Genomic DNA, 71,041 nt, shown 5'->3' on the forward strand with positions numbered 1-71,041 from the left:
GTGGGAAGGACTCGTGGGAAAGCCTCGTGGGAAAGACTCGAGGGAAAACCATAGATCCATTGATGCACGCGGCGGACTGCGTGACACTGCTTCTACCGCTCTGAAGGATAGCGCAAGTGCATGCCCGCATTCCAGACGAGGACTGACTCCCCTGGGGAGACTCCAGAAGTACCCCAAGATCCATGTCAGCACAGGAGAGGAATCCTCAGGTTCTGGCCCTACTCCACACAAGGTCTTAGGCCCCGACATCGACGGCAGAGGAATCCCGAGAGGCCCCCGAGGAACTCGCATGGGGAATGGCCTTTCCTGAGGCCACCAGAGCGGGTCCCTGAGGTCCCCATCGTAAGTCGAGAGCACCTGCTGCAACTCGAGAAAATCCAGGAGGTTTTGCCCTCCAGGCGAGATGAGGCCCATTTCCGCTGAGGCTTCTCGAGGCGAAACACTTCTAACCACTGGAACTTCCAAAGGGTCCTTCACACCTTTGCTGCAACTCAAGAAGTTCCCCGACATACCCGTCTCCACTCGAGAGGAAGCACGTGGTGTCCCGGACACATCCAGGGGAGCCCCGTTTCCGCCTCCTAGCTCGAGATGAGGGATCCTTTCCCTGTTTTGTAGGGAAAGAATTCCCGGCGTTCCCGTCGCATCTCAAGAGGTGGCGCTCTCCACAGGAAAGGCGAGAGGAACTCCAGGGTCATGTCACCATTCCAAGAGTCCCCCAGATGTGTCAGTCCATTCCAGAGGAACCTGTTTCCCCGGCACTGCCCTGACGTTCAAGCCGAGGATCGACTCCCACCACGTGTGCACGTGGGACAGCCCTGTGGGAAAGCCTCGTGGGAAAGCCTCGTGGGAAAGACTCGAGGGAAAACCATAGATCCTTTGATCCACGCGGCGAACTGCGTGACACTGCTGCTACCGCTCTGGAGGAAAGCGCAATGCATGACCGCATTCGAGACGAGTACTGACTCCCCTGGGGAGTCTCCAGAAGTACCCCAAGATCCATGTCAGCACTGGAGAGGAATCCTCAGGTTCCGGCCCCGACTCCACACAAGGTCTTAGGCCCCGGCATCGACGGGAGAGGAATCCCGAGACACCCCCGAGGAACTCGCATAGGGACTGGCCTTTCCTGAGGCCACCAGAGCGGGTCTCTGAGGTCCCCGTCGTAAGACGAGAGCACCTGCCGCAACTCGAGAAAATCCAGGAGGTTTTGCTCTCCAGGCGAGATGAGGCCCATTTCCGCTGAGGCTTCTCGAGGCTAATCACTTCTAACCACTGGAACTTCCAAAGGGTCCTTCACACCCTTGCTGTAACTCAAGAAGTTCCCCAACATACCCGTCTCCACTCGAGAGGAAGCACGTGGCGTCCCGCACACATCCAGGGGAGCCCCGTTTCCGCCTCCTACCTCGAGAAGAGGGATCCTTTCCCTGTTTCGTAGGGAAAGAATTCCCGGCGTTCCCGTCGCATCTCAAGAGGAGGCGCTCTCCACAGGAAAGGAGAGAGGAACTCCAGGGTCGTGCCACCATTCCAAGAGTCCCCCAGATGTGTCAGTCCATTCCAGAGGAACCTGTTTTCCCTGCTCTGCCTTGACGTTCAAGCCGAGGATCGACTCCCACCACGTGTGCACGTGGGACAGCCCTGTGGAAAGCCTCGTGGGAAAGCCTCGTGGGAAAGACTCGAGGGAAAACCATAGATCCTTTGATCCACGCGGGGGACTGCGTGACACTGCTGCTACCGCTCTGGAGGAAAGCGCAAGTGCATGCCCGCATTCGACACGACGACTGACTCCCCTGGGGAGACTCCAGAATTACCCCAAGATCCATGTCAGCACTGGAGAGGAATCCTCAGGTTCCGGCCCCGACTCCACACAAGGTCTTAGGCCCCGGCATCGACGGGAGAGGAATCCCGAGAGGCCCCCGAGGAACTCGCATGGGGACTGGCCTTTCCTGAGGCCGCCAGAGCGTGTCCCTGAGGTCCCGGTCGTAAATCGAGAGCACCTGCCGCAACTCGAGAAAATCCAGGAGGTTTTGCCCTCCAGGCGAGATGAGGCCCATTTCCGCTGAGGCTTCTCGAGGCTAATCACATCTAAACACTGGAACTTCCAAAATGTCCTTCACACCCTTGCTGCAACTCAAGAAGTTCCCCGACATACCCGTCTCCACTCGAGAGGAAGCACGAGGTTCCCGCACACATCCAGGGGAGCCCCGTTTCCGCCTCCTAGCTCGAGATGAGGGATCCTTTCCCTGTTTCGTAGGGAAAGAATTCCCGGCGTTCCCGTCGCATCTCAAGAGGTGGCGCTCTCCACAGGAAAGGCGAGAGGACTCCAGCGTCATGCCACCATCCAAAGTGTCCCCCAGATATTTCAGTCCATTCCAGAGGAACCTGTTTTCCCTGCACTGCCTTGACGTTCAAGCCGAGGATCGACTCCCACCACGTGTGCACGTGGGACAGCCCTGTGGGAAGGCCTCGTGGGAAAGCCTCGAGGGAAAGACTCGAGGCAAAACCATAGATCCTTTGATGAACGCGGCGGACTGCTTGACACTGCTGCTACCGCTCTGGAGGATAGCGCAAGTGCATGACCGCATTCGAGACGTGGACTGACTCCCCTGGGGAGACTCCAGAAGTACCCCAAGATCCATGTCAGCACTGGAGAGGAATCCTCAGGTTCTGGCCCTACTCCACACAAGGTCTTAGGCCCCGACATCGACGGGAGAGGAATCCCGAGAGGCCCCCGAGGAACTCGCATGGGGAATGGCTTTTCCTGAGGCCACCAGAGCGGGTCCCTGAGGTCCCCATTGTAAGTCGAGAGCACCTGCTGCAACTCGAGAAAATCCAGGAGGTTTTGCCCTCCAGGCGAGATGAAGCCCATTTCCGCTGAGGCTTCTCGAGGCTAATCACATCTAACCACTGAAACTTCCAAAGGGTCCTTCACACCCTTGCTGCAACTCAAGCAGTTCCGCGACATATCCATCTCCACTCGAGAGGAAGCAAGTGGGGTCCCGCACACATCCAGGGGAGCCCCGTTTCCGCCTCCTAGCTCGAGATGAGGGATCCTTTCCCTGTTTCGTAGGGAAAGAATTCCCGGCGTTCCCGTCGCATCTCAAGAGGAGGCGCTCTCCACAGGAAAGGCGAGAGGAACTCCAGGGTCGTGCCACCATTCCAAGAGTCCCCCAGATGTGTCAGTCCATTCCAGAGGAACCTGTTTTCCCTGCTCTGCCTTGACGTTCAAGCCGAGGATCGACTCCCACGACGTGTGCACGTGGGACAGCCGTGTGGAAAGCCTCGTGGGAAAGCCTCGTGGGAAAGACTCGAGGGAAAACCATAGATCCTTTGATCCACGCGGCGAACTGCGTGACACTGCTGCTACCGCTCTGGAGGAAAGCGCAATGCATGACCGCATTCGAGACGAGTACTGACTCCCCTGGGGAGTCTCCAGAAGTACCCCAAGATCCATGTCAGCACTGGAGAGGAATCCTCAGGTTCCGGCCCCGACTCCACACAAGGTCTTAGGCCCCGGCATCGACGGGAGAGGAATCCCGAGACACCCCCGAGGAACTCGCATAGGGACTGGCCTTTCCTGAGGCCACCAGAGCGGGTCTCTGAGGTCCCCGTCGTAAGACGAGAGCACCTGCCGCAACTCGAGAAAATCCAGGAGGTTTTGCTCTCCAGGCGAGATGAGGCCCATTTCCGCTGAGGCTTCTCGAGGCTAATCACTTCTAACCACTGGAACTTCCAAAGGGTCCTTCACACCCTTGCTGTAACTCAAGAAGTTCCCCAACATACCCGTCTCCACTCGAGAGGAAGCACGTGGCGTCCCGCACACATCCAGGGGAGCCCCGTTTCCGCCTCCTACCTCGAGAAGAGGGATCCTTTCCCTGTTTCGTAGGGAAAGAATTCCCGGCGTTCCCGTCGCATCTCAAGAGGAGGCGCTCTTCACAGGAAAGGAGAGAGGAACTCCAGGGTCGTGCCACCATTCCAAGAGTCCCCCAGATGTGTCAGTCCATTCCAGAGGAACCTGTTTTCCCTGCTCTGCCTTGACGTTCAAGCCGAGGATCGACTCCCACCACGTGTGCACGTGGGACAGCCCTGTGGAAAGCCTCGTGGGAAAGCCTCGTGGGAAAGACTCGAGGGAAAACCATAGATCCTTTGATCCACGCGGCGGACTGCGTGACACTGCTGCTACCGCTCTGGAGGAAAGCGCAAGTGCATGCCCGCATTCGAGACGTGGACTGACTCCCCTGGGGAGACTCCAGAAGTACCCCAAGATCCATGTCAGCACTGGAGAGGAATCCTCAGGTTCTGGCCCTACTCCACACAAGGTCTTAGGCCCCGACATCGACGGGAGAGGAATCCCGAGAGGCCCCCGAGGAACTCGCATGGGGAATGGCTTTTCCTGAGGCCACCAGAGCGGGTCCCTGAGGTCCCTATTGTAAGTCGAGAGCACCTGCTGCAACTCGAGAAAATCCAGGAGGTTTTGCCCTCCAGGCGAGATGAGGCCCATTTCCGCTGAGGCTTCTCGAGGCTAATCACATCTAACCACTGAAACTTCCAAAGGGTCCTTCACACCCTTGCTGCAACTCAAGCAGTTCCGCGACATATCCATCTCCACTCGAGAGGAAGCAAGTGGGGTCCCGCACACATCCAGGGGAGCCCCGTTTCCGCCTCCTAGCTCGAGATGAGGGATCCTTTCCCTGTTTCGTAGGGAAAGAATTCCCGGCGTTCCCGTCGCATCTCAAGAGGAGGCGCTCTCCACAGGAAAGGCGAGAGGAAATCCAGGGTCGTGCCACCATTCCAAGAGTCCCCCAGATGTGTCAGTCCATTCCAGAGGAACCTGTTTTCCCTGCTCTGCCTTGACGTTCAAGCCGAGGATCGACTCCCACCACGTGTGCACGTGGGACAGCCCTGTGGAAAGCCTCGTGGGAAAGACTCGTGGGAAAGACTCGATGGAAAACCATAGATCCTTTGATCCACGCGGCGGACTGCGTGACACTGCTGCTACCGCTTTGGAGGAAAGCGCAAGTGCATGCCCGCATTCGACACGACGACTGACTCCCCTGGGGAGACTCCAGAAGTACCCCAAGATCCATGTCAGCACTGGAGAGGAATCCTCAGGTTCCGGCCCCGACTCCACACAAGGTCTTAGGCCCCGGCATCGACGGGAGAGGAATCCCGAGAGGCCCCCGAGGAACTCGCATGGGGACTGGCCTTTCCTGAGGCCACCAGAGCGTGTCCCTGAGGTCCCGGTCGTAAGTCGAGAGCACCTGCCGCAACTCGAGAAAATCCTGGAGGTTTTGCCCTCCAGGCGAGATGAGGCCCATTTCCGCTGAGGCTTCTCGAGGCTAATCACATCTAAACACTGGAACTTCCAAAGGGTCCTTCACACCCTTGCTGCAACTCAAGAAGTTCCCCGACATACCCGTCTCCACTCGAGAGGAAGCACGAGGTTCCCGCACACATCCAGGGGAGCCCCGTTTCCGCCTCCTAGCTCGAGATGAGGGATCCTTTCCCTGTTTCGTAGGGAAAGAATTCCCGGCGTTCCCGTCGGATCTCAAGAGGAGGCGCTCTCCGCAGGAAAGGCGAGAGGACTCCAGCGTCGTGCCACCATCCAAAGTGTCCCCCAGATATGTCAGTCCATTCCAGAAGAACCTGTTTTCCCTGCACTGCCTTGACGTTCAAGCCGAGGATCGACTCCCACCACGTGTGCACGTGGGACAGCCCTGTGGGAAGGACTCGTGGGAAAGCCTCGTGGGAAAGACTCGAGGGAAAACCATAGATCCTTTGATGCACGCGGCGGACTGCGTGACACTGCTGCTACCGCTCTGAAGGATAGTGCAAGTGCATGCCCGCATTCCAGACGAGGACTGACTCCCCTGGGGAGACTCCAGAAGTACCCCAAGATCCATGTCAGCACTGGAGAGGAATCCTCAGGTTCTGGCCCTACTCCACACAAGGTCTTAGGCCCCGACATCGACGGCAGAGGAATCCCGAGAGGCCCCCGAGGAACTCGCATGGGGAATGGCCTTTCCTGAGGCCACCAGAGCGGGTCCCTGAGGTCCCCATCGTAAGTCGAGAGCACCTGCTGCAACTCGAGAAAATCCAGGAGGTTTTGCCCTCCAGGCGAGATGAGGCCCATTTCCGCTGAAGCTTCTCGAGGCGAAACACTTCTAACCACTGGAACTTCCAAAGGGTCCTTCACACCTTTGCTGCAACTCAAGAAGTTCCCCGACATACCCGTCTCCACTCGAGAGGAAGCACGTGGTGTCCCGCACACATCCAGGGGAGCCCCGTTTCCGCCTCCTAGCTCCAGATGAGGGATCCTTTCCCTGTTTTGTAGGGAAAGAATTCCCGGCGTTCCCGTCGCATCTCAAGAGGAGGCGCTCTCCACAGGAAAGGCGAGAGGAACTCCAGGGTCATGCCACCATTCCAAAAGTCCCCCAGATGTGTCAGTCCATTCCAGAGGAACCTGTTTTCCCGGCACTGCCTTGACGTTCAAGCCGAGGATCGACTCCCACCACGTGTGCACGTGGGACAGCCCTGTGGGAAAGCCTCGTGGGAAAGCCTCGAGGGAAAGACTCGAGGGAAAACCATAGATCCTTTGATGAACGCGGCGGACTGCTTGACACTGCTGCTACCGCTCTGGAGGAGAGCGCAAGTGCATGACCGCATTCGAGACGTGGACTGACTCCCCTGGGGAGACTCCAGAAGTACCCCAAGATCCATGTCAGCACTGGAGAGGAATCCTCAGGTTCTGGCCCTACTCCACACAAGGTCTTAGGCCCCGACATCGACGGGAGAGGAATCCCGAGAGGCCCCCGAGGAACTCGCATGGGGAATGGCTTTTCCTGAGGCCACCAGAGCGGGTCCCTGAGGTCCCCGTTGTAAGTCGAGAGCACCTGCTGCAACTCGAGAAAATCCAGGAGGTTTTGCCCTCCAGGCGAGATGAGGCCCATTTCCGCTGAGGCTTCTCGAGGCTAATCACATCTAACCACTGAAACTTCCAAAGGGTCCTTCACACCCTTGCTGCAACTCAAGCAGTTCCGCGACATACCCATCTCCACTCGAGAGGAAGCAAGTGGGGTCCCGCACACATCCAGGGGAGCCCCGTTTCCGCCTCCTAGCTCGAGATGAGGGATCCTTTCCCTGTTTCGTAGGGAAAGAATTCCTGGCGTTCCCGTCGCATCTCAAGAGGAGGCGCTCTCCACAGGAAAGGCGAGAGGAACTCCAGGGTCGTGCCACCATTCCAAGAGTCCCCCAGATGTGTCAGTCCATTCCAGAGGAACCTGTTTTCCCTGCTCTGCCTTGACGTTCAAGCCGAGGATCGACTCCCACCACGTGTGCACGTGGGACAGCCCTGTGGAAAGCCTCGTGGGAAAGCCTCGTGGGAAAGACTCGAGGGAAAACCATAGATCCTTTGATCCACGCGGCGGACTGCGTGACACTGCTGCTACCGCTCTGGAGGAAAGCGCAAGTGCATGCCCGCATTCGACACGACGACTGACTCCCCTGGGGAGACTCCAGAAGTACCCCAAGATCCATGTCAGCACTGGAGAGGAATCCTCAGGTTCCGGCCCCGACTCCACACAAGGTCTTAGGCCCCGGCATCGACGGGAGAGGAATCCCGAGAGGCCCCCGAGGAACTCGCATGGGGACTGGCCTTTCCTGAGGCCACCAGAGCGTGTCCCTGAGGTCCCGGTCGTAAGTCGAGAGCACCTGCCGCAACTCGAGAAAATCCAGGAGGTTTTGCCCTCCAGGCGAAATGAGGCCCATTTCCGCTGAGGCTTCTCGAGGCTAATCACATCTAAACACTGGAACTTCCAAAGGGTCCTTCACACCCTTGCTGCACCTCAAGAAGTTCCCCGACATACCCGTCTCCACTCGAGAGGAAGCACCAGGTTCCCGCACACATCCAGGGGAGCCCCGTTTCCGCCTCCTAGCTCGAGATGAGGGATCCTTTCCCTGTTTCGTAGGGAAAGAATTCCCGGCGTTCCCGTCGGATCTCAAGAGGAGGCGCTCTCCGCAGGAAAGGCGAGAGGACTCCAGCGTCGTGCCACCATCCAAAGTGTCCCCCAGATATGTCAGTCCATTCCAGAGGAACCTGTTTTCCCTGCACTGCCTTGACGTTCAAGCCGAGGATCGACTCCCACCACGTGTGCACGTGGGACAGCCCTGTGGGAAGGACTCGTGGGAAAGCCTCGTGGGAAAGACTCGAGGGAAAACCATAGATCCTTTGATGCACGCGGCGGACTGCGTGACACTGCTGCTACCGCTCTGAAGGATAGCGCAAGTGCATGCCCGCATTCGAGACGAGGACTGACTCCCCTGGGGAGACTCCAGAAGTACCCCAAGATCCATGTTAGCACAGGAGAGGAATCCTCAGGTTCTGGCCCTACTCCACACAAGGTCTTAGGCCCCGACATCGACGGCAGAGGAATCCCGAGAGGCCCCCGAGGAACTCGCATATGGAATGGCCTTTCCTGAGGCCACCAGAGCGGTCCCTGAGGTCCCCATCGTAAGTCGAGAGCACCTGCTGCAACTCGAGAAAATCCAGGAGGTTTTGCCCTCCAGGCGAGATGAGGCCCATTTCCGCTGAGGCTTCTCGAGGCGAAACACTTCTAACCATTGGAACTTCCAAAGGGTCCTTCACACCTTTGCTGCAACTCAAGAAGTTCCCCGACATACCCGTCTCCACTCGAGAGGAAGCACGTGGTGTCCCGCACACATCCAGGGGAGCCCCGTTTCCGCCACCTAGCTCGAGATGAGGGATCCTTTCCCTGTTTTGTAGGGAAAGAATTCCCGGCGTTCCCGTCGCATCTCAAGAGGAGGCGCTCGCAACAGGAAAGGCGAGAGGAACTCCAGGGTCATGCCACCATTCCAAGAGTCCCCCAGATGTGTCAGTCCATTCCAGAGGAACCTGTTTCCCCGGCACTGCCCTGACGTTCAAGCCGAGGATCGACTCCCACCACGTGTGCACGTGGGACAGCCCTGTGGGAAAGCCTCGTGGGAAAGCCTCGTTGGAAAGACTCGAGGGAAAACCATAGATCCTTTGATCCACGCGGCGAACTGCGTGACACTGCTGCTACCGCTCTGGAGGAAAGCGCAAGTGCATGCCCGCATTCGAGACGAGGACTGACTCCCCTGGGGAGTCTCCAGAAGTACCCCAAGATCCATGTCAGCACTGGAGAGGAATCCTCAGGTTCCGGCCCCGACTCCACACAAGGTCTTAGGCCCCGGCATCGACGGGAGAGGAATCCCGAGACACCCCCGAGGAACTCGCATAGGGACTGGCCTTTCCTGAGGCCACCAGAGCGGGTCTCTGAGGTCCCCGTCGTAAGACGAGAGCACCTGCCGCAACTCGAGAAAATCCAGGAGGTTTTGCTCTCCAGGCGAGATGAGGCCCATTTCCGCTGAGGCTTCTCGAGGCTAATCACTTCTAACCACTGGAACTTCCAAAGGGTCCTTCACACCCTTGCTGTAACTCAAGAAGTTCCCCAACATACCCGTCTCCACTCGAGAGGAAGCACGTGGCGTCCCGCACACATCCAGGGGAGCCCCGTTTCCGCCTCCTACCTCGAGAAGAGGGATCCTTTCCCTGTTTCGTAGGGAAAGAATTCCCGGCATTCCCGTCGCATCTCAAGGGGAGGCGCTCTCCACAGGAAAGGCGAGAGGAACTCCAGGGTCGTGCCACCATTCCAAGAGTCCCCCAGATGTGTCAGTCCATTCCAGAGGAACATGTTTTCCCTGCACTGCCTTGACGTTCAAGCCGAGGATCCACTCCCACCACGTGTGCACGTGGGACAGCCCTGTGGGAAAGCCTCGTGGGAAAGCCTCGTGGGAAAGACTCGAGGGAAAACAATAGATCCTTTGATCCACGCGGTCGACTGCGTGACACTGCTGCTACCGCTCTGGAGGAAAGCGCAAGTGCATGCCCGCATTCGAGACGAGGACTGACTCCCCTAGGGAGACTCCAGAAGTACCCCAAGGTCCATGTCAGCACTGGACAGGAATCCTCAGGTTCCGGCCCCGACTCCACACAAGGTCTTAGGCCCCGGCATCGACGGGACAGGAATCCCGAGAGGCCCCCGAGGAACTCGCATGGGGACTGGCCTTTCCTGAGGCCACCAGAGCGGGTCCCTGAGGTCCCCGTCGTAAGTCGAGAGCACCTGCCGCAACTCCAGAAAATCCAGGAGGTTTTGCCCTCCAGGCGAGATGAGGCCTATTTCCGCTGAGGCTTCTCGAGGCGAATCACATCTAACCACTGGAACTTCCAAAGGGTCCTTCACACCCTTGCTGCAACTCAAGAAGTTCCCCGACATACACGTCTCCACTCGAAAGGAAGCACGTGGGGTCCCGCACACATCCAGGGGAGCCCCGTTTCTGCCTCCTAGCTCGAGATGAGGGATCCTTTCCCTGTTTCGTAGGGAAAGAATTCCCGGCGTTCCCGTCGCATCTCAAGAGGAGGCGCTCTCCACAGGAAAGGCGAGAGGAACTCCAGGGTCGTAGCACCATTCAAAGAGTCCCCCAGATGTGTAAGTCCATTCCAGAGGAACCTGTTTTCCCTGCACTGCCTTGACGTTCAAACCGAGGATCGACTCCCACCACGTGTGCACGTGGGACAGCCCTGTGGGAAAGCCTCGTGGGAAAGCCTCCTGGGAAAGACTCGAGGGAAAACCATAGATCCTTTGATCCACGCGGCGGACTGCGTGACACTGCTGCTACCGCTCTGGAGGAAAGCGCAAGTGCATGCCCGCATTGGAGACGAGGACTGACTCCCCTGGGGAGACTCCAGAAGTACGGCAAGATCCATGTCAGCACTGGAGAGGAATCCTCAGGTTCCGGCCCCGACTCCACACAAGGTCTTAGGCCCCAGCATCGACTGGAGAGGAATCCCGAGAGGACCCGAGGAACTCGCATGGGGACTGGCCTTTCCTGAGGCCACCAGAGCCGGTCTCTGAGGTCCCCGTTGTAAGTCGAGAGCACCTGCCGCAACTCGAGAAAATCCAGGAGGTTTTGCTCTCCAGGCGAGATGAGGCCCATTTCCGCTGAGGCTTCTCGAGGCTAATCACTTCTAACCACTGGAACTTCCAAAGGGTCCTTCACACCCTTGCTGCAACTCAAGAAGTTCCCCGACATACCCGTTTCCACTCGAGAGGAAGCACGTGGCGTCCCGCACACATCCAGGGGAGCCCCGTTTCCGCCTCCTACCTCGAGATGAGGGATCTTTTCCCTGTTTCGAAAGGAAAGAATTATCGGCATTCCCGTCGCATCTCAAGAGGAGGCGCTCTCCACAGGAAAGGCGAGAGGAACTCCAGGGTCGTGCCACCATTCCAAGAGTCCCCCAGATGTGTCAGTCCATTCCAGAGGAACATGTTTTCCCTGCACTGCCTTGACGTTCAAGCCGAGGATCGACTCCCCCCACGTGTGCACGTGAGACAGCCCTGTGGGAAAGCCTCGTGGGAAAGCCTCGTGGGAAGGACTCGAGGGAAAACAATAGATCCTTTGATCCACGCGGCGGACTGCGTGACACTGCTGCTCCGCTCTGGAGGAAAGCGCAAGTGCATGCCCGCATTCGAGACGAGGACTGACTTCCCTAGGGAGACTCCTGAAGTACCCCAAGATCCATGTCAGCACTGGAGAGGAATCCTCAGGTTCCGGCCCCGACTCCACACAAGGTCTTAGGCCCCGGCATCGACGGGAGAGGAATCCCGAGAGGCCCCCGAGGAACTCGTATGGGGACTGGCCTTTCCTGAGGCCGCCAGAGCGTGTCCCTGAGGTCCCGGTCGTAAATCGAGAGCACCTGCCGCAACTCGAGAAAATCCAGGAGGTTTTGCCCTCCAGGCGAGATGAGGCCCATTTCCTCTGAGGCTTCTCGAGGCTAATCACATCTAAACACTGGAACTTCCAAAATATCCTTCACACCCTTGCTGCAACTCAAGAAGTTCCCCGACATACCCGTCTCCACTCGAGAGGAAGCACGAGGTTCCCGCACACATCCAGGGGAGCCCCGTTTCCGCCTCCTAGCTCGAGATGAGGGATCCTTTCCCTGTTTCGTAGGGAAAGAATTCCCGGCGTTCCCGTCGCATCTCAAGAGGAGGCGCTCTCCACAGGAAAGGCGAGAGGACTCCAGCGTCATGACACCATCCAAAGTGTCCCCCAGATATTTCAGTCCATTCCAGAGGAACCTGTTTTCCCTGCACTGCCTTGACGTTCAAGCCGAGGATCGACTCCCACCACGTGTGCACGTGGGACAGCCCTGTGGGAAGGCCTCGTGGGAAAGCCTCGAGGGAAAGACTCGAGGGAAAACCATAGATCCTTTGATGAACGCGGCGGACTGCTTGACACTGCTGCTACCGCTCTGGAGGATAGCGCAAGTGCATGACCGCATTCGAGACGTGGACTGACTCCCCTGGGGAGACTCCAGAAGCACCCCAAGATCCATGTCAGCACTGGAGAGGAATCCTCAGGTTCTGGCCCTACTCCACACAAGGTCTTAGGCCCCGACATCGACGGGAGAGGAATCCCGAGAGGCCCCCGAGGAACTCGCCTGGGGAATGGCTTTTCCTGAGGCCACCAGAGCGGGTCCCTGAGGTCCCCATTGTAAGTCGAGAGCACCTGCTGCAACTCGAGAAAATCCAGGAGGTTTTGCCCTCCAGGCGAGATGAGGCCCATTTCCGCTGAGGCTTCTCGAGGCTAATCACATCTAACCAGTGAAACTTCCAAAGGGTCCTTCACACCCTTGCTGCAACTCAAGCAGTTCCGCGACATATCCATCTCCACTCGAGAGGAAGCAAGTGGGGTCCCGCACACATCCAGGGGAGCCCCGTTTCCGCCTCCTAGCTCGAGATGAGGGATCCTTTCCCTGTTTCGTAGGGAAAGAATTCCCGGCGTTCCCGTCGCATCTCAAGAGGAGGCGCTCTCCACTGGAAAGGCGAGAGGAACTCCAGGGTCGTGCCACCATTCCAAGAGTCCCCCAGATGTGTCAGTCCATTCCAGAGGAACCTGTTTTCCCTGCACTGCCTTGACGTTCAAGCCGAGGATCGACTCCCACGACGTGTGCACGTGGGACAGCCCTGTGGAAAGCCTCGTGGGAAAGCCTCGTGGGAAAGACTCGAGGGAAAACCATAGATCCTTTGATCCACGCGGCGGACTGCGTGACACTGCTGCTACCGCTCTGGAGGAAAGCGCAAGTGCATGCCCGCATTCGACACGAAGACTGACTCCCCTGGGGAGACTCCAGAAGTACCCCAAGATCCATGTCAGCACTGGAGAGGAATCCTCAGGTTCCGGCCCCGACTCCACACAAGGTCTTAGGCCCCGGCATCGACGGGAGAGGAATCCCGAGAGGCCCCCGAGGAACTCGCATGGGGACTGGCCTTTCCTGAGGCCAACAGAGCGTGTCCCTGAGGTCCCGGTCGTAAGTCGAGAGCACCTGCCGCAACTCGAGAAAATCCAGGAGGTTTTGCCCTCCAGGCGAGATGAGGCCCATTTCCGCTGAGGCTTCTCGAGGCTAATCACATCTAAACACTGGAACTTCCAAAGGGTCCTTCACACCCTTGCTGCAACTCAAGAAGTTTCCCGACATACCCGTCTCCACTCGAGAGGAAGCACGTGGGGTCCCGCACACATCCAGGGGAGCCCCGTTTCCGCCTCCTAGCTCGAGATGAGGGATCCTTTCCCTGTTTCGTAGGGAAAGAATTCCCGGCGTTCCCGTCGGATCTCAAGAGGAGGCGCTCTCCGCAGGAAAGGCGAGAGGACTCCAGCGTCGTGCCACCATCCAAAGTGTCCCCCAGATATGTCAGTCCATTCCAGAGGAACCTGTTTTCCCTGCACTGCCTTGACGTTCAAGCCGAGGATCGACTCCCACCACGTGTGCACGTGGGACAGCCCTGTGGGAAGGACTCGTGGGAAAGCCTCGTGGGAAAGACTCGAGGGAAAACAATAGATCCTTTGATGCACGCGGCGGACTGCGTGACACTGCTGCTACCGCTCTGAAGGATAGCGCAAGTGCATGCCCGCATTCCAGACGAGGACTGACTCCCCTGGGGAGACTCCAGAAGTACCCCAAGATCCATGTCAGCACAGGAGAGGAATCCTCAGGTTCTGGCCCTACTCCACACAAGGTCTTAGGCCCCGACATCGACGGCAGAGGAATCCCGAGAGGCCCCCGAGGAACTCGCATGGGGAATGGCCTTTCCTGAGGCCACCAGAGCGGGTCCCTGAGGTCCCCATCGTAAGTCGAGAGCACCTGCTGCAACTCGAGAAAATCCAGGAGGTTTTGCCCTCCAGGCGAGATGAGGCCCATTTCCGCTGAGGCTTCTCGAGGCGAAACACTTCTAACCACTGGAACTTCCAAAGGGTCCTTCACACCTTTGCTGCAACTCAAGAAGTTCCCCGACATACCCGTCTCCACTCGAGAGGAAGCACGTGGTGTCCCGCACACATCCAGGGGAGCCCCGTTTCCGCCTCCTAGCTCGAGATGAGGGATCCTTTCCCTGTTTTGTAGGGAAAGAATTCCCGGCGTTCCCGTCGCATCTCAAGAGGAGGCGCTCTCCACAGGAAAGGCGAGAGGAACTAAAGGGTCATGCCACCATTCCAAGAGTCCCCCAGATGTGTCAGTCCATTACAGAGGAACCTGTTTTCCCGGCACTGCCTTGACGTTCAAGCCGAGGATCGACTCCCACCACGTGTGCACGTGGGACAGCCCTGTGGGAAAGCCTCGTGGGAAAGCCTCGAGGGAAAGACTCGAGGGAAAACCATAGATCCTTTGATGAACGCGGCGGACTGCTTGACACTGCTGCTACCGCTCTGGAGGATAGCGCAAGTGCATGACCGCATTCGAGACGTGGACTGACTCCCCTGAGGAGACTCCAGAAGTACCCCAAGATCCATGTTAGCACTGGAGAGGAATCCTCAGGTTCTGGCCCTACTCCACACAAGGTCTTAGGCCCCGACATCGACAGGAGAGGAATCCCGAGAGGCCCCCGAGGAACTCGCATGGGGAATGGCTTTTCCTGAGGCCACCAGAGCGGGTCCCTGAGGTCCCCATTGTAAGTCGAGAGCACCTGCTGCAACTCGAGAAAATCCAGGAGGTTTTGCCCTCCAGGCGAGATGAGGCCCATTTCCGCTGAGGCTTCTCGAGGCTAATCACATCTAACCACTGAAACTTCCAAAGGGTCCTTCACACCCTTGCTGCAACTCAAGCAGTTCCGCGACATATCCATCTCCACTCGAGAGGAAGCAAGTGGGGTCCCGCACACATCCAGGGGAGCCCCGTTTCCGCCTCCTAGCTCGAGATGAGGGATCCTTTCCCTGTTTCGTAGGGAAAGAATTCCCGGCGTTCCCGTCGCATCTCAAGAGGAGGCGCTCTCCACAGGAAAGGCGAGAGGAACTCCAGGGTCGTGCCACCATTCCAAGAGTCCCCCAGATGTGTCAGTCCATTCCAGAGGAACCTGTTTTCCCTGCTCTGCCTTGACGTTCAAGCCGAGGATCGACTCCCACCACGTGTGCACGTGGGACAGCCCTGTGGAAAGCCTCGTGGGAAAGCCTCGTGGGAAAGACTCGAGGGAAAACCATAGATCCTTTGATCCACGCGGCGGACTGCGTGACACTGCTGCTACCGCTCTGGAGGAAAGCGCAAGTGCATGCCCGCATTCGACACGACGACTGACTCCCCTGGGGAGACTCCAGAAGTACCCCAAGATCCATGTCAGCACTGGAGAGGAATCCTCAGGTTCCGGCCCCGACTCCACACAAGGTCTTAGGTCCCGGCATCGACGGGAGAGGAATCCCGAGAGGCCCCCGAGGAACTCGCATGGGGACTGGCCTTTCCTGAGGCCACCAGAGCGTGTCCCTGAGGTCCCGGTCGTAAGTCGAGGGCACCTGCCGAAACTCGAGAAAATCCAGGAGGTTTTGCCCTCCAGGCGAGATGAGGCCCATTTCCGCTGAGGCTTCTCGAGGCTAATCACATCTAAACACTGGAACTTCCAAAGGGTCCTTCACACCCTTGCTGCACCTCAAGAAGTTCCCCGACATACCCGTCTCCACTCGAGAGGAAGCACGAGGTTCCCGCACACATCCAGGGGAGCCCCGTTTCCGCCTCCTAGCTCGAGATGAGGGATCCTTTCCCTGTTTCGTAGGGAAAGAATTCCCGGCGTTCCCGTCGGATCTCAAGAGGAGGCGCTCTCCGCAGGAAAGGCGAGAGGACTCCAGCGTCGTGCCACCATCCAAAGTGTCCCCCAGATATGTCAGTCCATTCCAGAGGAACCTGTTTTCCCTGCACTGCCTTGACGTTCAAGCCGAGGATCGACTCCCACCACGTGTGCACGTGGGACAGCCCTGTGGGAAGGACTCGTGGGAAAGCCTCGTGGGAAAGACTCGAGGGAAAACCATAGATCCTTTGATGCACGCGGCGGACTGCGTGACACTGCTGCTACCGCTCTGAAGGATAGCGCAAGTGCATGCCCGCATTCCAGACGAGGACTGACTCCCCTGGGGAGACTCCAGAAGTACCCCAAGATCCATGTCAGCACTGGAGAGGAATCCTCAGGTTCCGGCCCCGACTCCACACAAGGTCTTAGGCCCCGGCATCGACGGGAGAGGAATCCCGAGAGGCCCCCGAGGAACTCGCATGGGGACTGGCCTTTCCTGAGGCCACCAGAGCGGGTCCCTGAGGTCCCCGTCCTAAGTCGAGAGCACCTGCCGCAACTCGAGAAAATCCAGGAGGTTTTGCCCTCCAGGCGAGATGAGGCCCATTTCCGCTGAGGCTTCTCGAGGCCAATCACATCTAACCACTGGAACTTCCAAAGGGTCCTTCACACCCTTGCTGCAACTCAAGAAGTTCCCCGACATACCCGTCTCCACTCGAGAGGAAGCATGTGGTGTCCCGCCCACATCCAGGGGAGCACCGTTTCCGCCTCCTAGGTCGAGATGAGGGATCCTTTCCCTGTTTCGTAGGGAAAGAATTCCCGGCGTTCCCGTCGCATCTCAAGAGGAGGCGCTCTCCACAGGAAAGGCGAGAGGAACTCGAGGGTCGTGACACCATTCCAAGAGTCCCCCAGATGTGTCAGTCCATTCCAGAGGAACCTGTTTTCCCTGCACTGCCTTGACGTTCAAGCCGAGGATCGACTCCCACCACGTGTGCACGTGGGACAGCCCTGTGGGAAAGCCTCGTGGGAAAGCCTCGTGGGAAAGACTCGAGGGAAAACCATAGATCCTTTGATCCACGCGGCGGACTGCGTGACACTGCTGCTACCGCTCTGGAGGAAAGCGCAATGCATGCCCGCATTCGAGACGAGGACTGACTCCCCTGGGGAGACTCCAGAAGTACCCCAAGATCCATGTCAGCACTGGAGAGGAATCCTCAGGTTCCGGCCCCGACTCCACACAAGGTCTTAGGCCCCGGCATCGACGGGAGAGGAATCCCGAGAGGCCCCCGAGGAACTCGCATGGGGACTGGCCTTTCCTGAGGCCACCAGAGCGGGTCCCTGAGGTCCCCGTCCTAAGTCGAGAGCACCTGCCGCAACTCGAGAAAATCCAGGAGGTTTTGCCCTCCAGGCGAGATGAGGCCCATTTCCGCTGAGGCTTCTCGAGGCCAATCACATCTAACCACTGGAACTTCCAAAGGGTCCTTCACACCCTTGCTGCAACTCAAGAAGTTCCCCGACATACCCGTCTCCATCTAGTGGAAGCACGTGATGTCCCCCCCACATCCAGGGGAGCCCCGTTTCCGCCTCCTAGCTCGAGATGAGGGATCCTTTCCCTGTTTAGTAGGGAAAGAATTCCCGGCGTTCCCGTCGCATCTCATGAGGAGGCGCTCTCCACAGGAAAGGCGAGAGGAACTCCAGGGTCGTGACACCATTCCAAGAGTCCCCCAGATGTGTCAGTCCATTCCAGAGGAACATGTTTTCCCTGCATTGCCATGACGTTCAAGCGAGGATCGACTCCCACCACGTGTGCACGTGGGACAGCGCTGTGGGAAAGCCTCGTGGGAAAGCCTCGTGGGAAAGACTCGAGGGAAAACCATAGATCCTTTGATCCACGCGGCGGACTGCGTGACACTGCTGCTACCGCTCTGGAGGAAAGCGCAAGTGCATGCCCGCATTCGAGACGAGGACTGACTCCCCTGGGGAGACTCCAGAAGTACCCCAAGATCCATGTCAGCACTGGAGAGGAATCCTCAGGTTCCGGCCCCGACTCCACACAAGGTCTTAGGCCCTGGCATCGACGGGAGAGGAATCCCGAGAGGCCCCCGAGGAACTCGCATGGGGACTGGCCTTTCCTGAGGCCACCAGAGCGGGTCCCTGAGGTCCCCGTCGTAAGTCGAGAGCACCTGCCGCAACTCGAGAAAATCCAGGAGGTTTTGCCCTCCAGGCGAGATGAGGCCCATTTCCGCTGAGGCTTCTCGAGGCCAATCACATCTAACCACTGGAACTTCCAAAGGGTCCTTCACACCATTGCTGCAACTCAAGAAGTTCCCCGACATACCCGTCTCCACTCGAGAGGAAGCACGTGGGTCCCGCACACATCCAGGGGAGCCCCGTTTCCGCCTCCTAGCTCGAGATGAGGGATCCTTTCCCTGTTTCGTAGGGAAAGAATTCCCGGCGTTCCCGTCGCATCTCATGAGGAGGCGCTCTCCACAGGAAAGGCGAGAGGAACTCCAGGGTCGTGACACCATTCCAAGAGTCCCCCAGATGTGTCAGTCCATTCCAGAGGAACATGTTTTCCCTGCATTGCCATGACGTTCAAGCGAGGATCGACTCCCACCACGTGTGCACGTGGGACAGCCCTGTGGGAAAGCCTCGTGGGAAAGCCTCGTGGGAAAGACTCGAGGGAAAACCATAGATCCTTTGATCCACGCGGCGGACTGCGTGACACTGCTGCTACCGCTCTGGAGGAAAGCGCAAGTGCATGCCCGCATTCGAGACGAGGACTGACTCCCCTGGGGAGACTCCAGAAGTACCCCAAGATCCATGTCAGCACTGGAGAGGAATCCTCAGGTTCCGGCCCCGACTCCACACAAGGTCTTAGGCCCCGGCATCGACGGGAGAGGAATCCCGAGAGGCCCCCGAGGAACTCGCATGGGGACTGGCCTTTCCTGAGGCCACCAGAGCGGGTCCCTGAGGTCCCCGTCGTAAGTCGAGAGCACCTGCCGCAACTCGAGAAAATCCAGGAGGTTTTCACCTCCAGGCGTGATGAGGCCCATTTCCGCTGAGGCTTCTCGAGGCTAATCACATCTAACCACTGGAACTTCCAAAGGGTCCTTCACACCCTTGCTGCACCTCAAGAAGTTCCCCGACATACCCGTCTCCACTCGAGAGGAAGCACGTGGGTCCCGCACACATCCAGGGGAGCCCCGTTTCCGCCTCCTAGCTCGAGATGAGGGATCCTTTCCCTGTTTCGTAGGGAAAGAATTCCCGGCGTTCCCGTCGCATCTCAAGAGGAGGCGCTCTCCACAGGAAAGGCGAGAGGAACTCCAGGGTCGTGCCACCATTCCAAGAGTCCCCCAGATGTGTCAGTCCATTCCAGAGGAACCTGTTTTCCCTGCACTGCCTTGACGTTCCAGCCGAGGATCGACTCCCACCACGTGTGCACGTGGGACAGCCCTGTGGGAAAGCCTCGTGGGAAAGCCTCTTGGGAAAGACTCGAGGGAAAACCATAGATCCTTTGATCCACGTGGCGGACTGCGTGACACTGCTGCTACCGCTCTGGAGGAAAGCGCAAGTGCATGCCCGCATTCGAGACGAGGACTGACTCCCCTGGGGAGACTCCAGAAGTACCCCAAGATCCATGTCAGCACTGGAGAGGAATCCTCAGGTTCCGGCCCCGACTCCACACAAGGTCTTAGGCCCTGGCATCGACGGGAGAGGAATCCCGAGAGGCCCCCGAGGAACTCGCATGGGGACTGGCCTTTCCTGAGGCCACCAGAGCGGGTCCCTGAGGTCCCCGTCGTAAGTCGAGAGCACCTGCCGCAACTCGAGAAAATCCAGGAGGTTTTGCCCTCCAGGCGAGATGAGGCCCATTTCCGCTGAGGCTTCTCGAGGCCAATCACATCTAACCACTGGAACTTCCAAAGGGTCCTTCACACCATTGCTGCAACTCAAGAAGTTCCCCGACATACCCGTCTCCACTCGAGAGGAAGCACGTGGGTCCCGCACACATCCAGGGGAGCCCCGTTTCCGCCTCCTAGCTCGAGATGAGGGATCCTTTCCCTGTTTCGTAGGGAAAGAATTCCCGGCGTTCCCGTCGCATCTCATGAGGAGGCGCTCTCCACAGGAAAGGCGAGAGGAACTCCAGGGTCGTGACACCATTCCAAGAGTCCCCCAGATGTGTCAGTCCATTCCAGAGGAACATGTTTTCCCTGCATTGCCATGACGTTCAAGCGAGGATCGACTCCCACCACGTGTGCACGTGGGACAGCCCTGTGGGAAAGCCTCGTGGGAAAGCCTCGTGGGAAAGACTCGAGGGAAAACCATAGATCCTTTGATCCACGCGGCGGACTGCGTGACACTGCTGCTACCGCTCTGGAGGAAAGCGCAAGTGCATGCCCGCATTCGAGACGAGGACTGACTCCCCTGGGGAGACTCCAGAAGTACCCCAAGATCCATGTCAGCACTGGAGAGGAATCCTCAGGTTCCGGCCCCGACTCCACACAAGGTCTTAGGCCCCGGCATCGACGGGAGAGGAATCCCGAGAGGCCCCCGAGGAACTCGCATGGGGACTGGCCTTTCCTGAGGCCACCAGAGCGGGTCCCTGAGGTCCCCGTCGTAAGTCGAGAGCACCTGCCGCAACTCGAGAAAATCCAGGAGGTTTTCACCTCCAGGCGTGATGAGGCCCATTTCCGCTGAGGCTTCTCGAGGCTAATCACATCTAACCACTGGAACTTCCAAAGGGTCCTTCACACCCTTGCTGCACCTCAAGAAGTTCCCCGACATACCCGTCTCCACTCGAGAGGAAGCACGTGGGTCCCGCACACATCCAGGGGAGCCCCGTTTCCGCCTCCTAGCTCGAGATGAGGGATCCTTTCCCTGTTTCGTAGGGAAAGAATTCCCGGCGTTCCCGTCGCATCTCAAGAGGAGGCGCTCTCCACAGGAAAGGCGAGAGGAACTCCAGGGTCGTGCCACCATTCCAAGAGTCCCCCAGATGTGTCAGTCCATTCCAGAGGAACCTGTTTTCCCTGCACTGCCTTGACGTTCCAGCCGAGGATCGACTCCCACCACGTGTGCACGTGGGACAGCCCTGTGGGAAAGCCTCGTGGGAAAGCCTCTTGGGAAAGACTCGAGGGAAAACCATAGATCCTTTGATCCACGTGGCGGACTGCGTGACACTGCTGCTACCGCTCTGGAGGAAAGCGCAAGTGCATGCCCGCATTCGAGACGAGGACTGACTCCCCTGGGGAGACTCCAGAAGTACCCCAAGATCCATGTCAGCACTGGAGAGGAATCCTCATGTTCCGGTCCCGACTCCACACAAGGTCTTAGGCCCCGGCATCGACGGGAGAGGAATCCCGAGAGGCCCCGAGGAACTCGCATGGGGACTGGCCTTTCCTGAGGCCACCAGAGCGGTTCCCTGAGGTCCCCGTCGTAAGTCGAGAGCACCTGCCGCAACTCGAGAAAATCCAGGAGGTTTTGCCCTCCAGGCGAGATGAGGCCCATTTCCGCTGAGGCTTCTCGAGGCCAATCACATCTAACCACTGGAACTTCCAAAGGGTCCTTCACACCATTGCTGCAACTCAAGAAGTTCCCCGACATACCCGTCTCCATCTAGAGGAAGCACGTGATGTCCCCCCCACATCCAGGGGAGCCCCGTTTCCGCCTCCTAGCACGAGATGAGGGATCCTTTCTCTGTTTCGTAGGGAAAGAATTCCCGGCGTTCCCGTCGCATCTCATGAGGAGGCGCTCTCCACAGGAAAGGCGAGAGGAACTCCAGTGTCGTGACACCATTCCAAGAGTCCCCCAGATGTGTCAGTCCATTCCAGAGGAACCTGTTTTCCCTGCACTGCCTTGACGTTCAAGCCGAGGATCGACTCCCACCACGTGTGCACGTGGGACAGCCCTGTGGGAAGGACTCGTGGGAAAGCCTCGTGGGAAAGACTCGAGGGAAAACAATAGATCCTTTGATGCACGCGGCGGACTGCGTGACACTGCTGCTACCGCTCTGGAGGAAAGCGCAAGTGCATGCCCGCATTCGAGACGAGGACTGACTCCCCTGGGGAGACTCCAGAAGTACCCCAAGATCCATGTCAGCACTGGAGAGGAATCCTCAGGTTCCGGCCCCGACTCCACACAAGGTCTTAGGCCCCGGCATCGACGGGAGAGGAATCTCGAGAGGCCCCCGAGGAACTCGCATGGGGACTGGCCTTTCCTGAGGCCACCAGAGAGGGTCCCTGAGGTCCCCGTCGTAAGTCGAGAGCACCTGACGCAACTCGAGAAAATCCAGGAGGTTTTCACCTCCAGGCGAGATGAGGCCCATTTCCGCTGAGGCTTCTCGAGGCTAATCACGTCTAACCACTGGAACTTCCAAAGGGTCCTTCACACCCTTGCTGCAACTCAAGAAGTTCCCCGACATACCCGTCTCCACTCGAGAGGAAGCACGTGGGTCACGCACACATCCAGGGGAGCCCCGTTTCCGCCTCCTAGCTCGAGATGAGGGATCCTTTCCCTGTTTCGTAGGGAAAGAATTCCCGGCGTTCCCGTCGCATCTCAAGAGGAGGCGCTCTCCACAGGAAAGGCGAGAGGAACTCCAGGGTCGTGCCACCATTCCAAGAGTCCCCCAGATGTGTCAGTCCATTCCAGAGGAACCTGTTTTCCCTGCACTGCCTTGACGTTCAAGCCGAGGATGGACTCCCACCACGTGTACACGTGGGACAGCCCTGTGGGAAAGCCTCGTGGGAAAGCCTCGTGGGAACGACTCGAGGGAAAACCATACATCCTTTGATCCACGCGGCGGACTGCGTGACACTGCTGCTACCGCTCTGGAGGAAAGCGCAAGTGCATGCCCGCATTCGAGACGAGGACTGACTCCCCTGGGGAGACTCCAGAAGTACCCCAAGATCCATGTCAGCACTGGAGAGGAATCCTCAGGTTCCGGACCCGACTCCACACAAGGTCTTAGGCCCCGGCATCGACGGGAGAGGAATCCCGAGAGGCCCCCGAGGAACTCGCATGGGGACTGGCCTTTCCTGAGGCCACCAGAGCTGGTCCCTGAGGTCCCCGTCGTAAGTCGAGAGCACCTGCCGCAACTCGAGAAAATCCAGGAGGTTTTGCCCTCCAGGCGAGATGAGGCCCATTTCCGCTGAGGCTTCTCGAGGCCAATCACATCTAACCACTGGAACTTCCAAAGGGTCCTTCACACCATTGCTGCAACTCAAGAAGTTCCCCGACATACCCGTCTCCACTCGAGAGGAAGCACGTGGGGTCCCGCACACATCCAGGGGAGCCCCGTTTCCGCCTCCTAGCACGAGATGAGGGATCCTTTCCCTGTTTCGTAGGGAAAGAATTCCCGGCGTTCCCGTCGCATCTCAAGAGGAGGCGCTCTCCACAGGAAAGGCGAGAGGAACTCCAGGGTCATGCCACCATTCCAAGAGTCCCCCAGATGTGTCAGTCCATTCCAGAGGAACCTGTTTTCCCTGCACTGCCTTGACGTTCCAGCCGAGGATCGACTCCCACCACGTGTGCACGTGGGACAGCCCTGTGGGAAAGCCTCGTGGGAAAGCCTCGTGGGAAAGACTCGAGGGAAAACCATAGATCCTTTGATCCACGCGGCGGACTGCGTGACACTGCTGCTACCGCTCTGGAGGAAAGCGCAAGTGCATGCCCGCATTCGAGACGAGGACTGACTCCCCTGGGGAGACTCCAGAAGTACCCCAAGATCCATGTCAGCACTGGAGAGGAATCCTCATATTCCGGCCCCGACTCAACACAAGGTCTTAGGCCACGGCATCGAGGGGAGAGGAATCCCGAGAGGCCCCCGAGGAAATCGCATGGGGACTGGCCTTTCCTGAGGCCACCAGAGCGGGTCCCTGAGGTCCCCGTCGTAAGTCGAGAGCACCTGCCGCTACTCGAGAAAATCCAGGAGGTTATGCCCTCCAGGCGAGATGAGGCCCATTTCCGCTGAGGCTTCTCAAGGCCAATCACATCTAACCACTGGAACTTCCAAAGGGTCCTTCACACCCTTGCTGCAACTCAAGAAGTTCCCCGACATACCCGTCTGCACTCGAGAGGAAGCACGTGGTGTCCCGCACACATCCAGGGGAGCCCCGTTTCCGCCTCCTAGCTCGAGATGAGTTATCCTTTCCCTGTTTAGTAGGGAAAGAATTCCCGGCGTTCCCGTCGCATCTCAAGAGGAGGCGCTCTCCACAGGAAAGGCGAGAGGAACTCCAGGGTCGTGCCACCATTCCAAGAGTCCCCCAGATGTGTCAGTCCATTCCAGAGGAACCTGTTTTCCCTGCACTGCCTTGACGTTCCAGCCGAGGATCAACTCCCACCACGTGTGCACGTGGGACAGCCCTGTGGGAAAGCCTCGTGGGAAAGACTCGTGGGAAAGACTCGAGGGAAAACCATAGATCCTTTGATCCACGCGGCGGACTGCGTGACACTGCTGCTACCGCTCTGGAGGAAAGCGCAAGTGCATGCCCGCATTCGAGACGAGGACTGACTCCCCTGGGGAGACTCCAGAAGTACTCCAAGATCCATGTCAGCACTGGAGAGGAATCCTCAGGTTCCGGCCCCGACTCCACACAAGGTCTTAGGCCCCGGCATCGACGGGAGAGGAATCCCGAGAGGCCCCGAGGAACTCGCATGGGGACTGGCCTTTCCTGAGGCCACCAGAGCGGTTCCCTGAGGTCCCCGTCGTAAGTCGAGAGCACCTGCCGCAACTCGAGAAAATCCAGGAGGTTTTGCCCTTCAGGCCAGATGAGGCCCATTTCCGCTGAGGCTTCTCGAGGCCAATCACATCTAACCACTGGAACTTCCAAAGGGTCCTACACACCAGTGCTGCAACTCAAGAAGTTCCCCGACATACCCGTCTCCATCTGGAGGAAGCACGTGATATCCCGCCCACATCCAGGGGAGCCCCGTTTCCGCCTCCTAGCTCGAGATGAGGGATCCTTTCCCTGTTTCGTAGGGAAAGAATTCCCGGCGTTCCCGTCGCATCTCAAGAGGAGGCGCTCTCCACAGGAAAGGCGAGAGGAACTCCAGGGTCATGCCACCATTCCACGAGTCCCCCAGATGTGTCAGTCCATTCCAGAGGAACCTGTTTTCCCTGCACTGCCTTGACGTTCAAGCCGAGGATCGACTCCCACCACGTGTGCACGTGGGACAGCCCTGTGGGAAAGCCTCGTGGGAAAGCCTCGTGGGAAAGACTCGAGGGAAAACCATAGATCCTTTGATCCATGCGGCGGACTGCGTGACACTGCTGCTACCGCTCTGGAGGAAAGCGCAAGTGCATGCCCGCATTCGAGACGAGGACTGACTCCCCTGGGGAGACTCCAGAAGTACCCCAAGATCCATGTCAGCACTGGAGAGGAATCCTCAGGTTCCGGCCCCGACTCCACACAAGATCTTAGGCCCCGGCATCGACGGGAGAGGAATCCCGAGACGCCCCCGAGGAACTCGCATGGGGACTGGCCTTTCCTGAGGCCACCAGAGCGGGTCCCTGAGGTCCCCGTCGTAAGTCGAGAGCACCTGCCGCAACTCGAGAAAATCCAGGAGGTTTTGCCCTCCAGGCGAGATGAGGCCCATTTCCGCTGAGGCTTCTCGAGGCCAATCACATCTAACCACTGGAACTTCCAAAGGGTCCTTCACACCATTGCTGCAACTCAAGATGTTCCCCGACATACCCGTCTCCACTCGAGAGGAAGCACGTGGGGTCCCGCACACATCCAGGGGAGCCCCGTTTCCGCCTCCTAGCTCGAGATGAGGGATCCTTTCCCTGTTTCGTAGGGAAAGAATTCCCGGCGTTCCCGTCGCATCTCAAGAGGAGGCGCTCTCCACAGGAAAGGCAAGAGGAACTCCAGGGTCGTGCCACCATTCCAAGAGTCCCCCAGATGTGTCAGTCCATTCCAGAGGAACCTGCTTTCCCTGCACTGCCTTGACGTTCAAGCCGAGGATCGACTCCCACCACGTGTGCACGTGGGACAGCCCTGTGGGAAAGCCTCGTGGGAAAGCCTCGTGGGAAAGACTCGAGGGAAAACCATAGATCCTTTAATCCACGCGGCGGACTGCGTGACACTGCTGCTACCGCTCTGGAGGAAAGCGCAAGTGCATGCCCGCATTCGAAACGAGGACTGACTCCCCTGGGGAGACTCCAGAATTACCCCAAGATCCATGTCAGCACTGGAGAGGAATCCTCAGGTTCCAGCCCCGACTCCACAAAGGTCTTAGGCCCCGGCATCGACGGGAGAGGAATCCCGAGACGCCCCCGAGGAACTCACATGGGGACTGGCCTTTCCTGAGGCCACCAGAGCGGGTCCCTGAGGTCCCCGTCGTAAGTCGAGAGCACCTGCCGCAACTCGAGAAAATCCAGGAGGTTTTGCCCTCCAGGCGAGATGAGGCCCATTTCCGCTGAGGCTTCTCCAGGCCAATCACATCTAACCACTGGACCTTCCAAAAGGTCCTTCACACCCTTGCTGCAACTCAAGAAGTTCCCCGACATACCCGTCTGCACTCAAGAGGGAGCACGTGGTGTCCCGCACACATCCAGGGGAGCCCCGTTTCCGCCTCCTGGCTCGAGATGAGGGATCCTTTCCCTGTTTAGTAGGGAAAGAATTTCCGGCGTTCCCGTCGCATCTCAAGAGGAGGCGCTCTCCACAGGAAAGGCGAGAGGAACTCCAGGGTCATGACACCATTCCAAGAGTCCCCCAGATGTGTCAGTCCATTCCAGAGGAACCTGTTTTCCCTGCACTGCCTTGACGTTCAAGCCGAGGATCGACTCCCACCACGTGTGCATGTGGGACAGCCCTGTGGGAAAGCCTCGTGGGAAAGACTCGTGGGAAAGACTCGAGGGAAAACCATAGATCCTTTGATCCACGCGGCGGACTGCGTGACACTGCTGCTACCGCTCTGGAGGAAAGCGCAAGTGCATGCCCGCATTCGAGACGAGGACTGACTCCCCTGGGGAGACTCCAGAAGTACCCCAAGATCCATGTCAGCACTGGAGAGGAATCCTCAGGTTCCGGCCCCGACTCCACACAAGGTCTTAGGCCCCGGCATCGACGGGAGGGGAATCCCGAGAGGCCCCGAGGAACTCGCATGGGGACTGGCCTTTCCTGAGGCCACCAGAGCGGTTCCCTGAGGTCCCCGTCGTAAGTCGAGAGCACCTGCCGCAACTCGAGAAAATCCAGGAGGTTTTGCCCTCCAGGCGAGATGAGGCCCATTTCCGCTGAGGCTTCTCGAGGCCAATCACATCTAACCACTGGAACTTCCAAAGGGTCCTACACACCAGTGCTGCAACTCAAGAAGTTCCCCGACATACCCGTCTCCATCTGGAGGAAGCACGTGATGTCCCGCCCACATCCAGGGGAGCCCCGTTTCCGCCTCCTAGCTCGAGATGAGGGATCCTTTCCCTGTTTCGTAGGGAAAGAATTCCCGGCGTTCCCGTCGCATCTCAAGAGGAGGCGCTCTCCACAGGAAAGGCAAGAGGAACTCCAGGGTCGTGCCACCATTCCAAGAGTCCCCCAGATGTGTCAGTCCATTCCAGAGGAACCTGTTTTCCCTGCACTGCCTTGACGTTCAAGCCGAGGATCGACTCCCACCACGTGTGCACGTGGGACAGCCCTGTGGGAAAGCCTCGTGGGAAAGCCTCGTGGGAAAGACTCGAGGGAAAACCATAGATCCTTTAATCCACGCGGCGGACTGCGTGACACTGCTGCTACCGCTCTGGAGGAAAGCGCAAGTGCATGCCCGCATTCGAGACGAGGACTGACTCCCCTGGGGAGACTCCAGAAGTACCCCAAGATCCATGTCAGCACTGGAGAGGAATCCTCAGGTTCCAGCCCCGACTCCACACAAGGTCTTAGGCCCCGGCATCGACGGGAGAGGAATCCCGAGACGCCCCCGAGGAACTCGCATGGGGACTGGCCTTTCCTGAGGCCACCAGAGCGGGACCCTGAGGTCCCCGTCGTAAGTCGAGAGCACGTGCCGCAACTCGAGAAAATCCAGGAGGTTTTGCCCTCCAGGCGAGATGAGGCCCATTTCCGCTGAGGCTTCTCCAGGCCAATCACATCTAACCACTGGACCTTCCAAAGGGTCCTTCACACCCTTGCTGCAACTCAAGAAGTTCCCCGACATACCCGTCTGCACTCAAGAGGAAGCACGTGGTGTCCCGCACACATCCAGGGGAGCCCCGTTTCCGCCTCCTAGCTCGAGATGAGGGATCCTTTCCCTGTTTAGTAGGGAAAGAATTCCCGGCATTCCCGTCGCATCTCAAGAGGAGGCGCTCTCCACAGGAAAGGCGAGAGGAACTCCAGGGTCATGCCACCATTCCACGAGTCCCCCAGATGTGTCACTCCATTCCAGAGGAACCTGTTTTCCCTGCACTGCCTTTACGTGCAAGCCGAGGATCCACTCCCACCACGTGTGCACGTGGGACAGCCCTGTGGGAAAGCTTCATGGGAAAGCCTCGTGGGAAAGACTCGAGGGAAAACCATAGATCCTTTGATCCAATCGGCGGACTGCGTGACACTGCTGCTACCGCTCTGGAGGAAAGCGCAAGTGCATGCCCGCATTCGAGACGAGGACTGACTCCCCTGGGGAGACTCCAGAAGTACCCCAAGATCCATGTCAGCACTGGAGAGGAATCCTCAGGTTCCGGCCCCGACTCCACACAAGGTCTTAGGCCCCGGCATCGACGGGAGAGGAATCCCGAGAGGCCCCCGTGGAACTCGCATGGGGACTGGCCTTTCCTGAGGCCACCAGAGCGGGTCCCTGAGGTCCCCGTCGTAAGTCGAGAGCACCTGCCACAACTAGAGAAAATCCAGGAGGTTTTGCCCTCCAGGCGAGATTAGGCCCATTTCCGCTGAGGCTTCTCGAGGCTAATCACGTCTAACCACTGGAACTTCCAAAGGGTCCTTCACACCCTTGCTGCAACTCAAGAAGTTCCCCGACATACCCGTCTCCACTCGAGAGGAAGCACGTGGTTCCCGCACAAATCCAGGGGAGCCCCGTTTCCGCCTCCTAGCTCGAGATGAGGGATCCTTTCCCTGTTTCGTAGGGAAAGAATTCCCGGCGTTCCCGTCGCATCTCAAGAGGAGGCGCTCTCCACAGGAAAGGCGAGAGGAACTCCAGGGTCGTGCCACCATACCAAGAGTCCCCCAGATGTGTCAGTCCATTCCAGAGGAACCTGTTTTCCCTGCACTGCCTTGACGTTCAAGCCGAGGATCGACTCCCACCACGTGTGCACGTGGGACAGCCCTGTGGGAAAGCCTCGTGGGAAAGACTCGTGGGAAAGACTCGAGGGAAAACCATAGATCCTTTGATCCACGCGGCGGACTGCGTGACACTGCTGCTACCGCTCTGGAGGAAAGCGCAAGTGCATGCCCGCATTCGAGACGAGGACTGACTCCCCTGGGGAGACTCCAGAAGTACCCCAAGATCCATGTCAGCACTGGAGAGGAATCCTCAGGTTCCGGCCCCGACTCCACACAACGTCTTAGGCCCCGGCATCGAAGGGAGAGGAATCCCGAGAGGCCCCGAGGAACTCGCATGGGGACTGGCCTTTCCTGAGGCCACCAGAGCGGTTCCCTGAGGTCCCCGTCGTAAGTCGAGAGCACCTGCCGCAACTCGAGAAAATCCAGGAGGTTTTGCCCTCCAGGCGAGATGAGGCCCATTTCCGCTGAGGCTTCTCGAGGCCAATCACATCTAACCACTGGAACTTCCAAAGGGTCCTACACACCAGTGCTGCAACTCAAGAAGTTCCCCGACATACCCGTCTCCATCTGGAGGAAGCACGTGATGTCCCGCCCACATCCAGGGGAGCCCCGTTTCCGCCTCCTAGCTCGAGATGAGGGATCCTTTCCCTGTTTAGTAGGGAAAGAATTCCCGGCATTCCCGTCGCATCTCAAGAGGAGGCGCTCTCCACAGGAAAGGCGAGAGGAACTCCAGGGTCATGCCACCATTCCAAGAGTCCCCCAGATGTGTCACTCCATTCCAGAGGAACCTGTTTTCCCTGCACTGCCTTTACGTGCAAGCCGAGGATCCACTCCCACCACGTGTGCACGTGGGACAGACCTGTGGGAAAGCTTCATGGGAAAGCCTCGTGGGAAAGACTCGAGGGAAAACCATAGATCCTTTGATCCAAGCGGCGGACTGCGTGACACTGCTGCTACCGCTCTGGAGGAAAGCGCAAGTGCATGCCCGCATTCGAGACGAGGACTGACTCCCCTGGGGAGACTCCAGAAGTACCCCAAGATCCATGTCAGCACTGGAGAGGAATACTCAGGTTCCGGCCCCGACTCCACACAAGGTCTTAGGCCCCGGCATCGACGGGAGAGGAATCCCGAGAGGCCCCCGTGGAACTCGCATGGGGACTGGCCTTTCCTGAGGCCACCAGAGCGGGTCCCTGAGGTCCCCGTCGTAAGTCGAGAGCACCTGCCACAACTCGAGAAAATCCAGGAGGTTTTGCCCTCCAGGCGAGATGAGGCCCATTTCCGCTGAGGCTTCTCGAGGCTAATCACGTCTAACCACTGGAACTTCCAAAGGGTCCTTCACACCCTTGCTGCAACTCAAGAAGTTCCCCGACATACCCGTCTCCACTCGAGAGGAAGCACGTGGTTCCCGCACAAATCCAGGGGAGCCCCGTTTCCGCCTCCTAGCTCGAGATGAGGGATCCTTTCCCTGTTTAGTAGGGAAAGAATTCCCGGCGTTCCCGTCGCATCTCAAGAGGAGGCGCTCTCCACAGGAAAGGCGAGAGGAACTCCAGGGTCATGCCACCATTCCAAGAGTCCCCCAGATGTGTCAGTCCATTCCAGAGGAACCTGTTTTCCCTGCACTGCCTTGACGTTCCAGCCGAGGATCGACTCCCACCACGTGTGCACGTGGGACAGCCCTGTGGGAAAGCCTCGTGGGAAAGCCTCGTGGGAAAGACTCGAGGGAAAACCATAGATCCTTTGATCCACGCGGCGGACTGCGTGACACTGCTGCTACCGCTCTGGAGGAAAGCGCAAGTGCGTGCCCGCATTCGAGACGAGGACTGACTCCCCTGGGGAGACTCCAGAAGTACCCCAAGATCCATGTCAGCACTGGAGAGGAATCCTCAGATTCCGGCCCCGACTCCACACAAGGTCTTAGGCCCCGGCATCGACGGGAGAGGAATCCCGAGAGGCCCCCGAGGAACTCGCATGGGGACTGGCCTTTCCTGAGGCCACCAGAGCGGGTCCCTGAGGTCCCCGTCGTAAGTCGAGAGCACCTGCCGCAACTCGAGAAAATCCAGGAGGTTTTGCCCTCCAGGCGAAATGAGGCCCATTTCCGCTGAGGCTTCTCGAGGCCAATCACATCTAACCACTGGAACTTCCAAAGGGTCCTTCACACCATTGCTGCAACTCAAGATGTTCCCCGACATACCCGTCTCCACTCGAGAGGAAGCACGTGGGGTCCCGCACACATCCATGGGAGCCCCGTTTAAGCCTTTTAGCTCGAGATGAGGGATCCTTTCCCTGTTTCGTAGGGAAAGAATTCCCGGCGTTATCGTCGCATCTCAAGAGTAGGCGCTCTCCACAGGAAAGGCAAGAGGAACTCCAGGGTCGTGCCACCATTCCAAGAGTCCCCCAGATGTGTCAGTCCATTCCAGAGGAAACTGTGTTCCCTGCACTGCCTTGACGTTCAAGCCGAGGATCGACTCCCACCACGTGTGCACGTGGGACAGTCCTGTGGGAAAGCCTCGTGGGAAAGCCTCGTGGGAAAGACTCGAGGGAAAACCATAGATCCTTTGATCCACGCGGCGGACTGCGTGACACTGCTGCTACCGCTCTGGAGGAAAGCGCAAGTGCATGCCCGCATTCGAGACGAGGACTGACTCCCCTGGGGAGACTCCAGAAGTACCCCAAGATCCATGTCAGCACTGGAGAGGAATCCTCAGGTTCCAGCCCCGACTCCACACAAGGTCTTAGGCCCCGGCATCGACGGGAGAGGAATCCCGAGACGCCCCCGAGGAACTCACATGGGGACTGGCCTTTCCTGAGGCCACCAGAGCGGGTCCCTGAGGTCCCCGTCGTAAGTCGAGAGCACCTGCCGCAACTCGAGAAAATCCAGGAGGTTTTGCCCTCCAGGCGAGATGAGGCCCATTTCCGCTGAGGCTTCTCCAGGCCAATCACATCTAACCACTGGACCTTCCAAAGGGTCCTTCACACCCTTGCTGCAACTCAAGAAGTTCCCCGACATACCCGTCTGCACTCGAGAGGAAGCACGTGGTGTCCCGCACACATCCAGGGGAGCCCCGTTTCCGCCTCCTAGCTCGAGATGAGGGATCCTTTCCCTGTTTAGTAGGGAAAGAATTCCCGGCGTTCCCGTCGCATCTCAAGAGGAGGCGCTCTCCACAGGAAAGGCGAGAGGAACTCCAGGGTCGTGCCACCATTCCAAGAGTCCCCCAGATGTGTCAGTCCATTCCAGAGGAACCTGTTTTCCCTGCACTGCCTTGACGTTCAAGCCGAGGATCGACTCCCACCACGTGTGCACGTGGGACAGCCCTGTGGGAAAGCCTCGTGGGAAAGCCTCGTGGGAAAGACTCGAGGGAAAACCATAGATCCTTTGATCCACGCGGCGGACTGCGTGACACTGCTGCTACCGCTCTGGAGGAAAGCGCAAGTGCATGCCCGCATTCGAGACGAGGACTGACTCCCCTGGGGAGACTCCAGAAGTACCCCAAGGTCCATGTCAGCACTGGAGAGGAATCCTCAGGTTCCGGCCCCGACTCCACACAAGGTCTTAGGCCCCGGCATCGACGGGAGAGGTATCCCGAGAGGCCCCGAGGAACTCGCATGGGGACTGGCCTTTCCTGAGTCCACCAGAGCGGTTCCCTGAGGTCCCCGTCGTAAGTCGAGAGCACCTGCCGCAACTCGAGAAAATCCAGGAGGTTTTGCCCTCCAGGCGAGATGAGGCCCATTTCCGCTGAGGCTTCTCGAGGCCAATCACATCTAACCACTGGAACTTCCAAAGGGTCCTTCACACCATTGCTGCAACTCAAGAAGTTCCACGACATACCCGTCTCCACTCGAGAGGAAGCACGTGGGGTCCCGCACACATTCAGGGGAGCCCTGTTTCCGCCTCCTAGCTCGAGATGAGGGATCCTTTCCCTGTTTCGTAGGGAAAGAATTCCCGGCGTTCCCGTCGCATCTGAAGAGAAGGCGCTCTCCAAAGGAAAGGCTAGAGGAACTCCAGGGTCGTGACACCATTCCAAGAGTACCCCAGATGTGTCAGTCCATTCCAGAGGGACATGTTTTCCCTGCATTGCCTTGACGTTCAAGCCGAGGATCGACTCCCACCACGTGTGCACGTGGGACAACCCTGTGGGAAAGCCTCGTGGGAAAGCCTCGTGGGAAAGACTCGAGGGAAAACCATAGATCCTTTGATCCATGCGGCGGAATGCGTGACACTGCTGCTACCGCTCTGGAGGAAAGCGCAAGTGCATGCCCGCATTCGAGACGAGGACTGACTCCCCTGGGGAGACTCCAGAAGTACCCCAAGATCCATGTCAGCACTGGAGAGGAATCCTCATGTTCCGGCCCCGACTCAACACAAGGTCTTAGGCCACGGCATCGAGGGGAGAGGAATCCCGAGAGGCCCCCGAGGAAATCGCATGGGGACTGGCCTTTCCTGAGGCCATCAGAGCGGGTCCCTGAGGTCCCCGTCGTAAGTCGAGAGCACCTGCCGCAACTCGAGAAAATCCAGGAGGTTATGCCCTCCAGGCGAGATGAGGCCCATTTCCGCTGAGGCTTCTCGAGGCCAATCACATCTAACCACTTTACCTTCCAAAGGGTCCTTCACACCCTTGCTGCAACTCAAGAAGTTCCCCGACATACCCGTCTGCACTCGAGAGGAAGCACGTGGTGTCCCGCACACATCCAGGGGAGCCCCGTTTCCGCCTCCTAGCTCGAGATGAGGGATCCTTTCCCTGTTTAGTAGGGAAAGAATTCCCGGCGTTCCCGTCGCATCTCAAGAGGAGGCCCTCTCCACAGGAAAGGCGAGAGGAACTCCAGGGTCATGACACCATTCCAAGAGACCCCCAGATGTGTCAGTCCATTCCAGAGGAACCTGTTTTCCCTGCACTGCCTTGACGTTCAAGCCGAGGATCGACTCCCACCACGTGTGCACGTGGGACAGCCCTGTGGGAAAGCCTCGTGGGAAAGCCTCGTGGGAAAGACTCGAGGGAAAACCACAGATCCTTTGATCCACGCGGCGGACTGCGTGACACTGCTGCTACCGCTCTGGAGGAAAGCGCAAGTGCATGCCCGCATTCGATACGAGGACTGACTCCCCTGGGGAGACTCCAGAAGTACCCCAAGATCCATGTCAGCACTGGAGAGGAATCCTCAGGTTCCGGCCCCGACTCCACACAAGGTCTTAGGCCCCGGCATCGACGGGAGAGGAATCCCGAGAGGCCCCGAGGAACTCGCTTGGGGACTGGCCTTTCCTGAGGCCACCAGAGCGGTTCCCTGAGATCCCCGTCGTAAGTCGAGAGCACCTGCCGCAACTCGAGAAAATCCAGGAGGTTTTGCCCTCCAGGCGAGATGAGGCCCATTTCAGCTGAGGTTCTCGAGGCTAATCAAGTCTAACCACTGGAACTTCCAAAGGGTCCTTCACACCCTTGCTGCAACTCAAGAAGTTCCCCGACATACCCGTCTCCAATCGAGAGGAAGCACGTGGGTCCCGCACACATCCAGGGGAGCCCCGTTTCCGCCTCCTAGCTCGAAATGAGGGATCCTTACCCTGTTTCGTAGGGAAAGAATTCCCGGCGTTCCCGTCGCATCTCAAGAGGAGGCGCTCTCCACAGGAAAGGCGAGAGGAACTCCAGGGTCGTGCCACCATTCCAAGAGTCCCCCAGATGTGTCAGTCCATTCCAGAGGAACCTGTTTTCCCTGCACTGCCTTGACGTTCAAGCCGAGGATCTACTCCCACCACGTGTGCACGTGGGACAGCCCTTTGGGAAAGCCTCGTGGGAAAGCCTCTTGGGAACGACTCGAGGGAAAACCATAGATCCTTTGATCCACGCGGCGGACTGCGTGACACTGCTGCTACCGCTCTGGAGGAAAGCGCAAGTGCATGACCGCATTCGAGACGAGGACTGACTCCCCGGGGGAGACTCCAGAAGTACCCCAAGATCCATGTCAGCACTGGAGAGGAATCCTCAGGTTCCGGCCCCGACTCCACACAAGGTCTTCGGCCGCGGCATCGACGGGAGAGGAATCCCGAGAGGCCCCCGAGGAACTCGCATGGGGACTGGGATTTCCTGAGGCCACCAGAGCGGGTCCCTGAGGTCCCCGTCGTAAGTCGAGAGCACCTGTCGCAACTCGAGAAAATCCAGGAGGTTTTGCCCTCCAGGCGAGATGAGGCCCATTTCCGCTGAGGCTTCTCGAGGCTAATCACGTCTAACCACTGGAACTTCCAAAGGGTCCTTCACACCCTTGCTGCAACTCGAGAAGTTCCCCGACATACCCGTCTCCACTCGAGAGGAAGCACGTGGGTCCGCACACATCCAGGGGAGCCCCGTTTCCGCCTCCTAGCTCGAGATGAGGGATCCTTTCCCTGTTTCGTAGGGAAAGAATTCCCGGCGTTCCCGTCGCATCTCAAGAGGAGGCGCTCTCCACAGGAAAGGCGAGAGGAACTCCAGGGTCGTGCCACCATTCCAAGAGTCCCCCAGATGTGTCAGTCCATTCCAGAGGAACCTGTTTTCCCTGCACTGCCTTGACGTTCAAGCCGAGGATCGACTCCCACCACGTGTGCACGAGGGACAGCCCTGTGGGAAAGCCTCGGGGGAAAGCCTCTTGGGAAAGACTCGAGGGAAAACCATAGATCCTTTGATCCACGCAGAGGACTGCGTGACACTGCTGCTACCGCTCTGGAGGAAAGCGCAAGTGCATGCCCGCATTCGAGACGAGGACTGACTCCCATGGGGAGACTCCAGAAGTACCCCAAGATCCATGTAAGCACTGGAGAGGAATCCTCAGGTTCTGGCCCCGACTCCACACAAGGTCTTAGGCCCCGGCATCGACGGGAGAGAAATCCCGAGATGCCCCCGAGGAACTCGCATGGGGACTGGCCTTTCCTGAGGCCACCAGAGCGGGTCCCTGAGTTCCCCGTCGTAAGTCGAGAGCACCTGCCGCAACTCGAGAAAATCCAGGAGGTTTTGCCCTCCAGGCGCGATGAGGCCCATTTCCGATGAGGCTTCTCGAGGCTAATCACGTCTAACCACTGGAACTTCCAAAGTGTCCTTCTCACCCTTGCTGCAACTCAAGAAGTTCCCCGACATACCCGTCTCCACTCGAGAGGAAGCACGTGGGTCCCGCACACATCCAGGGGAGCCCCGTTTCCGCCTCCTAGCTCGAGATGAGGGATCCTTTCCCTGTTTCGTAGGGAAAGAATTCCCGGCGTTCCCGTCGCATCTCAAGAGGAGGCGCTCTCCACAGGAAAGGCGAGAGGAACTCCAGGGTCGTGCCACCATTCCAAGAGTCCCCCAGATGTGTCAGTCCATTCCAGAGGAACCTGTTTTCCCTGCCCTGCCTTGACGTTCAAGGCGAGGATCGACTCCCACCACTTGTGCACGTGGGACAGCCCTGTGGGAAAGCCTCTTGGGAAAGCCTCGTGGGAAAGACTCGAGGGAAAACCATAGATCCTTTGATCCACGCGGCGGACTGCGTGACACTGCTGCTACCGCTCTGGAGGAAAGCACAAATGCATGCCCGCATTCGAGACAAGGACTGACTCCCCTGGGGAGACTCCAGAAGTACCCCAGATCCATGTCAGCACTGGAGAGGAATCCTCAGGTTCCGGCCCCGACTCCACACAAGGTCTTAGGCCCCGGCATCGACGGGAGAGGAATCCCGAGACGCCCCCGAGGAACTCGCATGGGGACTGGCCTTTCCTGAGGCCACCAGAGCGGTTCCCTGAGGTCCCCGTTGTAAGTCGAGAGCACCTGCCGCAACTCGAGAAAATCCAGGAGGTTTTGCCCTCCAGGCGAGATGAGGCCCATTTCCGCTGAGGCTTCTCGAGGCCAATCACATCTAACCACTGGAACTTCCAAAGGGTCCTTCACAGCCTTGCTGCAACTCAAGAAGTTCCCCGACATACCCGTCTGCACTCGAGAGGAAGCACGTGGTGTACCGCACACATCCAGGGGAGCCCCGTTTCCGCCTCCTAGCTCGAGATGAGGGATCCTTTCCCTGTTTCGTAGGGAAAGAATTCCCGGCGTTCCCGTCGCATCTCAAGAGGAGGCGCTCTCCACAGGAAAGGCGAGAGGAACTCCAGGGTCGTGCCACCATTCCAAGAGTCCCCCAGATGTGTCAGTCCATTCCAGAGGAACCTGTTTTCCCTGCACTGCCTTGACGTTCAAGCCGAGGATCGACTCCCACCCCGTGTGCACGTGGGACAGCCCTGTGGGAAAGCCTCGTGGGAAAGCCTCGTGGGAAAGACTCGAGGGAAAACCATAGATCCTTTGATCCATGCGGCGGAATGCGTGACACTGCTGCTACCGCTCTGGAGGAAAGCGCAAGTGCATGCCCGCATTCGAGACGAGGACTGACTCCCCTGGGGAGACTCCAGAAGTACCCCAAGGTCCATGTCAGCACTGGAGAGGAATCCTCAAGTTCCGGCCCCGACTCCACACAAGGTCTTAGGCCCCGGCATCGACGGGAGAGGAATCCCGAGAGGCCAACGAGGAACTCGCATGGGGACTGGCCTTTCCTGAGGCCACCAGAGCGGGTCCCTGAGGTCCCCGTCGTAAGTCGAGAGCACCTGCCGCAACTCGAGAAAATCCAGGAGGTTTTGCCCTCCAGGCGAGATGAGGCCCATTTCCGCTGAGGCTTCTCGAGGCCAATCACGTCTAACCACTGGAACTTCCAAAGGGTCCTTCACACCCTTGCTGCAACTCAAGAAGTTCCCCGACATACCCGTCTCCAATCGAGAGGAAGCAAGTGGGGTCCCGCACACATCCAGGGGAGCCCCGTTTCCGCCTCCTAGCTCGAGATGAGGGATCCTTTCCCTGTTTCGTAGGGAAAGAATTCCCGGCGTTCCCGTCGCATCTCAAGAGGAGGCGCTCTCCACAGGAAAGGCGAGAGGAACTCCAGGGTCGTGACACCATTCCAAGAGTCCCCCAGATGTGTCAGTCCATTCCAGAGGAACCTGTTTTCCCTGCACTGCATTGACGTTCAAGCCGAGGATCGACTCCCACCCTGTGTGCACGTGGGACAGCCCTGTGGGAAAGCCTCGTGGGAAAGCCTCGTGGGAAAGACTCGAGGGAAAACCATAGATCCTCTGATCCACGCGGCGGACTGCGTGACACTGCTGCTACCGCTCTGGAGGAAAGCGCAAGTGCATGCCCGCATTCGAGACGAGGACTGACTCCCCTGGGGAGACTCCAGAAGTACCCCAAGATCCATATCAGCACTGGAGAGGAATCCTCAGGTCCGGCCCCGACTCCACACAAGGTCTTAGGCCCCGGCATCGACGGGAGAGGGATCCCGAGAGGCCCCCGAGGAACTCGCATGGGGACTGGCTTTTCCTGAGGCCACCAGAGCGGCTCCCTGAGGACCCCGTCGTAAGTCGAGATCACTTGCCGCAACTCGAGAAAATCCAGGAGGTTTTGCACTCCAGGCGAGATGAGGCTCATTTCCGCTGAGGCTTCTCGAGGCTAATCACGTCTAAACACTGGAACTTCCAAAGGGTCCTTCACACCCTTGCTGCAACTCAAGAAGTTCCCCGACATACCCGTCTCCACTCGAGAGGAAGCACGTGGGTCCCGCACACATCCAGCGGAGCCCCGGTTCCGCCTCCTAGCTCGAGATGAGGGATCCTTTCCCTGTTTCGTAGGGAAAGAATTCCCGGCGTTCCCGTCGCATCTCAAGAGGAGGTGCTCTCCACAGGAAAGGCGAGAGGAACTCCAGGGTCGTGCCACCATTCCAAGAGTCCCCCAGATGTGTCAGTCCATTCCAGAGGAAACTGTTTTCCCTGCACTGCCTTGACGTTCAAGCCGAGGATCGACTCCCACCACGTGTGCACGTGGGAAAGCCCTGTGGGAAAGCCTCGTGGGAAAGCCTCGTGGGAAAGACTCGAGGGAAAACCATAGATCCTTTGATCCACGCGGCGGACTGCGTGACACTGCTGCTACCGCTCTGGAGGAAAGCGCAAGTGCATGCCCGCATTCGATACGAGGACTGACTCCCCTGGGGAGACTCCAGAAGTACCCCAAGATCCATGTCAGCACTGGAGAGGAATCCTCAGGTTCCGGCCCCGACTCCACACAAGGTCTTAGGCCCCGGCATCGACGGGAGAGGAATCCCGAGAGGCCCCGAGGAACTCGCATGGGGACTGGCCTTTCCTGAGGCCACCAGAGCGGTTCCCTGAGGTCCCCGTCGTAAGTCGAGAGCACCTGCCGCAACTCGAGAAAATCCAGGAGGTTTTGCCCTCCAGGCGAGATGAGGCCCATTTCAGCTGAGGTTCTCGAGGCTAATCAAGTCTAACCACTGGAACTTCCAAAGGGTCCTTCACACCCTTGCTGCAACTCAAGAAGTTCCCCGACATACCCGTCTCCAATCGAGAGGAAGCACGTGGGTCCCGCACACATCCAGGGGAGCCCCGTTTCCGCCTCCTAGCTCGAAATGAGGGATCCTTACCCTGTTTCGTAGGGAAAGAATTCCCGGCGTTCCCGTCGCATCTCAAGAGGAGGCGCTCTCCACAGGAAAGGCGAGAGGAACTCCAGGGTCGTGCCACCATTCCAAGAGTCCCCCAGATGTGTCAGTCCATTCCAGAGGAACCTGTTTTCCCTGCACTGCCTTGACGTTCAAGCCGAGGATCGACTCCCACCACGTGTGCACGTGGGACAGCCCTTTGGGAAAGCCTCGTGGGAAAGCCTCTTGGGAACGACTCGAGGGAAAACCATAGATCCTTTGATCCACGCGGCGGACTGCGTGACACTGCTGCTACCGCTCTGGAGGAAAGCGCAAGTGCATGCCCGCATTCGAGACGAGGACTGACTCCCCTGGGGAGACTCCAGACGTACCCCAAGATCCATGTCAGCACTGGAGAGGAATCCTCAGGTTCCGGCCCCGACTCCACACAAGGTCTTAGGCCGCGGATTCGACGGGAGAGGAATCCCGAGAGGCCCCCGAGGAACTCGCATGGGGACTGGGATTTCCTGAGGCCACCAGAGCGGGTCCCTGAGGTCCCCGACGTAAGTCGAGAGCACCTGCCGCAACTCGAGAAAATCCATGAGGTTTTGCCCTCCAGGCGAGATGAGGCCCATTTACTCTGAGGCTTCTCGAGGCCAATCACATCTAACCACTGGAACTTCCAAAGGGTCCTTCACTCCATTGCTGCAACTCAAGAAGTTCCCCGACATACCCGTCTCCACTCGAGAGGAAGCACGTGGGGTCCCGCACACATCGAGGGGTGCCCCGTTTCCGCCTCCTAGCTCGAGATGAGGGATCCTTTCCCTTTTTCGTAGGGAAAGAATTCCCGGCGTTCCCGTCGCATCTCAAGAGGAGGCGCTCTCCACAGGAAAGGCGAGAGGAACTCCAGGGTCGTGCCACCATTCCAAGAGTCCCCCAGATGTGTCAGACCATTCCAGAGGAACCTGTTTTCCCTGCACTGCCTTGACGTTCAAGCCGAGGATCGACTCCCACCACGTGTGCACGTGGGACAGCCCTGTGGGAAAGCCTCGTGGGAAAGCCTCGTGGGAAAGACTCGAGGGAAAACCATAGATCCTTTGATCCACGCGGCGGACTGCGTGACACTGCTGCTACCGCTCTGGAGGAAAGAGCAAGTGCATGCCCGCATTCGAGACGAGGACTGACTCCCCTGGGGAGACTCCAGAAGTACCCCAAGGTCCATGTCAGCACTGGAGAGGAATCCTCAAGTTCCGGCCCCGACTCCACACAAGGTCTTAGGCCCCGGCATCGACGGGAGAGGAATCCCGAGAGGCCAACGAGGAACTCGCATGGGGACTGGCCTTTCCTGAGGCCACCAGAGCGGGTCCCTGAGGTCCCCGTCGTAAGTCGAGAGCACCTGCCGCAACTCGAGAAAATCCAGGAGGTTTTGCCCTCCAGGCGAGATGAGGCCCATTTCCGCTGAGGCTTCTCGAGGCCAATCACGTCTAACCACTGGAACTTCCAAAGGGTCCTTCACACCCTTGCTGCAACTCAAGAAGTTCCCCGACATACCTGTCTCCACTCGAGAGGAAGCAAGTGGGGTCCCGCACACATCCAGGGGAGCCCCGTTTCCGCCTCCTAGCTCGAGATGAGGGATCCTTTCCCTGTTTCGTAGGGAAAGAATTCCCGGCGTTCCCGTCGCATCTCAAGAGGAGGCGCTCTCCACAGGAAAGGCGAGAGGAACTCCAGGGTCGTGCCACCATTCCAAGAGTCCCCCAGATGTGTCAGTCCATTCCAGAGGAACCTGTTTTCCCTGCACTGCCTTGATGTTCAAGCCGAGGATCGACTCCCACCACGTGTGCACGTGGGACAGCCCTGTGGGAAAGCCTCGTGGGAAAGCCTCGTGGGAATGACTCGAGGGAAAACCATAGATCCTTTGATCCACGCGGCGGACTGCGTGACACTGCTGCTACCGCTCTGGAGGAAAGCGCAATGCATGCCCGCATTCGAGACGAGGACTGACTCCCCTGGGGAGACTCCAGAAGTACCCCAGATCCATGTCAGCACTGGAGAGGAATCCTCAGGTTCCGGCCCCGACTCCGCACAAGGTCTCAGGCCCCGGCATCGACGGGAGAGGAATCCCGAGAGGCCCCCGAGGAACTCGCATGGGGACTGGCCTTTCCTGACGCCACCAGAGCGGGTCCCTGAGGTCCCCGTCGTAAGTCGAGCGCACCTGCCGCAACTCGAGAAAATCCAGGAGGTTTTGCCCTCCAGGCGAGATGAGGCCCATTTCCGCTGAGGCTTCTCGAGGTCAATCACATCTAACCACTGGAACTTCCAAAGGGTCCTTCACACCATTGCTGCAACTCAAGAAGTTCCCCGACATACCCGTCTCTACTCGAGAGGAAGCACGTGGGGTCCCGAACACATCCAGGGGAGCCCCGTTTCCGCCTCCTAGCTCGAGATGAGGGATCCTTTCCCTGTTTCGTAGGGAAAGAATTCCCGGCGTTCCCGTCGCATCTCAAGAGGAGGCGCTCTCCACAGGAAAGGCGAGAGGAACTCCAGGGTCGTGACACCATTCCAAGAGTCCCCCAGATGTGTCAGTCCATTCCAGAGGAACCTGTTTTCCCTGCACTGCATTGACGTTCAAGCCGAGGATCGACTCCCACCCTGTGTGCACGTGGGACAGCCCTGTGGGAAAGCCTCGTGGGAAAGCCTCGTGGGAAAGACTCGAGGGAAAACCATAGATCCTTTGATCCACGCGGCGGACTGCGTGACACTGCTGCTACCGCTCTGGAGGAAAGCGCAAGTGCATGCCCGCATTCGAGACGAGGACTGACTCCCCTGGGGAGACTCCAGAAGTACCCCAAGATCCATATCAGCACTGGAGAGGAATCCTCAGGTCCGGCCCCGACTCCACACAAGGTCTTAGGCCCCGGCATCGACGGGAGAGGGATCCCGAGAGGCCCCCGAGGAACTCGCATGGGGACTGGCTTTTCCTGAGGCCACCAGAGCGGCTCCCTGAGGACCCCGTCTTAAGTCGAGATCACTTGCCGCAACTCGAGAAAATCCAGGAGGTTTTGCACTCCAGGCGAGATGAGGCTCATTTCCGCTGAGGCTTCTCGAGGCTAATCACGTCTAAACACTGGAACTTCCAAAGGGTCCTTCACACCCTTGCTGCAACTCAAGAAGTTCCCCGACATACCCGTCTCCACTCGAGAGGAAGCACGTGGGTCCCGCACACATCCAGCGGAGCCCCGGTTCCGCCTCCTAGCTCGAGATGAGGGATCCTTTCCCTGTTTCGTAGGGAAAGAATTCCCGGCGTTCCCGTCGCATCTCAAGAGGAGGTGCTCTCCACAGGAAAGGCGAGAGGAACTCCAGGGTCGTGCCACCATTCCAAGAGTCCCCCAGATGTGTCAGACCATTCCAGAGGAACCTGTTTTCCCTGCACTGCCTTGACGTTCAAGCCGAGGATCGACTCCCACCACGTGTGCACGTGGGACAGCCCTGTGGGAAAGCCTCGTGGGAAAGCCTCGTGGGAAAGACTCGAGGGAAAACCATAGATCCTTTGATCCACGCGGCAGACTGCGTGACACTGCTGCTACCGCTCTGGAGGAAAGCGCAAGTGCATGCGCGCATTCGAGACGAGGACTGATTCCCCTGGGGAGACTCCAGAAATACCCCAAGATCCATGTCAGAACTGGAGAGGAATCCTCAGGTTCCGGCCCCGACTCCACACAAGGTCTTAGGCCCCAGCATCGACGGGAGGGGAATCCCGAGAGGCCCCCGAGGAACTCGCATGGGGACTGGCCTTTCCTGAGGCCACCAGAGCGGGTCCCCGAGGTCCCCGTCGTAAGTCGAGAGCACCTACCGCAACTCGAGAAAATCCAGGAAGTTTTGCCCTCCAGGCAAGATGAGGCCCATTTCCGCTGAGGCTTCTCGAGGCTAATCACATCTAACCACTGGAACTTCCAAAGGGTCCTTCACACACTTGCTGCAACTCAAGAAGTTCCCCGACATACCCGTCTCCACTCGAGAGGAAGCACGGTGGTCCCGCACACATCCAGGGGAGCCCCGTTTCCGCCGCCTAGCTCGAGATGAGGGATCCTTTCCCTGTTTCGTAGGGAAAGAATTCCCGGCGTTCCCGTCGCATCTCAAGAGGAGGCGCTCTCCACAGGAAAGGCGAGAGGAACTCCAGGGTCGTGCCACCATTCCAAGAGTACCCCAGATGTGTCAGTCCATTCCAGAGGAACCTCTTTTCCCTGCACTGCCTTGACCTTCAAGCCGAGGATCGACTCCCACCACGTGTGCACGTGGGACAGCCCTGTGGGAAAGCCTCGTGGGAAAGCCTCGTGGGAAAGTCTCGAGAGAAAACCAGAGATCCTTTGATCCACGTGGCGGACTGCGTGACACTGCTGCTACCGCTCTGGAGGAAAGCGCAAGTGCATGCCCGCATTCGAGACGAGGACTGACTCCCCTGGGGAGACTCCAGAAGTACCCCAAGATCCATGTCAGCACTGGAGAGGAATCCTCAGGTTCCGGCCCCGACTCCACACAAGGTCTTAGGCCCCGGCATCGACGGGAGAGGAATCCCGAGAGGCCCCCGAAGAACTCGCATAGGGACTGGGCTTTCCTGAGGCCACCAGAGCGGGTCCCTGAGGTCCACGTCGTAAGTCAAGAGCACCTGCCGCAACTCGAGAAAATCCAGGAGGTTTTGCCGTCCAGGCGAGATGAGGCCCATTTCCACTGAGGCTTCTCGAGGCTAATCACATCTAACCACTGGAATTTCCAAAGGGTCCTTCACACCCTTGCTGCAACTAAGAAGTTCCCCGACATACCCGTCTCCACTCGAGAGGAAGCACGGGGGTCACGCACACATCCAGGGAAGCCCCGTTTCTGCCTCCTAGCTCGAGATGAGGGATCCTTTCCCTTTTTCTTAGGGAAAGAATTCCCGGCGTTCCCGTCGCATCTCAAGAGGAGGCGCTCTCCACAGGAAAGGCGAGAGGAACTCCAGGGTCGTGCCACCATTTCAAGAGTCCCCCAGATGTGTCAGTCCATTCCAGAGGAACCTGTTTGCCCTGCAGTGCCTTGACGTTCAAGCCGAGGATCGACTCGCACCACGTTTGCACGTTAGACAGCCCTGTGGGAAAGCCTCGTGGGAAAGCCTCGTAGGAAAGACTCGAGGGAAAACCATAGATAATTTGATGCACGCTGCGGACTGCGTGACACTGCTGCTATCGCTCTGGAGGAAAGCGCAATTGCATGCCCGCATTCGAGACGAGGACTGACTCCCCTGGGGAGACTCCAGAAGTACCCCAAGATCCATGTCAGCACTGGAGAGGAATCCTCACGTTCGGGCCCCGACTCCACACAAGGTCGTAGGCCCCGGCATCGACGGGAGAGGAATCCCGAGAGGCCCCCGAGGAACTCGCATGGGGACTGGCCTTTCCTGAGGCCACCAGAGCGGGTCCCCGTGGTCCCCGTCGAAAGTAGAGCACCTGCCGCAAGTCGAGAAAATCCAGGAGGTTTTGCCCTCCAGGCGAGATGAGGCCCATTTCCGCTGAGGCTTCTCGAGGCTAATCACATCTAACCACTGGAACTTCCAAAGGGTCCTTCACAACCTGGCTGCAACTGAAGAAGTTCCCCGAAATACCCGTCTCCACTCGAGAGGAAGCACGAGGGTCCCGCACACATCCAGGGGAGCCCCGTTTCCGCCTCCTAGCTCGAGATGAGGGATCCTATCCCTGTTTCTTAGGGAAAGAATTCCCGGCGTTCCCGTCGCATCTCAAGAGGAGGCGCTCTCCACAGGAAAGGCGAGAGGAACTCCAGGGTCGTGCCACCATTCCAAGAGTCCCCCAGATGTGTCAGTCCATTCCAGAGGAACCTGTTTTCCCTGCACTGCCTTGACGTTCAAGCCGAGGATCGACTCCCACCACGTGTGCACGTGGGACAGCCCTGTGGGAAAGCCTCGTGGGAAAGCCTCGTGGGAAAGACTCGAGGGAAAACCATAGATCCTTTGATCCACGCGGCGGACTGCGTGATACTGCTGCTACCGCTCTGGAGGAAAGCGCAATTGCATGCCCCCATTCGTGACGAGGACTGACTCCCCTGGGGAGACTCCAGAAGTACCCCAAGATCCATGTCAGCACTGGAGAGGAATCCTCAGGTTCCGGCCCCGACTCCACACAAGGACTTAGGCCCCGGCATCGACGGGAGAGGAATCCCGAGAGGCCCCCGAGGAACTCGCATGGGGACTGGCCTTTCCTGAGGCCACCAGAGCGGTTCCCTGAGGTCCCCGTCGTAAGTCGAGAGCACCTGCCGCAACTCGAGAAAATCCAGGAGGTTTTGCCCTCCAGGCGAGATGAGGCCCATTTCCGCTGAGGCTTCTCGAGGCTAATCACGTCTAACCACTGGAACTTCCAAAGGGTCCTTCACACCCTTGCTGCAACTCTAGAAGTTCCCCGACATACCCGTCTCCACTCGAGAGGAAGCACGAGGGTCCCGCACACATCCAGGGGAGCCCCGTTTCCGCCTCCTAGTTCGAGATGAGGGATCCTTTCCCTGTTTCGTAGGGAAAGAATTCAAGGCGTTCCCGTCGCATCTCAAGAGGAGGCGCTCTCCACAGGAAAGGCGAGAGGAACTCCAGGCTCGTGACACCATTCCAAGAGTCCCCCAGATGTGTCAGTCCATTCCAGAGGAACCTGTTTTCCCTGCACTGCCTTGACGTTCAAGCCGAGGATCGACTCCCACCACGTGTGCACGTGGGACAGCCCTGTGGGAAAGCCTCGTGGGAAAGCCTCGTGGGAAAGACTCGAGGGAAAACCATACATCCTTTGATCCACGCGGCGGACTGTGTGACACTGCTGCTACCGCTCTGGAGGAAAGCGCAAGTGCATGTCCGCATTCGAGACGAGGACTGACTCCCCTGGGGAGACTCCAGAAGTACCCCACGATCCATGTCAGCACTGGAGAGGAATCCTCAGGTTCCGGCCCCGACTCCACACAAGGTCTTAGGCCCCGGCATCGACGGGAGAAGAATGCCGAGAGGCCCCCGAGGAACTCGCATGGGGACTGGCCTTTCCTGAGGCCAGCAGAGCGGGTCCCTGAGGTCCCCATCGTAAGTCGAGAGCACCTGCCGCAACTCGAGAAAATCCAGGAGGTTTTGCCCTCCAGGCGAGATGAGGCCCATTTCCGCTGAGGCTTCTCGAGGCTAATCACATCTAACCACTGGAACTTCCAAAGGGTCCTTCACACCCTTGCTGCAACTCAAGCAGTTCCGCGACATACCCGTCTCCAGTCGAGAGTAAGCACGAGGTTCCCGCACACATCCAGGGGAGCCCCGTTTCAGCCTCCTAGCTCGAGATGAGGGATCCTTTCCCTGTTTCGTAGGGAAAGAATTCCCGGCGTTCCCGTCGCATCTCAAGAGGTGGCGCTCTCCACAGGAAAGGCGAGAGGAACTCCAGGGTCGTGCCACCATTCCAAGAGACCCCCAGATGTGTCAGTCCATTCCAGAGGAATCTGTTTTCCCTGCACTGCCTTGACATTCAAGCCGAGGATCGACTCCCCCACGTGTGCACGTGGGACAGCCCTGTGGGAAAGCCTCGTGGGAAAGCCTCGTGGGAAAGACTCGAGGGAAAACCATAGATCCTTTGATCCACGCGGCGGACTGCCTGACACTGCTGCTACCGCTCTGGAGGAAAGCGCAAGTGCATGCCCGCATTCGAGACGAGGACTGACTCCCCTGGGGAGACTCCAGAAGTACCCCAAGATCCATGTCAGCACTGGAGAGGAATCCTCAGGTTCCGGCCCCGACTCCACACAAGGTCTGAGGCCCCGGCATCCACGGGAGAGGAATCCCGAGAGGCCCCCGTGGAACTCGCATGGGGACTGGCCTTTCCTGAGGCCACCAGAGCGGGTCCCTGAGGTCCCCGTCGTAAGTCGAGAGCACCTGCCGCAACTCGAGAAAATCCAGGAGGTTTTGCCCTCCAGGCGAGATGAGGCCCATTTCCGCTGAGGCTTCTCGAGGCCAATCACATCTAACCACTGGAACTTCCAAAGGGTCCTTCACACCCTTGCTGCAACTCAAGAAGTTCCCCGACATACCCGTCTCCACTCGAGAGGAAGCACGTGGGGTCCCGCACACATCCAGGGGAGCCCCGTTTCCGCCTCCTAGCTCGAGATGAGGGATCCTTTCCCTGTTTTGTAGGGAAAGAATTCCCGGCGTTCCCGTCGCATCTCAAGAGGAGGCGCTCTCCACAGGAAAGGCGAGAGGATCTCCAGAGTCGTGGCACCATTCCAAGAGACCCCCAGATGTGTCAGTCCATTCCAGAGGAACCTGTTTTCCCTGCACTGCCTTGACGTTCAAGCCGAGGATCGACTCCCACCACGTGTGCACGTGGGACAGCCCTGTGGTAAAGCCTCGTGGGAAAGCCTCGTGGGAAAGACTCGAGGGAAAACCATAGATCCTTTGATCCACGCGGTGGACTGCGTGACACTGCTGCTACCGCTCTGGAGGAAAGCGCAAGTGCATGCCCGCATTCGAGAGGAGGACTGACTCCCCTGGGGAGACTCCAGAAGTACCCCAAGATCCATGTCAGCACTGGAGAGGAATCCTCAGGTTCCGGCCCCTACTCCACACAAGGGCTTAGGCCCCAGCATCGACGGGAGAGGAATCCCGAGAGGACCCGAGGAACTCGCATGGGGACTGGCCTTTCCTGAGGCCAACAGAGCGGGTCTCTGAGTTCCCCGTCGTAAGTCGAGAGCACCTGCCGCAACTCGAGAAAATCCAGGAGATTTTGCTCTCCAGGCGAGATGAGGCCCATTTCCGCTGAGGCTTCTCGAGGCTAATCACTTCTAACCACTGGAACTTCCAAAGGGTCCTTCACACCCTTGCTGCAACTCAAGAAGTTCCCCGAAATACCCGTCTCCACTCGAAAGGAAGCACGTGGGGTCCCGAACACATCCAGGGGAGCCCCGTTTCCGCCTCCTAGCTCGAGATGAGGGATCCTTTCCCTGTTTCGTAGGGAAAGAATTCCCGGCGTTCCCGTCGCATCTCAAGAGGAGGCGCCCACCACAGGAAAGGCGAGAGGAACTCCACGGTCGTGCCACCATTCCAAGAGACGCCCAGATGTGTCAGTCCATTACAGAGGAACCTGTTTTCCCTGCACTGCCTTGACGTTCAAGCCGAGGATCGACTCCCACCACGTGTGCACGTGGGACAGCCCTGTGGGAAAGCCTCGTGGGAAAGCCTCGTGGGAAAGACTCGAGGGAAAACCATAGATCCTTTGATACACGCGGCGGACTGCGTGACACTGCTGCTACCGCTCTGGAGGAAAGCGCAAGTGCATGCCCGCATTCGAGACGAGGACTGACTCCCCTGGGGAGACTCCAGAAGTACCCCAAGATCCATGTCAGCACTGGAGAGGAATCCTCAGGTTCCGGCCCCGACTCCACACAAGGTCTTAGGCCCCGGCATCGACGGGAGAGTAATCCTGAGAGGCCCCCGAGGAATTCGCATGGGGACTGGCCTTTCCTGAGGCCACCAGAGCGGGTCCCTGAGGTCTCCGTCGTAAGTCGAGAGCACCTGCCGCAACTCGAGAAAATCCAGGAGGTTTTGCCCTCCAGGCGAGATGAGGTCCATTTCCGCTGAGGCTTCTAGAGGCTAATCACGTCTAACCACTGGAACTTCCAAAGGGTCCTTCACACCCTTGCTGCAACTCAAGCAGTTCCGCGACATACCCGTCTCCACTCGAGAGGAAGCACGTGGGGTCCCGCACACATCCAGGGGAGCCCCGTTTCCGCCTCCTAGCTCGAGATGAGGGATCCTTTCCCTGTTTCGTAGGGAAAGAATTCCCGGCGTTCCCGTCGCATCTCAAGAGGTGGCGCTCTCCACAGGAAAGGCGAGAGGAACTCCAGGGTCGTGGCACCATTCCAAGAGACCCCCAGATGTGTCAGTCCATTCCAGAGGAACCTGTTTTCCCTGCACTGCCTTGACGTTCAAGCCGAGGATCGACTCCCACCACGTGTGCACGTGGGACAGCCCTGTTTGAAAGCCTCGTGGGAAAGCCTCGTGGGAAAGACTCGAGGGAAAACCATAGATCCTTTGATCCAGGCGGCGGACTGCTTGACACTGCTGCTACCGCTCTGGAGGAAAGCGCAAGTGCATGCCCGCATTCAAGACGAGGACTGACTCCCCTGGGGAGACTCCAGAAGTACCCCAAGATCCATGTCAGCACTGGAGAGGAATCCTCAGGTTCGGGCCCGACTCCACACAAGGTATTAGGCCCCGGCATCGACGGGAGAGGAATCCCGAGAGGCCCCCGAGGAACTCGCATGGGGACTGGCCTTTCCTGAGGCCACCAGAGCGGGTCCCTGAGGTCCCCGTCGTAAGTCGAGAGCACCTGCCGCAACTCGAGAAAATCCAGGAGGTTTTGCCCTCCAGGCGAGATGAGGCCCATTTCCGCTGAAGCTTCTCGAGGCTAATCACGTCTAACCACTGGAACTTCCAAAGGGTCCTTCACACCCTTGCTGCAACTCAAGAAGTTCCCCGACATACCCGTCTCCACTCGAGAGGAAGCACGTGGTGTCCCGCACACATCCAGGGGAGCCCCGTTTCCGCCTCCTAGCTCGAGATGAGGGATCCTTTCCCTGTTTCGTAGGGAAAGAATTCCCGGCGTTCCCGTCGCATTTCAAGAGGAGGCGCTCTCCACAGGAAAGGCGAGAGGAACTCCAGCGTCGTGCCACCATTCCAAGAGTCCCCCAGATGTGTCAGTCCATTCCAGAGGAACCTGTTTTCCCTGCACTGCCTTGACGTTCAAGCCGAGGATCGACTCCCACCACGTGTGCACGTGGGACAGCCCTGTGGGAAAGCCTCGTGGGAAAGCCTCGTGGGAAAGACTCGAGTGAAAACCATCGATCCTTTGATCCACGCGGCGGACTGCGTGACACTGCTGCTACCGCTCTGGAGGAAAGCGCAAGTGCATGTCCGCATTCGAGACGAGGACTGACTCCCCTGGGGAGACTCCAGAAGTACCCCAAGATCCACGTCAGCACTGGAGAGGAATCCTCAGGTTCCGGCCCCGACTCCACACAAGGTCTTAGGCCCCGGCATCGACGGGAGAGGAATCCCGAGAGGCCCCCGAGGAACTCGCATGGGGACTGGCCTTTCCTGAGGCCACCAGAGCGGGTCCCTGAGGTCCCCGTCGTAAGTCGAGAGCACCTGCTGCAATTCGAGAAAATCCAGGAGGTTTTGCCCTCCAGGCGAGATGAGGCCCATTTCCGCTGAGGCTTCTCGAGGCTAATCACGTCTAACCACTGGAACTTCCAAAGGGTCCTTCACACCCTTGCTGCAACTGAAGCAGTTCCCCGACATACCCGTCTCCACTCGAGAGGAAGCACGTGGGTTCCCGCACACATCCAGGGGAGCCCCGTTTCCGCCTCTTAGCTCGAGATGAGGGATCCTTTCCCTGTTTCATAGGGAAAGAATTCCCGGCGTTCCCGTCGCATCTCAAGAGGAGGCGCTCTCCACAGGAAAGGCAAGAGGAACTCCAGGGTCGTGCCACCATTCCAAGAGTCCCCCAGATGTGTCAGTCCATTCCAGAGGAACCAGTTTTCCCTGCACTGCCTTGACGTTCAAGCCGAGGATCGACTCCCACCACGTGTGCACGTGGGACAGCCCTGTGGGAAAGCCTCGTGGGAAAGCCTCGTGGGAAAGACTCGAGGGAAAACCATAGATCCTTTGATCCACGCGGTGGACTGCGTGACACTGCTGCTACCGCTCTGGAGGAAAGCGCAAGTGCATGCCCGCATTCGAGACGAGGACTGACTCCCCTGGGGAGACTCCAGAAGTACCCCAAGATCCATGTCAGCACTGGAGAGGAATCCTCAGGTTCCGGCCCCTTCTCCACACAAGGGCTTAGGACCCAGCATCGACGGGAGAGGAATCCCGAGAGGACCCGAGGAACTCGAATGGGGACTGGCCTTTCCTGAGGCCACCAGAGCGGGTCTCTGAGTTCCCCGTCGTAAGTCGAGAGCACCTGCCGCAACTCGAGAAAATCCAGGAGGTTTTGCTCTCCAGGCGAGATGAGGCCCATTTCCGCTGAGGCTTCTCGAGTCTAATCACTTCTAACCACTGGAACTTCCAAAGGGTCCTTCACACCCTTGCTGCAACTCAAGAAGTTCCCCGAAATACCCGTCTGCACTCGAGAGGAAGCACGTGGGGTCCCGAACACATCCAGGGGAGCTACGTTTCCGCCTCCTAGCTCGAGATGAGGGATCCTTTCCCTGTTTCGTAGGGAAAGAATTCCCGGCGTTCCCGTCGCATCTCACGAGGAGGCGCTCTCCACAGGAAAGGCGAGAGGAACTCCAGGGTCGTGCCACCATTCCAAGAGACGCCCAGATGTGTCAGTCCATTACAGAGGAGCCTGTTTTCCCTGCACTGCCTTGACGTTCAAGCCGAGGATCGACTCCCACCACGTGTGCACGTGGGACAGCCCTGTGGGAAAGCCTCGTGGGAAAGCCTCGTGGGAAAGACTCGAGGGAAAACCATAGATCCTTTGATCCACGCGGCGGACTGCGTGACACTGCTGCTACCGCTCTGGAGGAAAGCGCAAGTGCATGCCCGCATTCGAGACGAGGACTGACTCCCCTGGGGAGACTCCAGAAGTACCCCAAGATCCATGTCAGCACTGGAGAGGAATCCTCAGGTTCCGGCCCCGACTCCACACAAGGTCTTAGGCCCCGGCATCGACGGGAGAGGAATGCCGAGAGGCCCCCGAGGAACTCGCATGGGGACTGGCCTTTCCTGAGGCCACCAGAGCGGGTCCCTGAGGTCCCCGTCGTAAGTCGAGAGCACCTGCCGCAACTCGAGAAAATCCAGGAGGTTTTGCCCTCCAGGCGAGATGAGGCCCATTTCCGCTGAGGCTTCTCGAGGCCAATCACATCTAACCACTGGAACTTCCAAAGGGTCCTTCACACCCTTGCTGCAACTCAAGAAGTTCCCCGACATACCCGTCTCCAGTCGAGAGTAAGCACGAGGTTCCCGCACACATCCAGGGGAGCCCCGTTTCCGCCTCCTAGCTCGAGATGAGGGATCCTTTCCCTGTTTCGTAGGGAAAGAATTCCCGACGTTCCCGTCGCATCTCAAGAGGAGGCGCTCTCTACAGGAAAGGCGAGAGGACTCCAGCGTCGTGCCACCATCCAAAGTGTCCCCCAGATATGTCAGTCCATTCCAGAGGAACCTGTTTTCCCTGCACTGCCTTGACGTTCAAGCCGAGGATCGACTCCCAACACGTGTGCACGTGGGACAGCCCTGTGGGAAGGCCTCGTGGGAAAGCCACGAGGGAAAGACTCGAGGGAAAACCATAGATCCTTTGATGAAGGCGGCGGACTGCTTGACACTGCTGATACCTCTCTGGAGGATAGCGCAAGTGCATGCCCGCATTGGAGACGTGGACTGACTCCCCTGGGGAGACTCCAGAAGTATCCCCAGATCCATGTCAGCACTGGAGAGGAATCCTCAGGTTCCGGCCCCGACTCCACACAAGGTCTTCGGCCCCCCATCGACGGGAGAGGAATCCCGAGAGGCCCTCGAGGAAGTCGCATGGGGACTGGCCTTTCCTGAGGCCACCAGAGCGTGTCCCTGAGGTCCCGGTCGTAAGTCGAGAGCACCTGCCGCAACTCGAGAAAATCCAGGAGGTTTTGCCCTCCAGGCGAGATGAGGCCCATTTCCGCTGAGGCTTCTCGAGGCTAATCACATCTAAACACTGGAACTTCCAAAGGGTCCTTCACACCATTGCTGCAACTCAAGAAGTTCCCCGACATATCCGTCTCCACTCGAGAGGAAGCACGAGGTTCCCGCACACATCCAGGGGAGCCCCGTTTCCGCCTCCTAGCTCGAGATAAGGGATCCTTTCCCTGCTTCGTAGGGAAAGAATTCCCGGCGTTCCCGTCGCATCTCAAGAGGAGGCGCTCTCCACAGGAAACGCGAGAGGAACTCCAGGGTCGTGCCACCATTCCAAGAGTCCCCCAGATGTGTCAGTCCATTCCAGAGGAACCTGTTTTCCCTGCACTGCCTTGACGTTCAAGCCGAGGATCGACTCCCACCACGTGTGCACTTGGGACAGCCCTGTGGGAAAGCCTCGTGGGAAAGCCTCGTGGGAAAGACTCGAGGGAAAACCATAGATCCTTTGATGAAGGCGGCGGACTGCTTGACACTGCTGCTACCGCTCTGGAGGAAAGCGCAAGTGCATGCCCGCATTCGACACGAAGACTGACTCCCCTGGGGAGACTCCAGAAGTACCCCAAGGTCCATGTCAGCACTGGAGAGGAATCCTCAGGTTCCGGCCCCGACTCCACACAAGGTCTTAGGCCCCGGCATCGACGGGAGAGGAATCCCGAGAGGCCCCCGAGGAACTCGCTTGGGGACTGGCCTTTCCTGAGGCCGCCAGAGCGTGTCCCTGAGGTCCCGGTCGTAAATCGAGAGCACCTGCCGCAACTCGAGAAAATCCAGGAGGTTTTGCCCTCCAGGCGAGATGAGGCCCATTTCCGCTGAGGCTTCTCGAGGCTAATCACATCTAAACACTGGAACTTCCAAAATGTCCTTCACACCCTTGCTGCAACTCAAGAAGTTCCCCGACATACCCGTCTCCACTCGAGAGGAAGCACGAGGTTCCCGCACACATCCAGGGGAGCCCCGTTTCCGCCTCCTAGCTCGAGATGAGGGATCCTTTCCCTGTTTCGTAGGGAAAGAATTCCCGGCGTTCCCGTCGCATCTCAAGAGGAGGCGCTCTCCACAGGAAAGGCGAGAGGACTCCAGAGCCATGCCACCATCCAAAGTGTCCCCCAGATATTTCAGTCCATTCCAGAGGAACCTGTTTTCCCTGCACTGCCTTGACGTTCAAGCCGAGGATCGACTCCCACCACGTGTGCACGTGGGACAGCCCTGTGGGAAGGCCTCGTGGGAAAGCCTCGAGGGAAAGACTCGAGGGAAAACCATAGATCCTTTGATGAACGTGGCGGACTGCTTGACACTGCTGCTACCGCTCTGGAGGAAAGCGCAAGTGCATGACCGCATTCGAGACGTGGACTGACTCCCCTGGGGAGACTCCAGAAGTACCCCAAGATCCATGTCAGCACTGGAGAGGAATCCTCAGGTTCTGGCCCTACTCCACACAAGGTCTTAGGCCCCGACATCGACGGGAGAGGAATCCCGAGAGGCCCCCGAGGAACTCTCATGGGGAATGGCTTTTCCTGAGGCCACCAGAGCGGGTCCCTGAGGTCCCCATTGTAAGTCGAGAGCACCTGCTGCAACTCGAGAAAATCCAGGAGGTTTTGCCCTCCAGGCGAGATGAGGCCCATTTCCGCTGAGGCTTCTCGAGGCTAATCACGTTTAACCACTGGAACTTCCAAAGGGTCCTTCACACCCTTGCTGCAACTCAAGAAGTTCCCCGACATACCCGTCTCCACTCGAGAGGAAGCACGTGGGGTCCCGCAAACATCGAGGGGAGCCCGGTTTCCGCCTACTAGCTCGAGATGAGGGATCCTTTCCCTGTTTCGTAGGGAAAGAATTCCCGGCGTTCCCGTCGCATCTCAAGAGGAGGCGCTCTCCACAGGAAAGGTGAGAGGAACTCCAGGGTCGTGCCACCATTCCAAGAGACCCCAGATGTGTCAGTCCATTCCAGAGGAACCTGTTTTCCCTGCACCGCCTTGACATTCAAGACGAGGATCGACTCCCACCACGTGTGCACGTGGGACAGCCATGTGGGAAAGCCTCGTGGGAAAGCCTCGTGGGAAAGACTCGAGGGAAAACCATAGATCCTTTGATCCACGCGGCGGACTGCGTGACACTGCTGCTACCACTCTGGAGGAAAGCGCAAGTGCATGCCCGCATTCGAGACGAGGACTGACTCCCCTGGGGAGACTCCAGAAGTACCCCAAGATCCATGTCAGCACTGGAGAGGAATCCACAGGTTCCGGTCCCGACTCCACACAAGGTCTTAGGCCCCAGCATCGACGGGAGAGGAATCCCGAGAGGACCCGAGGAACTCGCATGGGGACTGGCCTTTCCTGAGGCCACCAGAGCGGGTCTCTGAGGTCCCCGTTGTAAGTCGAGAGCACCTGCCGCAACTCGAGAAAATCCAGGAGGTTTTGCTCTCCAGGCGAGATGAGGCCCATTTCCACTGAGGCTTCTCGAGGCTAATCAATTCTAACCACTGGAACTTCCAAAGGGTCCTTCACACCCTTGCTGCAACTCAAGAAGTTCCCCGATATACCCGTTTCCACTCGAGAGGAAGCACGTGGCGTCCCGCACACATCCAGGGGAGCCCCGTTTCCGCCTCCTACCTCGAGATGAGGGATCTTTTCCCTGTTTCGAAGGGAAAGAATTCCCGGCATTACCGTCGCATCTCAAGAGGAGGCGCTCTCCACAGGAAAGGCGAGAGGAACTCCAGGGTCGTGCCACCATTCCAAGAGTCCCCCAGATGTGTCAGTCCATTCCAGAGGAACATGTTTTCCCTGCACTGCCTTGACGTTCAAGCCGAGGATCGACTCCCCCCACGTGTGCACGTGAGACAGCCCTGTGGGAAAGCCTCGTGGGAAAGCCTCGTGGGAAAGACTCGAGGGAAAACCATAGATCCTTTGATCCACGCGGCGGACTGCGTGACACTGCTGCTACCGCTCTGGAGGAAAGCGCAAGTGCATGCCCGCATTCGACACGACGACTGACTCCCCTGGGGAGACTCCAGAAGTACCCCAAGATCCATGTCAGTACTGGAGAGGAATCCTCAGGTTCCGGCCCCGACTCCACACAAGGTCTTAGGCCCCGGCATCGACGGGAGAGGAATCCCGAGAGGCCCCCGAGGAACTCGCATGGGGACTGGCCTTTCCTGAGGCCGCCAGAGCGTGTCCCTGAGGTCCCGGTCGTAAATCGAGAGCACCTGCCGCAACTCGAGAAAATCCAGGAGGTTTTGCACTCCAGGCGAGATGAGGCCCATTTCCGCTGAGGCTTCTCGAGGCTAATCACATCTAAACACTGGAACTTCCAAAGGGTCCTTCACACCCTTGCTGCAACTCAAGAAGTTCCCCGACATACCCGGCTCCACTCGAGAGGAAGCACGAGGTTCCCGCACACATCCAGGGGAGCCCCGTTTCCGCCTCCTAGCTCGAGATGAGGGATCCTTTCCCTGTTTCGTAGGGAAAGAATTCCCGGCGTTCCCGTCGCATCTCAAGAGGAGGCGCTCTCCACAGGAAAGGCGAGAGGACTCCAGCGTCATGCCACCATCCAAAGTGTCCCCCAGATATTTCAGTCCATTCCAGAGAAACCTGTTTTCCCTGCACTGCCTTGACGTTCAAGCCGAGGATCAACTCCCACCACGTGTGCACGTGGGACAGCCCTGTGGGAAGGCCTCGTGGGAAAGCCTCGAGGGAAAGACTCGAGGGAAAACCATAGATCCTTTGATGAACGCGGCGGACTGCTTGACACTGCTGCTACCGCTCTGGAGGATAGCGCAAGTGCATGACCGCATTCGAGACGTGGACTGACTCCCCTGGGGAGACTCCAGAAGTACCCCAAGATCCATGTCAGCACTGGAGAGGAAACCTCAGGTTCTGGTCCTACTCCACACAAGGTCTTAGGCCCCGACATCGACGGGAGAGGAATCCCGAGAGGCCCCCGAGGAACTCGCATGGGGAATGGCTTTTCCTGAGGCCACCAGAGCGGGTCCCTGAGGTCCCCATTGTAAGTCGAGAGCACCTGCTGCAACTCGAGAAAATCCAGGAGGTTTTGCCCTCCAGGCGAGATGAGGCCCATTTCCGCTGAGGCTTCTCGAGGCGAAACACTTCTAACCACTGGAACTTCCAAAGGGTCCTTCACACCTTTGCTGCAACTCAAGAAGTTCCCCGACATACCCGTCTCCACTCGAAAGGAAGCACGTGGTGTCCCGCACACATCCAGGGGAGCCCCGTTTCCGCCTCCTAGCTCGAGATGAGGGATCCTTTCCCTGTTTTGTAGGGAAAGAATTCCCGGCGTTCCCGTCGCATCTCAAGAGGAGGCGCTCTCCACAGGAAAGGCGAGAGGAACTCCAGGGTCATGCCACCATTCCAAGAGTCCCCCAGATGTGTCAGTCCATTCCAGAGGAACCTGTTTTCCCGGCACTGCCTTGACGTTCAAGCCGAGGATCGACTCCCACCACGTGTGCACGTGGGACAGCCCTGTGGGAAAGCCTCGTGGGAAAGCCTCGAGGGAAAGACTCGAGGGAAAACCATAGATCCTTTGATGAACGCGGCGGACTGCTTGACACTGCTGCTACCGCTCTGGAGGATAGCGCAAGTGCATGACCGCATTCGAGACGTGGACTGACTCCCCTGGGGAGACTCCAGAAGTACCCCAAGATCCATGTCAGCACTGGAGAGGAATCCTCAGGTTCTGGCCCTACTCCACACAAGGTCTTAGGCCCCGACATCGAAGGGAGAGGAATCCCGAGAGGCCCCCGAGGAACTCGCATGGGGAATGGCTTTTCCTGAGGCCACCAGAGCGGGTCCCTGAGCTCCCCATTGTAAGTCGAGAGCACCTGCTGCAACTCGAGAAAATCCAGGAGGTTTTGCCCTCCAGGCGAGATGAGGCCCATTTCCGCTGAGGCTTCTCGAAGCTAATCACATCTAACCACTGAAACTTCCGAAGGGTCCTTCACACCCTTGCTGCAACTCAAGCAGTTCCGCGACATACCCATCTGCACTCGAGAGGAAGCAAGTGGGGTCCCGCACACATCCAGGGGAGCCCCGTTTCCGCCTCCTAGCTCGAGATGAGGGATCCTTTCCCTGTTTCGTAGGGAAAGAATTCCCGGCGTTCCCGTCGCATCTCAAGAGGAGGCGCTCTCCACAGGAAAGGCGAGAGGAACTCCAGGGTCGTGCCACCATTCCAAGAGTCCCCCAGATGTGTCAGTCCATTCCAGAGGAACCTGTTTTCCCTGCTCTGCCTTGACGTTCAAGCCGAGGATCGACTCCCACCACGTGTGCACGTGGGACAGCCCTGTGGAAAGCCTCGTGGGAAAGCCTCGTGGGAAAGACTCGAGGGAAAACCATAGATCCTTTGATCCACGCGGCGGACTGCGTGACACTGCTGCTACCGCTCTGGAGGAAAGCGCAAGTGCATGCCCGCATTCGACACGACGACTGACTCCCCTGGGGAGACTCCAGAAGTACCCCAAGATCCATGTCAGCACTGGAGAGGAATCCTCAGGTTCCGGCCCCGACTCCACACAAGGTCTTAGGCCCCGGCATCGACGGGAGAGGAATCCCGAGAGGCCCGCGAGGAACTCGCATGGGGACTGGCCTTTCCTGAGGCCGCCAGAGCGTGTCCCTGAGGTCCCGGTCGTAAATCGAGAGCACCTGCCGCAACTCGAGAAAATCCAGGAGGTTTTGCCCTCCAGGCGAGATGAGGCCCATTTCCGCTGAGGCTTCTCGAGGCTAATCACATCTAAACACTGGAACTTCCAAAATGTCCTTCACACCCTTGCTGCAACTCAAGAAGTTCCCCGACATACCCGTCTCCACTCGAGAGGAAGCACGAGGTTCCCGCACACATCCAGGGGAGCCCCGTTTCCGCCTCCTAGCTCGAGATGAGGGATCCTTTCCCTGTTTCGTAGGGAAAGAATTCCCGGCGTTCCCTTCGCATCTCAAGAGGAGGCGCTCTCCACAGGAAAGGCGAGAGGACTCCAGCGTCATGCCACCATCCAAAGTGTCCCCCAGATATTTCAGTCCATTCCAGAGGAACCTGTTTTCCCTGCACTGCCTTGACGTTCAAGCCGAGGATCGACTCCCACCACGTGTGCACGTGGGACAGCCCTGTGGAAAGGCCTCCTGGGAAAGCCTCGAGGGAAAGACTCGAGGCAAAACCATAGATCCTTTGATGAACGCGGCGGACTGCTTGACACTGCTGCTACCGCTCTGGAGGATAGCGCAAGTGCATGACCGCATTCGAGACGTGGACTGACTCCCCTGGGGAGACTCCAGAAGTACCCCAAGATCCATGTCAGCACTGGAGAGGAATCCTCAGGTTCTGGCCCTACTCCACACAAGGTCTTAGGCCCCGACATCGACGGGAGAGGAATCCCGAGAGGCCCCCGAGGAACTCGCATGGGGAATGGCTTTTCCTGAGGCCACCAGAGCGGGTCCCTGAGGTCCCCATTGTAAGTCGAGAGCACCTGCTGCAACTCGAGAAAATCCAGGAGGTTTTGCCCTCCAGGCGAGATGAGGCCCATTTCCGCTGAGGCTTCTCGAGGCTAATCACATCTAACCACTGAAACTTCCAAAGGGTCCTTCACACCCTTGCAGCAACTCAAGCAGTTCCGCGACATATCCATCTCCACTCGAGAGGAAGCAAGTGGGGTCCCGCACACATCCAGGGGAGCCCCGTTTCCGCCTCCTAGCTCGAGATGAGGGATCCTTTCCCTGTTTCGTAGGGAAAGAATTCCCGGCGTTCCCGTCGCATCTCAAGAGGAGGCGCTCTCCACAGGAAAGGCGAGAGGAACTCCAGGGTCGTGCCACCATTCCAAGAGTCCCCCAGATGTGTCAGTCCATTCCAGAGGAACCTGTTTTACCTGCTCTGCCTTGACGTTCAAGCCGAGGATCGACTCCCACCGCGTGTGCACGTGGGACAGCCCTGTGGAAAGCCTCGTGGGAAAGCCTCGTGGGAAAGACTCGAGGGAAAACCATAGATCCTTTGATCCACGCGGCGGACTGCGTGACACTGCTGCTACCGCTCTGGAGGAAAGCGCAAGTGCATGCCCGCATTCGACACGACGACTGACTCCCCTGGGGAGACTCCAGAAGTACCCCAAGATCCATGTCAGCACTGGAGAGGAATCCTCAGGTTCCAGCCCCGACTCCACACAAGGTCTTAGGCCCCGGCATCGACGGGAGAGGAATCCCGAGAGGCCCCCGAGGAACTCGCATGGGGACTGGCCTTTCCTGAGGCCACCAGAGCGTGTCCCTGAGGTCCCGGTCGTAAGTCGAGAGCACCTGCCGCAACTCGAGAAAATCCAGGAGGTTTTGCCCTCCAGGCGAGATGAGGCCCATTTCCGCTGAGGCTTCTCGAGGCTAATCACATCTAAACACTGGAACTTCCAAAGGGTCCTTCACACCCTTGCTGCAACTCAAGAAGTTCCCCGACATACCCGTCTCCACTCGAGAGGAAGCACGAGGTTCCCGCACACATCCAGGGGAGCCCCGTTTCCGCCTCCTAGCTCGAGATGAGGGATCCTTTCCCTGTTTCGTAGGGAAAGAATTCCCGGCGTTCCCGTCGGATCTCAAGAGGAGGCGCTCTCCGCAGGAAAGGCGAGAGGACTCGAGCGTCGTGCCACCATCCAAAGTGTCCCCCAGATATTTCAGTCCATTCCAGAGGAACCTGTTTTCCCTGCACTGCCTTGACGTTCAAGCCGAGGATCGACTCCCACCACGTGTGCACGTGGGACAGCCCTGTGGGAAGGACTCGTGGGAAAGCCTCGTGGGAAAGACTCGAGGGAAAACCATAGATCCTTTGATGCACGCGGCGGACTGCGTGACACTGCTTCTACCGCTCTGAAGGATAGCGCAAGTGCATGCCCGCATTCCAGACGAGGACTGACTCCCCTGGGGAGACTCCAGAAGTACCCCAAGATCCATGTCAGCACAGGAGAGGAATCCTCAGGTTCTGGCCCTACTCCACACAAGGTCTTAGGCCCCGACATCGACGGCAGAGGAATCCCGAGAGGCCCCCGAGGAACTCGCATGGGGAATGGCCTTTCCTGAGGCCACCAGAGCGGGTCCCTGAGGTCCCCATCGTAAGTCGAGAGCACCTGCCGCAACTCGAGAAAATCCAGGAGGTTTTGCCCTCCAGGCGAGATGAGGCCCATTTCCGCTGAGGCTTCTCGAGGCGAAACACTTCTAACCACTGGAACTTCCAAAGGGTCCTTCACACCTTTGCTGCAACTCAAGAAGTTCCCCGACATACCCGTCTCCACTCGAGAGGAAGCACGTGGTGTCCCGCACACATCCAGGGGAGCCCCGTTTCCGCCTCCTAGCTCGAGATGAGGGATCCTTTCCCTGTTTCGTAGGGAAAGAATTCCCGGCGTTCCCGTCGCATCTCAAGAGGAGGCGCTCTCCACAGGAAAGGCGAGAGGAACTCCAGGGTCGTGCCACCATTCCAAGAGTCCCCCAGATGTGTCAGTCCATTCCAGAGGAACCTGTTTTCCCTGCTCTGCCTTGACGTTCAAGCCGAGGATCGACTCCCACCACGTGTGCACGTGGGACAGCCCTGTGGAAAGCCTCGTGGGAAAGCCTCGTGGGAAAGACTCGAGGGAAAACCATAGATCCTTTGATCCACGCGGCGGACTGCGTGACACTGCTGCTACCGCTCTGGAGGAAAGCGCAAGTGCATGACCGCATTCGAGACGTGGACTGACTCCCCTGGGGAGACTCCAGAAGTACCCCAAGATCCATGTCAGCACTGGAGAGGAATCCTCAGGTTCTGGCCCTACTCCACACAAGGTCTTAGGCCCCGACATCGAAGGGAGAGGAATCCCGAGAGGCCCCCGAGGAACTCGCATGGGGAATGGCTTTTCCTGAGGCCACCAGAGCGGGTCCCTGAGCTCCCCATTGTAAGTCGAGAGCACCTGCTGCAACTCGAGAAAATCCAGGAGGTTTTGCCCTCCAGGCGAGATGAGGCCCATTTCCGCTGAGGCTTCTCGAAGCTAATCACATCTAACCACTGAAACTTCCGAAGGGTCCTTCACACCCTTGCTGCAACTCAAGCAGTTCCGCGACATACCCATCTGCACTCGAGAGGAAGCAAGTGGGGTCCCGCACACATCCAGGGGAGCCCCGTTTCCGCCTCCTAGCTCGAGATGAGGGATCCTTTCCCTGTTTCGTAGGGAAAGAATTCCCGGCGTTCCCGTCGCATCTCAAGAGGAGGCGCTCTCCACAGGAAAGGCGAGAGGAACTCCAGGGTCGTGCCACCATTCCAAGAGTCCCCCAGATGTGTCAGTCCATTCCAGAGGAACCTGTTTTCCCTGCTCTGCCTTGACGTTCAAGCCGAGGATCGACTCCCACCACGTGTGCACGTGGGACAGCCCTGTGGAAAGCCTCGTGGGAAAGCCTCGTGGGAAAGACTCGAGGGAAAACCATAGATCCTTTGATCCACGCGGCGGACTGCGTGACACTGCTGCTACCGCTCTGGAGGAAAGCGCAAGTGCATGCCCGCATTCGACACGACGACTGACTCCCCTGGGGAGACTCCAGAAGTACCCCAAGATCCATGTCAGCACTGGAGAGGAATCCTCAGGTTCCGGCCCCGACTCCACACAAGGTCTTAGGCCCCGGCATCGACGGGAGAGGAATCCCGAGAGGCCCGCGAGGAACTCGCATGGGGACTGGCCTTTCCTGAGGCCGCCAGAGCGTGTCCCTGAGGTCCCGGTCGTAAATCGAGAGCACCTGCCGCAACTCGAGAAAATCCAGGAGGTTTTGCCCTCCAGGCGAGATGAGGCCCATTTCCGCTGAGGCTTCTCGAGGCTAATCACATCTAAACACTGGAACTTCCAAAATGTCCTTCACACCCTTGCTGCAACTCAAGAAGTTCCCCGACATACCCGTCTCCACTCGAGAGGAAGCACGAGGTTCCCGCACACATCCAGGGGAGCCCCGTTTCCGCCTCCTAGCTCGAGATGAGGGATCCTTTCCCTGTTTCGTAGGGAAAGAATTCCCGGCGTTCCCTTCGCATCTCAAGAGGAGGCGCTCTCCACAGGAAAGGCGAGAGGACTCCAGCGTCATGCCACCATCCAAAGTGTCCCCCAGATATTTCAGTCCATTCCAGAGGAACCTGTTTTCCCTGCACTGCCTTGACGTTCAAGCCGAGGATCGACTCCCACCACGTGTGCACGTGGGACAGCCCTGTGGAAAGGCCTCCTGGGAAAGCCTCGAGGGAAAGACTCGAGGCAAAACCATAGATCCTTTGATGAACGCGGCGGACTGCTTGACACTGCTGCTACCGCTCTGGAGGATAGCGCAAGTGCATGACCGCATTCGAGACGTGGACTGACTCCCCTGGGGAGACTCCAGAAGTACCCCAAGATCCATGTCAGCACTGGAGAGGAATCCTCAGGTTCTGGCCCTACTCCACACAAGGTCTTAGGCCCCGACATCGACGGGAGAGGAATCCCGAGAGGCCCCCGAGGAACTCGCATGGGGAATGGCTTTTCCTGAGGCCACCAGAGCGGGTCCCTGAGGTCCCCATTGTAAGTCGAGAGCACCTGCTGCAACTCGAGAAAATCCAGGAGGTTTTGCCCTCCAGGCGAGATGAGGCCCATTTCCGCTGAGGCTTCTCGAGGCTAATCACATCTAACCACTGAAACTTCCAAAGGGTCCTTCACACCCTTGCAGCAACTCAAGCAGTTCCGCGACATATCCATCTCCACTCGAGAGGAAGCAAGTGGGGTCCCGCACACATCCAGGGGAGCCCCGTTTCCGCCTCCTAGCTCGAGATGAGGGATCCTTTCCCTGTTTCGTAGGGAAAGAATTCCCGGCGTTCCCGTCGCATCTCAAGAGGAGGCGCTCTCCACAGGAAAGGCGAGAGGAACTCCAGGGTCGTGCCACCATTCCAAGAGTCCCCCAGATGTGTCAGTCCATTCCAGAGGAACCTGTTTTACCTGCTCTGCCTTGACGTTCAAGCCGAGGATCGACTCCCACCGCGTGTGCACGTGGGACAGCCCTGTGGAAAGCCTCGTGGGAAAGCCTCGTGGGAAAGACTCGAGGGAAAACCATAGATCCTTTGATCCACGCGGCGGACTGCGTGACACTGCTGCTACCGCTCTGGAGGAAAGCGCAAGTGCATGCCCGCATTCGACACGACGACTGACTCCCCTGGGGAGACTCCAGAAGTACCCCAAGATCCATGTCAGCACTGGAGAGGAATCCTCAGGTTCCAGCCCCGACTCCACACAAGGTCTTAGGCCCCGGCATCGACGGGAGAGGAATCCCGAGAGGCCCCCGAGGAACTCGCATGGGGACTGGCCTTTCCTGAGGCCACCAGAGCGTGTCCCTGAGGTCCCGGTCGTAAGTCGAGAGCACCTGCCGCAACTCGAGAAAATCCAGGAGGTTTTGCCCTCCAGGCGAGATGAGGCCCATTTCCGCTGAGGCTTCTCGAGGCTAATCACATCTAAACACTGGAACTTCCAAAGGGTCCTTCACACCCTTGCTGCAACTCAAGAAGTTCCCCGACATACCCGTCTCCACTCGAGAGGAAGCACGAGGTTCCCGCACACATCCTGGGGAGCCCCGTTTCCGCCTCCTAGCTCGAGATGAGGGATCCTTTCCCTGTTTCGTAGGGAAAGAATTCCCGGCGTTCCCGTCGGATCTCAAGAGGAGGCGCTCTCCGCAGGAAAGGCGAGAGGACTCGAGCGTCGTGCCACCATCCAAAGTGTCCCCCAGATATTTCAGTCCATTCCAGAGGAACCTGTTTTCCCTGCACTGCCTTGACGTTCAAGCCGAGGATCGACTCCCACCACGTGTGCACGTGGGACAGCCCTGTGGGAAGGACTCGTGGGAAAGCCTCGTGGGAAAGACTCGAGGGAAAACCATAGATCCTTTGATGCACGCGGCGGACTGCGTGACACTGCTTCTACCGCTCTGAAGGATAGCGCAAGTGCATGCCCGCATTCCAGACGAGGACTGACTCCCCTGGGGAGACTCCAGAAGTACCCCAAGATCCATGTCAGCACAGGAGAGGAATCCTCAGGTTCTGGCCCTACTCCACACAAGGTCTTAGGCCCCGACATCGACGGCAGAGGAATCCCGAGAGGCCCCCGAGGAACTCGCATGGGGAATGGCCTTTCCTGAGGCCACCAGAGCGGGTCCCTGAGGTCCCCATCGTAAGTCGAGAGCACCTGCCGCAACTCGAGAAAATCCAGGAGGTTTTGCCCTCCAGGCGAGATGAGGCCCATTTCCGCTGAGGCTTCTCGAGGCGAAACACTTCTAACCACTGGAACTTCCAAAGGGTCCTTCACACCTTTGCTGCAACTCAAGAAGTTCCCCGACATACCCGTCTCCACTCGAGAGGACGCACGTGGTGTCCCGCACACATCCAGGGGAGCCCCGTTTCCGCCTCCTAGCTCGAGATGAGGGATCCTTTCCCTGTTTCGTAGGGAAAGAATTCCCGGCGTTCCCGTCGCATCTCAAGAGGAGGCGCTCTCCACAGGAAAGGCGAGAGGAACTCCAGGGTCGTGCCACCATTCCAAGAGTCCCCCAGATGTGTCAGTCCATTCCAGAGGAACCTGTTTTCCCTGCTCTGCCTTGACGTTCAAGCCGAGGATCGACTCCCACCACGTGTGCACGTGGGACAGCCCTGTGGAAAGCCTCGTGGGAAAGCCTCGTGGGAAAGACTCGAGGGAAAACCATAGATCCTTTGATCCACGCGGCGGACTGCGTGACACTGCTGCTACCGCTCTGGAGGAAAGCGCAAGTGCATGCCCGCATTCGACACGACGACTGACTCCCCTGGGGAGACTCCAGAAGTACCCCAAGATCCATGTCAGCACTGGAGAGGAATCCTCAGGTTCCGGCCCGGACTCCACACAAGGTCTTAGGCCCCGGCATCGACGGGAGAGGAATCCCGAGAGGCCCCCGAGGAACTCGCATGGGGACTGGCCTTTCCTGAGGCCACCAGAGCGTGTCCCTGAGGTCCCAGTCGTAAGTCGAGAGCACCTGCCGCAACTCGAGAAAATCCAGGAGGTTTTGCCCTCCAGGCGAGATGAGGCCCATTTCCGCTGAGGCTTCTCGAGGCTAATCACATCTAAACACTGGAACTTCCAAAGGGTCCTTCACACCCTTGCTGCAACTCAAGAAGTTCCCCGACATACCCGTCTCCACTCGAGAGGAAGCACGAGGTTCCCGCACACATCCAGGGGAGCCCCGTTTCCGCCTCCTAGCTCGAGATGAGGGATCCTTTCCCTGTTTCGTAGGGAAAGAATTCCCGGCGTTCCCGTCGGATCTCAAGAGGAGGCGCTCTCCGCAGGAAAGGCGAGAGGACTCGAGCGTCGTGCCACCATCCAAAGTGTCCCCCAGATATGTCAGTCCATTCCAGAGGAACCTGTTTTCCCTGCACTGCCTTGACGTTCAAGCCGAGGATCGACTCCCACCACGTGTGCACGTGGGACAGCCCTGTGGGAAGGACTCGTGGGAAAGCCTCGTGGGAAAGACTCGAGGGAAAACCATAGATCCTTTGATGCACGCGGCGGACTGCGTGACACTGCTTCTACCGCTCTGAAGGATAGCGCAAGTGCATGCCCGCATTCCAGACGAGGACTGACTCCCCTGGGGAGACTCCAGAAGTACCCCAAGATCCATGTCAGCACAGGAGAGGAATCCTCAGGTTCTGGCCCTACTCCACACAAGGTCTTAGGCCCCGACATCGACGGCAGAGGAATCCCGAGAGGCCCCCGAGGAACTCGCATGGGGAATGGCCTTTCCTGAGGCCACCAGAGCGGGTCCCTGAGGTCCCCATCGTAAGTCGAGAGCACCTGCTGCAACTCGAGAAAATCCAGGAGGTTTTGCCCTCCAGGCGAGATGAGGCCCATTTCCGCTGAGGCTTCTCGAGGCGAAACACTTCTAACCACTGGAACTTCCAAAGGGTCCTTCACACCTTTGCTGCAACTCAAGAAGTTCCCCGACATACCCGTCTCCACTCGAGAGGAAGCACGTGGTGTCCCGCACACATCCAGGGGAGCCCCGTTTCCGCCTCCTAGCTCGAGATGAGGGATCCTTTCCCTGTTTTGTAGGGAAAGAATTCCCGGCGTTCCCGTCGCATCTCAAGAGGAGGCGCTCTCCACAGGAAAGGCGAGAGGAACTCCAGGGTCATGTCACCATTCCAAGAGTCCCCCAGATGTGTCAGTCCATTCCAGAGGAACCTGTTTCCCCGGCACTGCCCTGACGTTCAAGCCGAGGATCGACTCCCACCACGTGTGCACGTGGGACAGCCCTGTGGGAAAGCCTCGTGGGAAAGCCTCGTGGGAAAGACTCGAGGGAAAACCATAGATCCTTTGATCCACGCGGCGAACTGCGTGACACTGCTGCTACCGCTCTGGAGGAAAGCGCAATGCATGACCGCATTCGAGACGAGTACTGACTCCCCTGGGGAGTCTCCAGAAGTACCCCAAGATCCATGTCAGCACTGGAGAGGAACCCTCAGGTTCCGGCCCCGACTCCACACAAGGTCTTAGGCCCCGGCATCGACGGGAGAGGAATCCCGAGACACCCCCGAGGAACTCGCATAGGGACTGGCCTTTCCTGAGGCCACCAGAGCGGGTCTCTGAGGTCCCCGTCGTAAGACGAGAGCACCTGCCGCAACTCGAGAAAATCCAGGAGGTTTTGCTCTCCAGGCGAGATGAGGCCCATTTCCGCTGAGGCTTCTCGAGGCTAATCAATTCTAACCACTGGAACTTCCAAAGGGTCCTTCACACCCTTGCTGTAACTCAAGAAGTTCCCCAACATACCCGTCTCCACTCGAGAGGAAGCACGTGGCGTCCCGCACACATCCAGGGGAGCCCCGTTTCCGCCTCCTACCTCGAGAAGAGGGATCCTTTCCCTGTTTCGTAGGGAAAGAATTCCCGGCGTTCCCGTCGCATCTCAAGAGGAGGCGCTCTCCACAGGAAAGGAGAGAGGAACTCCAGGGTCGTGCCACCATTCCAAGAGTCCCCCAGATGTGTCAGTCCATTCCAGAGGAACCTGTTTTCCCTGCTCTGCCTTGACGTTCAAGCCGAGGATCGACTCCCACCACGTGTGCACGTGGGACAGCCCTGTGGAAAGCCTCGTGGGAAAGCCTCGTGGGAAAGACTCGAGGGAAAACCATAGATCCTTTGATCCACGCGGCGGACTGCGTGACACTGCTGCTACCGCTCTGGAGGAAAGCGCAAGTGCATGCCCGCATTCGACACGACGACTGACTCCCCTGGGGAGACTCCAGAAGTACCCCAAGATCCATGTCAGCACTGGAGAGGAATCCTCAGGTTCCGGCCCCGACTCCACACAAGGTCTTAGGCCCCGGCATCGACGGGAGAGGAATCCCGAGAGGCCCCCGAGGAACTCGCATGGGGACTGGCCTTTCCTGAGGCCGCCAGAGCGTGTCCCTGAGGTCCCGGTCGTAAATCGAGAGCACCTGCCGCAACTCGAGAAAATCCAGGAGGTTTTGCCCTCCAGGCGAGATGAGGCCCATTTCCGCTGAGGCTTCTCGAGGCTAATCACATCTAAACACCGGAACTTCCAAAATGTCCTTCACACCCTTGCTGCAACTCAAGAAGTTCCCCGACATACCCGTCTCCACTCGAGAGGAAGCACGAGGTTCCCGCACACATCCAGGGGAGCCCCGTTTCCGCCTCCTAGCTCGAGATGAGGGATCCTTTCCCTGTTTCGTAGGGAAAGAATTCCCGGCGTTCCCGTCGCATCTCAAGAGGTGGCGCTCTCCACAGGAAAGGCGAGAGGACTCCAGCGTCATGCCACCATCCAAAGTGTCCCCCAGATATTTCAGTCCATTCCAGAGGAACCTGTTTTCCCTGCACTGCCTTGACGTTCAAGCCGAGGATCGACTCCCACCACGTGTGCACGTGGGACAGCCCTGTGGGAAGGCCTCGTGGGAAAGCCTCGAGGGAAAGACTCGAGGGAAAACCATAGATCCTTTGATGAACGCGGCGGACTGCTTGACACTGCTGCTACCGCTCTGGAGGATAGCGCAAGTGCATGACCGCATTCGAGACGTGGACTGACTCCCCTGGGGAGACTCCAGAAGTACCCCAAGATCCATGTCAGCACTGGAGAGGAATCCTCAGGTTCTGGCCCTACTCCACACAAGGTCTTAGGCCCCGACATCGACGGGAGAGGAATCCCGAGAGGCCCCCGAGGAACTCGCATGGGGAATGGCTTTTCCTGAGGCCACCAGAGCGGGTCCCTGAGGTCCCCATTGTAAGTCGAGAGCACCTGCTGCAACTCGAGAAAATCCAGGAGGTTTTGCCCTCCAGGCGAGATGAGGCCCATTTCCGCTGAGGCTTCTCGAGGCTAATCACGTTTAACCACTGGAACTTCCAAAGGGTCCTTCACACCCTTGCTGCAACTCAAGAAGTTCCCCGACATACCCGTCTCCACTCGAGAGGAAGCACGTGGGGTCCCGCAAACATCGAGGGGAGCCCGGTTTCCGCCTACTAGCTCGAGATGAGGGATCCTTTCCCTGTTTCGTAGGGAAAGAATTCCCGGCGTTCCCGTCGCATCTCAAGAGGAGGCGCTCTCCACAGGAAAGGTGAGAGGAACTCCAGGGTCGTGCCACCATTCCAAGAGACCCCAGATGTGTCAGTCCATTCCAGAGGAACCTGTTTTCCCTGCACCGCCTTGACATTCAAGACGAGGATCGACTCCCACCACGTGTGCACGTGGGACAGCCATGTGGGAAAGCCTCGTGGGAAAGCCTCGTGGGAAAGACTCGAGGGAAAACCATAGATCCTTTGATCCACGCGGCGGACTGCGTGATACTGCTGCTACCACTCTGGAGGAAAGCGCAAGTGCATGCCCGCATTCGAGACGAGGACTGACTCCCCTGGGGAGACTCCAGAAGTACCCCAAGATCCATGTCAGCACTGGAGAGGAATCCACAGGTTCCGGTCCCGACTCCACACAAGGTCTTAGGCCCCAGCATCGACGGGAGAGGAATCCCGAGAGGACCCGAGGAACTCGCATGGGGACTGGCCTTTCCTGAGGCCACCAGAGCGGGTCTCTGAGGTCCCCGTTGTAAGTCGAGAGCACCTGCCGCAACTCGAGAAAATCCAGGAGGTTTTGCTCTCCAGGCGAGATGAGGCCCATTTCCACTGAGGCTTCTCGAGGCTAATCAATTCTAACCACTGGAACTTCCAAAGGGTCCTTCACACCCTTGCTGCAACTCAAGAAGTTCCCCGATATACCCGTTTCCACTCGAGAGGAAGCACGTGGCGTCCCGCACACATCCAGGGGAGCCCCGTTTCCGCCTCCTACCTCGAGATGAGGGATCTTTTCCCTGTTTCGAAGGGAAAGAATTCCCGGCATTACCGTCGCATCTCAAGAGGAGGCGCTCTCCACAGGAAAGGCGAGAGGAACTCCAGGGTCGTGCCACCATTCCAAGAGTCCCCCAGATGTGTCAGTCCATTCCAGAGGAACATGTTTTCCCTGCACTGCCTTGACGTTCAAGCCGAGGATCGACTCCCCCCACGTGTGCACGTGAGACAGCCC

This window comes from Ovis canadensis, chromosome 7, assembly GCF_042477335.2.
Source record: "Ovis canadensis isolate MfBH-ARS-UI-01 breed Bighorn chromosome 7, ARS-UI_OviCan_v2, whole genome shotgun sequence".
In the NCBI taxonomy this organism is placed as follows: Eukaryota; Metazoa; Chordata; class Mammalia; order Artiodactyla; family Bovidae; genus Ovis; species Ovis canadensis.